The sequence below is a fragment of the Gossypium hirsutum genome, chromosome D11 (genome assembly GCF_007990345.1).
Source record: "Gossypium hirsutum isolate 1008001.06 chromosome D11, Gossypium_hirsutum_v2.1, whole genome shotgun sequence".
Classification (NCBI taxonomy): domain Eukaryota; kingdom Viridiplantae; phylum Streptophyta; class Magnoliopsida; order Malvales; family Malvaceae; genus Gossypium; species Gossypium hirsutum.
In genome coordinates, this window is record NC_053447.1 from 59,564,405 (window position 1) to 59,636,493 (window position 72,089).

General features: G+C 30.9%; 2 protein-coding genes and 1 long non-coding RNA gene across 4 annotated transcripts; 2 read left to right on the forward strand and 1 right to left on the reverse strand.

Moving 5' to 3' along the window:
* Positions 1-36,281: 36,281 nt before the first annotated feature.
* LOC107933863 (kinesin-like protein KIN-14U) lies at positions 36,282-40,217 on the reverse strand. 2 transcript variants are annotated; one of them, XM_016866165.2, is made up of 10 exons: positions 39,255-40,217; positions 39,088-39,171; positions 38,842-39,003; positions 38,647-38,753; positions 38,382-38,566; positions 38,114-38,278; positions 37,802-38,020; positions 37,623-37,660; positions 37,366-37,508; positions 36,282-37,284 (listed from the first exon to the last, which is right to left on the reverse strand). In XM_016866165.2, exons 1-10 carry the CDS (start codon positions 39,475-39,477, stop codon positions 36,664-36,666), a joined length of 1,947 nt encoding a protein of 648 aa, XP_016721654.1. In that variant the 5' UTR covers positions 39,478-40,217; the 3' UTR covers positions 36,282-36,663. The 2 variants fall into 2 exon arrangements, with proteins under 2 accessions (XP_016721654.1, XP_016721655.1); XM_016866166.2 differs by having other exon boundaries at positions 37,366-37,493; positions 39,255-40,156.
* An 18,858-nt stretch (positions 40,218-59,075) lies between these two features.
* Positions 59,076-61,002, forward strand: LOC121223340 (uncharacterized). Its single transcript, XR_005920684.1, has 3 exons — positions 59,076-59,341; positions 59,442-59,480; positions 60,699-61,002. It is a non-coding gene; the product is annotated as an uncharacterized lncRNA (long non-coding RNA).
* Positions 61,003-63,607: 2,605 nt separating this feature from the next.
* LOC107933853 (uncharacterized) lies at positions 63,608-64,502 on the forward strand. The gene is made up of 2 exons (XM_041104611.1): positions 63,608-63,900; positions 63,979-64,502. Exons 1-2 carry the CDS (start codon positions 63,853-63,855, stop codon positions 64,471-64,473), a joined length of 543 nt encoding a protein of 180 aa, XP_040960545.1. The 5' UTR covers positions 63,608-63,852; the 3' UTR covers positions 64,474-64,502.
* Positions 64,503-72,089: the final 7,587 nt, after the last annotated feature.

The window sequence follows — 72,089 nt, forward strand, 5'->3', positions numbered from 1 at the left end:
AAGTCCAAAAATACATAAATGGGAAAAGTACCATTTTGCCCCTAACATTTTGCACTTTTTGTAATTTAGTCCTTTTTGCACAAAACACAAAATACACAAAATTTGCCCACACTAAGCTAGGGCCGAATATTCCTTATCTTTATACAAATCCACACATTTCATTTATTTCACATTTTAATCCCAAAAAAATTCATTTTCACAATTTAGCTCTAATTTCTCAAATTCACTAAAAATTCAAAAACAAAACATGTTAATCTATCACATTTCTTTCATTTTTTATCATCAATTATCACAACGTTCAAGCATTCATCAATGGCACATTTCAAAATCATCAACAATTCACAAAATTAAGACATGGGTTTTGAAGTATTCAAAGCAACGATATAAAAAACGTAAAAATTATCAAAAACCAAAACCAAAGCATACCTTAATTTTGCTATGAAAGTGCCGAAACTTACGAAACCATAGTTGGGTTCTTCATGCTTAACATTCGGCTAAGAAAAGATGAAAACATTCATCTTTTCATCATTTATTTTTAATTATAATGTTTAATTTAACAATTGACTAAATTAACCTTATTATAATAAATATATATAACATATATATTAAGGTCAATTATGTCATATGCCACCCACTATCTACTTTATGGCTTATTGCATCATAAATCCTCTCATTTAAAAAGACAACAACAATTAGGTGCTTTTATATTTAACCCTTAAATTTTCATTATTTACGCGATTAAGCCCTTTTATTAAATCGGACGCTTAAACGACGAAATTAAAACACGAAAATTTCACACAATCAAAGGCACACAAAATAAACACACAAAATAATATTAAAAAATATTTTTTTGACTCGGACTTGTGGTCCCGAAACCACTATGTCCAATTAGAGTCGAAATCGGACTGTTACAAGGAGAGTGAAACACTACACCAAAACAGGCTTTTCGCGACATTTTTAGTGGCGTTTGGATAAAAAACGCCGCTAAAAATCGAGCATTAACGGTGCTTTACATAAAACGCCACTAAATATCGAGCATTAGTGGCGCTTTAAGAAAAGTACCGCTAAAAATGAGCATTAGCGGCGTTTTCTAGAAAAACGCCGCAAAAAACATAAGCCCAACGGAGTCGTTTTTTGACCTTTCGGGGCTTTAGAGGTGTTTTTGAAAAAGCGCCGCTAATGCTCGGGACTTTAGCGGTGTTTTTGAAAAAGCGCTGCTAATGCTCTGGTCTTTAGCGGCGTTTTTGAAAAAGCGCCACTAATGCTCTAGTCTTTAGAGGCGTTTTTGAAAAAGCACCGCTAATGCTCTGGTCTTTAGCGGCGTTTTTGAAAAAGCGCCGCTAATGCTCGAGACTTTAGCGGTGTTTTTGAAAAAGCGCCGCTAATGCTCTGGTCTTTAGCGGCATTTTCAAAAAAGTGCCGCTAATGCTCTGGTCTTTAGTGGCATTTTCGAAAAAGCGCCGCTAATGCTCAAAAATATTTTAGTCTATTTACTATTTAATTTTTTTATTTATATTAATTAAAATTCAATTTATTTTTAATTGAATATTTGTTAAAAATGGATAAATTTGAAATAATTTGAAATAAAAACATAGAAAAATATTTGTTAAAAATGAAAAAATTAAAATATTATTATTTAAAATAATTTTAAAATTTTTGGGGTACATGACTGATTGATTTTTAATTTATATATTAAATAATTTCATATATAATTGTAAAAGATATGATAGTATTAATTTTAAAATATTTAATTAATTATCATTATAGTTTAGGGTTTAATATATATGGTTTAGGGTATATGGTTAATTTAAGATTTAAAGCTGGTTTAGAAGTTACAATTTTAAGGTTTATAGATTATGGAATTAGGGATTATGGATTAGGAATTCTGGTTTAAGGGCCGTGATTTAGGGGTTAGATATTAGAGATTAAGAGTTAGAGATTTAGGGTTTATGGATTCAATGTTAGGTTAGGGTTTAGATTAATTAGTATGTTTTAGTTTATATTAAATAAGATTTAGGGGTTAGGTATTCAGGTTAGGGGTTAGGGTTTAGATTAATTAGTGTTTTTAATTTATATATTAAATAAGCTTATTTAATTAGTTTAGGGATTTGGGTTAGAGATTCGGGTTAGGGTTTAGGGGTTTAAAGGTTTAAGGGTTGGGATTTAAGGTTTAGGGGTTAGACTTTATGGGTTAAGAGTTAGGGATTTAGGGGTCAGGTTAGGGGTTAGGGGTTAGACTTTATGGGTTAAGAGTTAGTGATTTAGGGTTTAGATTAATTATTTTTTTAATTTATATTTTAAATATGTTCTTATATAATTGTAAAAGAGAGAATAATAAATTAAATATATTGAAATTATGAGTATAGTTTAAATTATTTAAGAAATATATAATATATAGACTTTATATGTATTGAATGGTTAATTTAGAGCTTGTTTGGTTTGGTGTATTGGCTAAGCCAATACACCCCTAATCGGTGGGGCCCACCTAATACCAATCTAAGACGCCGTTTGGTTGAGCGTATTGCTAATACGCGTGTATCCCCTTACTTCCCTAATCGGTGAAAAGCACCGATTTCTATTCCCCCCTTCTTCCCAGATTAGATGACCCTACCCTAAACCTTCCCTCTTTTACCCCTAATCGATCCCCTCTGTTTCTCTTCCGTTTCCCACCTTCATCCGAATTGCTTCCTTGTTTCATTGTTTTTTCCCAGTATTATTTTCTTCCCTTTTCTACCGATTTGCTCCCCCGATTATTTTCTTTTCTATTTCGGCCGATTTGCTCACAGTTTCTGTCGATTTGCGTCATCGGTTAGTCTATGTTTCCCGATAGATTAATATCCTTTGCTATTGTAGATGAAAACCAATACTTTCGAGGTAAATATGATCTATTGTTTTTATCTAATCGGTTTCCCCTTTTGCTTTTTTCAGGTTCTTCTTCATTGTGCCCCGATTTGCTAATAGGTTAGTTTTAGCCAATTTTATTCTGTTTGTATTGCATGTTGAATTGAAATGTGTTTTCTGTTGTTGGTTAGGCTTAAGAAATACATGCCGTTCGAAGTTTTTCTCTCTTCTCTGCTAATCTTCGATTTCTGTTTGTTCTGTTGTAATTTTCGAGTCCTTTTCTAATCTCCAAAACCGCGAATGAGATTTCTTCCAATGTTTGTTTGTTTAAGTGCCTGAACTGAGTAGCAAAAATAGGTAAGATCATTGAGTTCTTTTGGTCCTCTGAAAGTAGCAAAAATAGGTAAGATTTCTGCAGTTCGAGTTCTTTTGTTTGTTTGTTCTGTTGTAATTTGGTCCTCTGAAAGTAGCAAAAATAGGTAAGATGAAAATGTTAGATGATAACGAATGTTCAAAACAATTTATAATGTTAAGAATATTGAATTTCATGCTGAGTGCAGATCAGAGAAACTAGAAGCTGTTAGATGCAATTTGTGTAGTCTGGCTTTGGGGTTTAGGGGTGAAGATACTGATACTGGTACTTAGAGGTCTTTCATGTATTCCATTTTTTCTAAATAGTTAATTAGGATGAACAGAAATATGATTTTTTTAAGATATTAAACATTTTGGAATTTGACAGCTTGTTATTGATTGAATAGGATGTTTGATATGAGTAAGAATTTCTATTTTCTTTTTGTGTTTTAATCTATGAATTTGGGCAAGATATGAATTTGAGTCATATGTATATAACTACTTTGTGGTAAATTACGAATAAAATTTGATATTTTCAGCCTTTGATAAACAGAAAAGCAATGATGAGTTAGATTTTCCAATCAGTGTAATATGATTTTTTTCTTCTAACCAAGCTATCTATATGTTTATGTTTAATTGTAGGTCCAAAGTTCTGAATTCTATAGTCAAACTTCTAATGTTTCATCGGAACTTTTTAAAAAGCAATAATATTTTTGCAAAAATTCCCTACAACTACCTTTTATCAACTTGTTACAGTCATTAAGTTCTATTGTTGGTTTTTGAACTTATCAAAGTACATTGTGTTTGGATCATTTATTAAACATAATTATGTATTTTCTGCTAGTAATATCACAAGATTTTGTTGGTTTGTTCTGGACATTGTTTTGATAGTCTGTTGGAAAATGTTATTTTAGTTTGTTAGTGAGTATAAGATGAAACTGTTGTGGAAGATGAAATGTTATTTTAGTCTGCTGGACCTTGCTCTTGATTTGTTAGTCAATAGAATTTGTTATTTTAGTTCTTTTGGACCTTGTCTGTTGGAAAATTTTGATTTGTTCTTGATTGGGACGAGTATAGGATTTGAAGAGCATGTGTTTTGAACATAGGCCATGATAATACAAAGGAAAAAGTCAGCCATTAAAACAAGCAAGTAATTACTTTCAGTTTCAAATAGCATTCAAAATAGGCTTTCCTCATTTGCTTTCAAAAAAATGCTGATGTTCTTGAAAAAACTTGTAAAAGCAAGTAATTAATTTCATTAAAATACCTTACCTTTCAAGCATCACTTTTCATGCCCTTCATGATGTTTTAGGGTGAAAGTTTGTAATCTATTTACCAAAGCTAAATTATAATTATATCTTTCTTTATATGATATTTCACCGACCAAAGTAAGCTAATTTAATGTGATTAATTGCTCTCTTTTTATTATGGTTTACGTCACTATCGCTCAAACCATATTAATTTCGTTTACTTTTGTCTCTAATTTTTTTTACATTGGTATTTAAATTATTTATCGATTACTGTTTTTAGTCAAATAATTTAACGAGTTTAAAAAATAAATACTCCATCCGATTATTATTTTTATTCATATTTAACAATCTTAAGATTTGCTTACCTAGTTTATTACTTGTATAATATTTGTCATGAGAGCAATTTTAAGTTAAAATTGTCACTTAATCCAATTTAACAAAGTAAAAGGATTAAATTTTTAAAATTATAAATAAATAAATTAAATTTTAAATGTGTAAAAATATAGAGACGAAAGAATAATTAAACCAAAAATGGGGCTTGTGACCTAATCTATCAAAAAAAAAAATTCTTCATGCGGCAAAGGTTGTTATTATTTAAAATAGTACAGGTAATTTATTATAAATTTGATGTTTAATTAAATTATAAATATTATGATACTAATAATGAGAACATTATTAATAACATAAATATAATTGTAATTATTATAATTTTTATCTTTAATATTAATAATTTGAAATTAATAATAAACATGAAACCTGTTTGTTAAGTATTAATGTTGATATAATTATTATAATTTTTATCTTTAATATTAATAATTTGAAATTAATAATAAACATGAAACCTGTTTGTTAAGTATTAATGTTGATATAATTTTATGTGGAGAGAATTATATTTTTATATTAATTAATAAAAATTATCATATATATCTAAAATATACGTAAAAATTATCATACACCAACAATGTTTTTTAGGGTAAATAACATTAAACCAACAATTATACATACACCAACAATGTTTTTTAGGGTAAATAACATTAAACCAACAATTAAACCAACAATTATACATACACCAACAATGTTTTTTAGGGTAAATAACATTAAACCAACAATTATACATACACCAACAATGTTTTTTAGGGTAAATAACATTAAACCAACAATTAAACCAACAATTATACATACACCAACAATGTTTTTTAGGGACAATAACATTAAACCAACAAGTAATTTTAGGTCAATTATACATACACCAACAATTAATTTTAGGTCAATTATACATGCTTTATAATTTCTTTATTGTTTGGGTGATTCATAAAGAAATGAAATTAAAGTTGCAACGATATCATTTAGTATCAACTATTTTGCTTCGTGTGTTCTAAATTTGTATTGTTTATTTTTATTTTATAATGTGTAATTGCAACTTCAATTCATTGATAGTGTGTGTTATAATTTTAATATGTTGCAGTAATGGCTCGTCTGCTTTTAATTGCACAAAGTGTGAGGCGTAAAAGAATTGGTCTTGCTTTGACATTATGGTTGGAAATCTGTAGAATTGCGATTTGGTTCTTGTTTAGAATGGGTGCCAGCCTTAGCCTACAGACTTATCAACCAAGGATTAGGTCCTACACCTTAGATTTTTATGCAAAACGGGATTATGTGAAGAGGCTTGTATATGCTAGTGACGAGACTTGTATTGAACAAGTTAGGATGAATAGAACTGCCTTTTGTAAACTATGTGAGATGTTAGAATCGATAGGGGGATTGAAGTCGTCAAGGTTCATGCTTGTTGATGAGCAAGTAGCAATGTTTTTACATATCATCTCCCATCACCTGAAAAATCGAGTTATCAAGCATCACTTTAGAAGGTCCGGGGAAACTGTAAGCAGAGCATTTCATAGTGTTTTAGATGCTGTCATACGCTTACAAGATGTCTTATTTAAAAAGCCAGAGCCAATTACAGCCGACTCTTCTGACACAAGGTGGAAATGGTTTAAGGTAGTAGACTGAGTTTTAGATATAGCTTGTACAACATTTTTAGTTGACTTAGATTTAAATTAGTATTCTAACACAAGGTTTTATATCATGTGATATAGAATTGCTTAGGTGCTCTTGATGGAACCCACATAAAGATTAGGGTGCCAACAGCTGATAAACCTAGATATCGAACTCGAAAAGGTGACATAGCAACAAATATGCTAGGTGTTTGTACACCTGATATGCAATTTGTTTATGTTCTTCCTGGTTGGGAAGGTTCAGTTGCCGATGGACGGGTGCTCCGAGATGCCATCAGTAGAAGACATGGACTTAAAGTTCCTCATGGTACAGTGTATACTTAGAGGAATTTGAATTACTCATTAAGATCAAACTTTGTTTGCTGAATTAATCATTTTTTAGCCAATTTATTTTATAGGTTGTTATTATCTAGTTGATGCTGGATACACAAATTGTGAGGGATTTCTTGCACCATTTAGAGGACAGCGATATCATCTGAACGAGTGGCGTCAGGGTTATCAGCCAAGTTCTCCGCAAGAGTTTTTTAATATGAAACATGCCTTAGCACGTAATGTCATTGAAAGATGCTTTGGCTTATTAAAACTTAGATGGGGAATACTTAGGAGTCCATCGTTTTATCCTGTAAGGGTGCACAATAGAATTATTATTGCATGTTGTTTGCTCCATAATTTTATTCGAACCCATATGAGTATTGATCCCATTGAAGCGGAGGTGGGAGAAGGATTACTTACTAATGTGGTGGATGACGATGAACCGAATATCACAAATATTCATCCATCGGATGCTTGGGCAACTTGGAGGATGGAACTAGCCAACCAAATGTTCGATGAATGGCAAGCATCTAGAAATTAGTTAGGTTTAGGGACAAATTCAGTTTGAATTGATTTGTTGATGTTTTTTTTATGTATAAACTTTGTGAAACTTTGGTGGTCTTTATGAAACTTTATGAAACTTTGTTGAATTATAATGTAATTATCTTTTCATTAAGCATGTGTTATAAATTTAAATTTAGTATTGAACTACCGATATAATATTATAAACTGTTCACCCAACAATTAAATGATATTCAAAATAGTAAATAATGTTAATTTGTTTTTTTTTTAAGAACAATATGTCAGGTGTTCCACCAACGGGTGCTTCTTCTCAAGCTTCTCGAGGAAGCAAAAGAAAATGGGTTCCAGAGGAGGATGCAGCCTTGGTTTCTTGCATGGTGGATTTGCACAATGTAGGAACATTTAATGCTGATACCGGGTTCAAAGCCGGTTATTTGAACGAGCTAGAGAAAATGCTAGAAAAGGCTTTACCAAGAGCAATGTTGAAGGCGAAACTAAATATTGAATCTCGGATTAGGTGCCTAAAAAGGGAATGGTCAGTCGTCTACGACATGCTTAATGGCCAAAACAACAGTGGTTTTGGTTGGGACGAGCATAGGCAGCTCGTTGTTGCTGAAGATGGAGTTTGGGAATCCTATGTAAAGGTAAAATGTATTTCAAGTATTTATTTGTTTTTTTACAAAACTTATAACTAATATGATTTCCTCATTTTTTTTAGAGTCACAAAGAAGCCTCTCAGTTCAGACATCGTTCTTTCCCTTACTACAACCAGCTTACTGCCATATACGCAAGAGATCGGGCGACTGGGAAAGACGCTCAAACAGCTGCTGATGTTCTTGAAGAAATACATGCTGAGGATGATCGTACTACAGATATGAATGAAGAGAGAAACACATTCTATGACTGCGAAGCTGACGTCTCTTTAGACGACATGGATGTTTCCGGTATGGATCCGCGAGGAGATAGAGATCAAAGGGGTTCCTCATCTTCAAACAAGAGAAAAAAGAAATATGATGCTCGTGATGATGTGTATGCTTCATTTGAGGAGGCTGCCACCTTGTTGGGGGAAAAAATCCAGGCCGTTGGCGATCAAATCAGTAGGACTATGGCCTCCGAGGTGGTAGTTCAGCAGAAGTCTGAAGAAAAGATGGAAGAGAAAGCTTCAAATTTATATTCAGCCTTATGGTCAATTGAAGGTTTAACCGACGATCAGCAGTATGATGCTTTGAGTAAAATTCCCGATCATCCAACTCAAATGATCGTTTTCTTCAGTTTACCTTCTGTTGCCCGATTGGAATGGGTCAGAAGATTTCTTTCTCACCATTAAATATCAATGTTCAAACTTTTTGATGTTGTAAAACTTTTGAACATATTGATTATGATGTACAATTTCATTTTCATCTAACTTTTTCTTAGTATAAGTTAATTATGTTTATGCAGAATATAATTTTCAAGTTATATATTTAATAATAATTATGTTAATTTATATTTTACAGTATCATATATTATGATTTGAGTAAATTAATATAAGAATATTAATTATTAAGAATTTTTTTAAATTATATAGTTTAATTAAAATATATTTAATAATAATTATGTTAATTTATATTTTACAGTATCATATATTATGATTTGAGTAAATTAATATAAGAATATTAATTATTAAGAATTTTTTTAAATTATATAGTTTAATTAAAATATATTTAATAATAATTATGTTAATTTATATTTTACAGTATCATATATTATGATTTGAGTAAATTAATATAAGAATATTAATTATTAAGAATTTTTTTAAATTATATAGTTTAATTAAAATATATTTAATAATAATTATGTTAATTTATATTTTACAGTATCATATATTATGATTTGAGTAAATTAATATAAGAATATTAATTATTAAGAATTTCATTAAATTATATAGTTTAATTAAAATATATTTAATAATAATTATGTTAATTTATATTTTACAGTATCATATATTATGATTTGAGTAAATTAATATAAGAATATTAATTATTAAGAATTTTATTAAATTATATATTTTAATTAAAATATATTTAATAATAATTATGTTAATTTATATTTTACAGTATCATATATTATGATTTCAGTAAATTAATATAAGAATATTATCCAATTAAGAATTTCATTAAATTATATATTTTAATTAAAATATATTTAATAATAATTATGTTAATTTATATTTTACAGTATCATATATTATGATTTCAGTAAATTAATATAAGAATATTATCCAATTAAGAATTTTATTAAATTATATATTTTAATTAAAATATATTTAATAATAATTATGTTAATTTATATTTTACAGTATCATATATTATGATTTCAGTAAATTAATATAAGAATATTAATTATTAAGAATTTTATTAAATTATATATTTTAATTAAAATATATTTAATAATAATTATGTTTAAATATGATTAAATTATTTATTATTGATAATAAAAATCTTATTATAATTTAAATAACAATAACAATAATCATTTACCAAAACAAATTTATGCTAAGGGTATTCTAGTCATTTTAGTTTTTTCTATTATGCTATTACACCTCTATTCCATTCAACCAAACACAAGATTACTATTACGCCTCTATTCCATTACATTCAACCAAACAGTGGATTAGCTATTACACCTCTAATCCAATACACCTCTAATCCCAATACACCTCTAATCCAATACGCCTCTAATCCAATACAGCGAACCAAACGTGCCCTAATTAAATAAGGTTTACTTGAGATTTGTTAAATGATAAAATTTTATACAATTAATTAATGCTTTTATATTTAAAAAAATTTAATCTAAACCATTTGATATATTTAAATATTAATTTAAATATAATTAATAAATAAGTTTAAATAAAATATATTTAAATATTAGTTTAAATAGAATTAATAAATAAGTTTAAATAAAATATATTTAAATATTAGTTTAAATAGAATTAATAAATAAGTTTAAATGAAATATATTTAAATATTAGTTTAAATAGAATTAATAAATAAGTTTAAATGAAATATATTTAAATATTAGTTTAAATAGAATTAATAAATAAGTTTAAATGAAATATATTTAAATATTAGTTTAAATAGAATTAATAATTAAGTTTAAATAAAATATATTTAAATATTAATTTAAATAGAATTAATAAATATATTTAAATATTAGTTTAAATAAAATGATTTTTGTTCAAAATGAAATGATTTTTTGCAGCGTTTATATGAAAAACACCAAAAAAAGCAAGCAATAGCGGCGTTTTTACAGAAAACGCTTCAAAAATCATTTAACTTTGAAAAATGGCGCCATTTTACCCCAAATTTTCCCCCCTAAAATCTCTAATTTCCCATGGCTGACAATATTTTCTCAGTTGCCACTCTCCAACAAACACTCTGCTCTCCCTTTCTCCTATTACTCTTTCCCCTCTCCCTTTCTCTCTTTCCTCTTCACCTGACCCTATCAAAGGAACCCAGCTTTCCATCTCACTGCCAGACGACGACGTTTTGAACTCCTTCTTCATCATTTTCTCTACTTCCCCTTCTTCTTCTGCTCTCCAATGGCTATCCCCGCCGCAAACGTTTAACAAAAAAACACCCTTTTGTTTATACCCAATGCCAGTGTAATGATTTTCAAAAGGTTCTAAACTTCTAAAAGTTTTAGTGCTTCATTTCTCTCACCTTTACCATGTTGCACTCTTATTTGCTTGTTACTTTTGGAAGAAAAAAGTTATATCAGATTCGGATTAATTTTTTCTTCTTTTTATTCATAGCTCAACTTGTTTGTATATTTTCCAAGGGCCTTCGGAGTTGATGCCACTGGTAAGACTTTTATGCAGCCTATTTTGGTTATTGATTCTTTGATTTGATCTTAGTTCAATTTAGGGGTGAAGTGTTTAACAGATAGAATTACTTTTTTTTACACTTAAATTATTTTCTTTGCTTGCAGATCTTTTCTTTATTAAAATATCCATCTAATTTTTGAGTGTTGGGAAATTAAAACATCATGAGGCACCATCCAACAACTTAATATTTTTTATCTCATATTCTCTGAATACCATAGCACAGTGGCTAGGATGGCTTGCTAAATTTTCTTAAACCTCTGAGCTTCCTGTACATTGATGAATTTCTTGCCACATTTTTGTGTGGAACAATTCTTCTTTTTAAATTTGAAAATAAAATAAAATCAAATCAAATACAAACCAAGTGTTAAAAAAAGTAGTCCAGTAAATTAACAATTTAGAATCTAGTTGTATCTTTTTCAGTTAGTATACTTGTATTACTTGACATCTTTCGAAGGATTGTTATGAGAGAATACTTTATTGGGTTGTGTTCTGGATCAGGATCTTCACTTCTGCTTTAACATTTAGTTCTATTGTATTATTTTATTGGAAGAACTAGAAAGAAATGCAGCATTGTTTTATTGTTTTATTGTTTCAGTCATTAAAATTGTCATATATACAATCGTCTTTTTGTGTTTGATTGTTTTAATTTGTTTTATGCTTTTGTGTTCTAGGAAAAAGACTTGAAAGTCATAAGAGAAGCTAAGATCCGAGAAGAGATGTTAGACCGGGAAGCTTCACTTAGACGAGCAAGAGCAGAAGCATCTCTTTCTGATGGTATCTCATGGGGCATGGGAGAGGATGCTATTGAAGAAGCAGAGGTTTGTATTACTTAGAAACTAATATAATACTATTGAAATTTTTTAAAATATTTTATTTGATCAAATTTTTTTTTAAGAAAAAGACCTGAATTCTTTCTCCCACAATTTGGATGAGTGCAATGGCTCCTTGTTGTTTTCTTTTGGATCCACTTCATTCCGTCAGCTAGCAATCAGATAAATGTAATTAAATTTTCAAAAGGTCCTAAGATTCACCTCTGTGCTGGCACAGAGGGCCTTTATCACATATTGAGTAATGATTTTCTTTTGAAGGATGATGGACCAGATGTTGAAGGAAATACTAGCCATAAATTTGTCTCTAAGGGGTGGAGGTATAACAGGATTTATAGCAATTTGCTTGTGAATTTTGAATTCTACCGTCTAATATATCGTAAAATATGAAGGTATAATGTGTCTCTGCCCTTTTCAGACCTTATTTTGTTGCAAGAGGATTATTATGGCCATAGCATATTACATATATACAATAATTCTTGTACCTCTGATGCCTATGAACTTAGACCAGCTTGTGAAGTTGTGATGCAGCAGTGTATGTGAATAAATTTTCATCACTTGCTTTCAAGTGGTTGAAAATTATAAAGATTTTTCATTCTTAGATTATGCAAGAGTTGGTAGGGCATTGGCTTTATACGAGGTTGGAGACAAAGAAGAAGCTTTTGCAGAGATGGAAGATGTTTCAATATCTTTAAAGGGATATCCAGGTGCTATATTAGAGTTCAAATTTATTAGAGTTCAATATCTTTAATATAATTTTTTTGGTATATGGCTTTTTCAAGCAGGTATGATACACTTTAGGCTTTTTCCTATTCATTTATTTTTGTGATAAGTGATAATGGAAGTAATATTTGCTGGAAGATTGTTAAGTTCAGATAATTGTTTTAGTTTCTTTCAGTTTCTATGTCTGGTTTTTGCTTAAAAGATGTTGCTTTAGAGAAATCTAGGTAACCCTGAACTTTATTACCATTTTCAGCGATGCAGAATTGTTTCTGGTTATGGAGTAGCTGTCGAATGTTATTTGTTGTCTTGCATTGACTAATGCTTTTTTAAAAAATTTAATCCATATTATTGGACCAACCATTATATTTACAATTTCGTTGGTTTTATTTTATTGAATGGAGTTTGTTTGTCAATATTCTTAAGAAGCATCATTGACCATTTACCAGGTTTTCTCTTATAGCATTAGGTACCTTAAAAAGTAGTAACTAAAGATGAACTAGATTCTGTCTCAAAATTTTTCTCATCCAAGTTAGCTAGAAGTTTTTGTTTCCATTTGGTGCATGGTTTAAAGTTTTGATCTAATGTTTGTTGTTTCCAACTTTGATGTCCAGGTGAAACTTTCTGTCTCTGGCAGGGATTTTTGTTTAACTCTCATTTCAAGACGTTCTCGACATTATGCTGGGACAAGGTTAGATGCTCGGACAAACAAGAGGTTCCTTCACTCTCTCTTGATATCTCTTCCTCTTCTGTTATGCTGAAATGCATCAGAAAATGATAAATTTTAAACTAGAGATTTGCTTTTTCTTTTTCCTTATTTTATTTAAACTGTAAATTCGTATTCTTAGCAAGCAACCTGAGTTTCAGATTGTTTCAATAATTCACCTTTTTCTTCTTGTTGCAATATTTGACATCTATTGAGTTTGTTTCATTTAAATTTTATTTTCTCATTGAATTATTTGATTTATCCATTAAATTAGTCGAGAAATTATGATCAAATGAGGCAAATTAGTCTCAAAATAAGAATAAAATAAATCCGTTGAGATCTTATTACTTTAGAAAATAGAAAAGGTGTTTACATAAACCAAAACTAACCAAATCAATAGTAGCTTTTATTGGGGATTTGTTTTAAATCAATTTGGAGTCAAAATTTGAACTGTTGAATGTTGTGCTTCCATTTCAGGTTAGCTTGAGTGCCTTTGCATTTTTGTTCTCTAAGCTAGTTTAGTACAATCAAACTCGGGTTGACAACATTGCTGAATTAGAAAGAAGGTACTTTTTCTTAATGTTTTATAGTTGAATCTCATCATTGCTGACTGATCTTGAGATCTGATTATTTCACATTAAAGCTAATATTGGGATTTGGGATGATGCTTAGTTCAGTAAATGGCTCTTCTATTGTCAATGAATCTAATATCTTTCATGGAAAATGGATCAGGCTAGAGGATGCAGGGTATGTTGTTGGGGCTCGAGTTCTTGAACTTTTATGCTGTTGGGGTTTATCTGATCATTTGGTTTTGCATCCTTTAGATATTGAAGGTGTGGTAGAGGATTCAATCTCTTCAAGCTGGAAAAGCCAAGGCTTAGCACTTCTTCAAGTGGAGTGTTATTTAATGTTGCATTCCATGGTCGTTTATCTTAGTCAGAACTTGAATTTGGTGTTATTGAAACAGGGTTTTGTAGCTACCTTGTGTACTAGCTTCCTTAACCATGATTGTTAATTATTACGAGTTTTTTAGCTTCTTTTATATTTAACTGAGTTAATATAGATCAGATGAGCTGTGAGGTAGATTGCTTATTTATTTAAACATAATATTTTAATTTTAAATTTATTGATTTTTATATTTAGCTTTAAAGTTAAAATTTTAATAAAAAATTTAATTTAATTAATATTTTTTATCCTTAAAAGTATATAGTTTAAAGTTTATATTTCAAAAATAAAACATAATATAATATTAACCATAGAAATAAATATTATTTAATTAATTTTTTTTAAAGTCATGTTTTTAGCGGCATTTGTGAAAAAGTGTCGCTAAAAGTTATTTTTATAGTGGCGTTTGTAATATAAGCGCCGCTAAAGGTCATGATTTTTAGCAACGTTTATGGTAAAAGTGCCGCTAAAGGTCATGATTTTTAGTAGCGTTTGTGTGAAAAGCGCCTCTAAAGACCATGATCTTTAGTGGCATTTGTGGAAAAAGCATCACTAAATACCATGATCTTTAGCGGCGTTTTTTCACATAAACGCCACTAAAGTTAGCGACATTGTTAATAGCGGCATTTTTTGCGGCGCTAGTGAAAGCACCGCTAAATACTTAAAAAAGCCGCTAAAAGCCTATTTTGGTGTAGTGAAAGGATGGTGGAAGCCGATAACTCTGGTGAAAACGATACCGGAAGTGTAGGTGCAGGGGAAACGACGTTTAGGCTGTGGATGGTGGTGGAAAAAAAAATCCTGCCATGGTCAAAGAGATGCAAATGCGAAGGATCAATTGAAAATAGGGAAAGAATTTTATGGTTCAAAGCTATCAGCATTAATCGCGGAAGTAGAAAGGGAATTGAAGAAGAGTGAAACTGGTGGGGGTTATTGGCTGCTGCGGCTGTGGAAGATGAAAATGGGAATTTGATGGATATGATGGCTAGGGTTAAAGATAATATGGATGGGACTTTAGGGGCTGGCTCAAGTGTAGGCAGTTTCTCTGCCTTGGGCCGTGAAACTCAAATGGGGCCTGCTAAACTTTTTGAAGCAAGCCATGCTGGAGATGCGGTCTTGGGCCAAGGGGTTTCAGGAAAATAAATAGGGAAGAGGCCTATCCAGAAGCCTGGAGTTATTTCAAATTGTGATGTTGGTTTAACTTCTATTTTTCCTCTACTATTATTAATTATATTTCCAAATTTGCAGGTTCTTCACATACTATTTCGCATGGTGGAGTTTTGGATGATGGGCCCAGTTTCCCGAATAAAGCTATTCAAACCTTGGGCCAGGAATTATCAAAAGTAAATGAAGGGGTTTTGAACAACTTGGGCTTTAAGATTAGCAATCAAATTGTGAGACTAGAGATTAATGAGGAAAGTTGTCAGTTTTTTTCTAACTTTTGCCTTATTAATAATGATAATGCTATTTCATCTTCCTTTAGTACAAGTACACTTATGTCAGATAAAGAGGTACTTAAGCCAGATGGGGAAATTAAGGGTGCTAAAACACGAATTAACCAAACTTTTGAGGGGTCGATTGGAGAGGATGTCCTGTTGACTACTGGCGTCCTAGACTCAAGTAAGCATTTTGCCATGGTTTTTAAGGAGGATGCTGATAAAAAATTGACTGGTTCTAATGGTAGGCATAACAATTTTTCTAAAGGTGGGCGTCTCTCTTTTAGCAAGGATAAGAAATTAGTGGGTAATTTTAATGCATTCCGAAGGAGTGGGAAAATGAATAATGTATTAAAAGGAAGGGAAAGTCAGTTTAAATCCTCCAGCAACTCTCGAGTCCCTTTATCTGAGTCCATGGAGGCAGTGGCTGATTTATTGTCTTCTCACGTGGCTGGTGACACTGGTAAAGAAGTGTAAGTAGTTGCACTTCCAAATTTGGATAGGGGTTCTTCTCAACGGCAATAAAGGTGTTTCTTTTTATTTTTAAATTTTTTAATCATGAATTTTATAACATTTTCACGGAATTGTCAGGAATGTGCTAATGTTAAATTTCCAAGATATTTTTGGGAATATAACATTGATTATAAGCCATACATTGTTAGCTTAATTGAATCGAGAGTTAGTGGGGTCAAAACAGAGAACATTATTGTTAAACTGAGATTTTAATGCTCCCATCGAGTTGAAGCGGTCGGTTATTCAGGGGGCATCTGGTTGGGCTGGAAAGGTTCTATTCATCTTGAGGTGGTTCATAGTCATTTGTAGTTTATTTTAGTTCGCATTTGGTCTGCGCCCTCTATTGTTCCAGTTTTTGTGTCTTTCGTTTATGGTAGTCCTGATCGGCAAAAGCAGAAAGATCTCTAAAAGGATTTGAGTATGACGATTCCATTGTGACCCGTTTCATGGGCTGCTATTGGAGATTTTAATGCCATTTTATCTCCTAATGATAAAATCGGGGGTATGTCTAGAGGTAAACGTTGTCCTCAGTTTGGTGATTTTGTGGATATGGCTGAGCTTCATGATTTAGGTTTCAGGGGTCTTCCTTTTACTTGGCACAGAGGATGGCTATTTGAGACTGGATCGTGTGTTAGGAAAGGTCCACTGGGTTCAAAAGTTTCCTAATAGCATGGTTACTCATCTTCTGAAGATTAAGTCGGATTCTAGGCCCCTTTTATTGTCTTTCAATCTTGAGTTAAAATTACCTAGAGGAAGGTCATTTAGGTTTCTGGCAGGGTGGGTTGAACATCTAGATTTTGAGTATTTCGTGGGTGCCAACTAAAACTTTAGAAGGAATATGGCTGATGCTTTAGCTAAGTTTACTTCTGACCTTAAGGTTTGGAACAAATCAGTTTACGGTCGTATCATCTCTCGTAAGAAAATTTTGATTTCCAAGTTAGCGGATATCCAATGGCATATGAATTTTAGTGGCTCAAATCACTTAGCTCAAATCGAAATGGAGGTGCGACTAGAGCTGAAAAATGTTCTCCATCATGAAAAACTCCTTTGGAAGACAATATCGAGATACAATTAGCTTAAGCTGGGTGACCGCAATACTAAATTTTATCACGCCCGAACTCTGCAAAGAAGGAAGTCTAGTCGCATAACTACTATTTGTGACTCCGGTGGTGATTGGATTTATGACCCGGAGATCATAGAGTCAAAGGCGAATGTTTTCTTTTGTAATCTTTATGGAGAGGACCTTGGGCCTATGAGAAGGTTACCAGCTAGTAGATTCCCTCGGTTAGACTCTGTTTATGTTAATTTTTTGGGGAAGTCAATATCAAATGATGAAATCAAGACTACTCTCTTTGACATAACTCTTTTTAAGGCTCCGGGTAGTGATGGTTTTCATGCCCTTTTCTGTCAGAAGCATTGGGACACAGTTAGGGTGTAACACCCCTTACCCGTATCCAACACCGGAATAGGGTACGAGGCATTACTAAAACACATACACTTGTAAACGTATTTAACCGAGTTATAAAATTTCATCTAAATTAAAACTTTCAAAATAATTAACATGCTTCTATAACTTTTCACAATATATCCTCAAAATATTATAATCATAATAATTAGGGCCTACGAGACCCGATACATACTCATGCAATTCAATGCTTCATTTCTATTCCATTCAATTCACAATTTCTCATGCTCACAATTTAAATCATATCACTAGCAATTTCCATTTAATTCACGTACAACCTAATGACATTAAGTTCAACACTAATACATACTTACCATTTAACTCAACGTTTATCGATTATACCATTCAATAACACATTTATGAAATTCTCAATTTTGCAATGAAAATGTCACTTTAAAATAACATCATCCTGGTATAAATACACTACCACTTAACCATTTACTTTAATTCTTTTGGGCCCATTTGTCACTTACCATCCTTAATCAAATTAGGGAACGGTTACGGAAAATTGAGTACTTCACTTCCACTTTGCCATAGTATAACTATGGTTTTACGTATGATCACTTATCACTTGTCCCTGATCAGATAAGTGTAGCTAGGCTACCACTTATCACTTTGTCACTTGATCAGATAAGTGTAGCTAAAGCTACCACTTATCACTTTTTCACTTGATCAGATAAGTGTAGCTAAAGCTACCACTTATCACTTTGTCACTTGATCAGATAAGTGATAAGTGATCATACGTAAGACCATAGTTATACTATGGCAAAGTGGAAGTGAAGTACTCAATTTTTCGTAACCGTTCCCTAATTTGATTAAGGATGGTAAGTGATAAATGGGCCCAAAAGAATTAAAGTAAATGGTTAAGTGGTAGTGTATTTATACCAGGATGATGTTATTTTAAAGTGACATTTTCATTGCAAAATTAAGAATTTCATAAATGTGTTATTGAATGGTATAATCGATAAACGTTGAGTTAAATGGTAAGTATGTATTAGTGTTGAACTTAATGTCATTAAGTTGTACGTGAATTAAATGGAAATTGCTAGTGATATAATTTAAATTGTGAGCATGAGAAATTGCAAATTGAATGGAATAGAAATGAAGCATTGAATTGTATGAGTATGTATCGGGTCTCGTAGGCCCTAATTATTATAACTATAATATTTTGAGGATATATTGTGAAAAGTTATAGAAGCATGTTAATTATTTTGAAATTTTTAATTTAGATGAAATTTTATAACTCGGTTAAATACGTTTACAAGTGTATGTGTTTTAGTAATGCCTCGTACCCTATTCCGGTGTTGGATACGGGTAAAGGGTGTTACATTTAGTGGTATCAGAGCTACGATTTAGTCGGTTATGGGGCCAAACATAGCATATGTGAAGTTTGGAAATATATGCCATTATATAACCTGTGATAGTGTGATACCTCTCGACTCTGGTGAACTTTGTTTTACTCATAAACATGAATGCTTCCTCAACCAAGCTAATTTCGATAATGTTGAAAACAAAAAGAGAATAAGAAGAACTAAAAGGTCAAATTGAGTAGAATGCAGGAATGATTACTTTCGTTCAGTGATATGTAATGAATTGACAGAAAAGACCATGATTTGACCATGGCAACATGTGACATGTGATTTCCGTATAAGACCATATCTGGGATATGGCATCAGTGTGATATGTGCTACAGTGTAAGACCATAGCTGGGCTATGACATCAGTATGTATTATGTGATTATGTGTAAGACCATAGTTGGACTATGGCATTAAGAAAATGAAGTACTCAATTCCGTAAGACGTTCTCTAATTTGACAAATTGTGGTAAGTGTTAAGCAAATTTTATGTGATAAAACATATTGAACAATGAAATTGAGCTCAATTACGTGATCTCATCATTTGAAATTGTGATTGGTAGGAACAATAATGAATTGCATGCTTATGTATGGTTATATGTATTTATTTGAAATATAAGAAAATGATGATTATTGATATAACTATAAAATGAACAAATGGTGAAGTTAAAAGATCAAATGGGTGAGAAATAAAGCTTGGAAAATAGCCTGATTTTTTTTCATACGGGTAGACACACGGGCGTGTGACCCCTATATGTGAGAAAATATATGCATGAACTAGGTGGTTATGATGGTATTACATTGATGATGAATGTTAAGTCTTATAGATATATGTATGTATTTATGAGAATAAGTTAAATGCTTTATGATCTTACTATCACCCCCTTATTAGTATTGCATTATGACGAAATTTATACGAGAATCATGTTGAATAAGCTCATAAATGTGAACTAAAGAGTTCAGTGGTCAAATAATTAGTAATGCAAAAGAGTTGAGTATAGTGTAACAAATGAACTCAGTTTTAAAAGAAATATCATATTATTTTAAAGATTATACGGATTATGTAACGTCACGGTTAAAGAAGAAGTTAAATTTGATGAGACAAAATATTCAAGTATGATACCTAAAGAATGTATGCATTAATTGGAAGTTTTTCTGAATTGATTTTTGTTAGTGAATAGATAATGTAAGGTTTGTGATAACAGAATTAGTCAGAGAAATGATAATTAAGTGGTAAAGATGCCTGTGTGTGACGATTACAATCGAAATGAACACGATGATCTTTTCTAGATATTCTATATATTCTTTTATCCTTAGAGATACATGTATAATTGTTCAGTTCTGATAGAGTTCTTATGCTGTGAGAATGTTAGCTAGCTAAGATGTTAGACGAAAGTCCTGTTGGTCTAGTTGGTTTATGACCGGTTATTGTCCTGTTTTGCATGCATATTTAGAAAGTGTATTGTTTTGCTACGATGAAATTCCAGAGCTGAAGTGTGGTGATTCTAGTATCTAGACTTCACTGATTTTTTTTGTGTAAGGAATTGTCATCAGCAAGGGTATAAATAATGAGAGCATAAGCTCAAATTTGAATAAAGTTAATGAGTTCAATCAAAATATCTAATTCCTTGAACTAATACGATTTAAAGGATCTCTGACTCGCATGCTAAAAAAAATGTTGACAGATTGTGTGCTTGAGCTGTATCCTCAACATGAAGAAAATGAGTATTTTGGCATGTTAGTGTTTGATAATTGAAATCAATTCAGTTGTTTTATTAAAATGAACCGAATTATCGAGATGTGATTTGAGTTATATGTATTTAAGCATGTCTTCAGCTAAGAGAATAAATTCTGTGCATTCACTAGTATGAAGACAGATAGTCGGAATGAAAAATCTATATTTCAGAAAGTATGATATAGAGATATATTTATTGAAAAGAGATATGTGAGATTAAATTGATTTGTGATTCTAGAAAGTTAGTGAAAGTGTTTCATAAGAGTTGGAAGTAACTTCTTCTGGTAAGATTTTCGGGGACAAAAATCCCTAAAGGGGGGAGAGTTGTAACAGCCCGATTTTAAGTTTAGTCGGAATAGTGGTTTTGGGACCACAAATTCGACGAGGAAAAATGTAATGGACTGAATTTTCAGAGGTGTCGGAACGGTGATTCGAGATCACTAAATTCGACAAATGGGTAGAAAATATTATTAATTTAGTGAGTATAAGTTAAATGTGAAGTTAGGAAAATTTTTGAAATAGTGAATAGTACACTAGAAATAAATATTAAAATAATTAGAATCGAAAATGAGGTATCAAGACCTCAGGGATTTTAAACCGAGCCATAAATATTTTTATAAATATTTATGTAGTGTTAAAAAGTTAGTATTAAAGTTTCATTAAGAAATTTTAAAGTTCCGATAATTAATTGAACAAAAAGGACTAAATTGTAACAAATGCAAAATTATGGGAAATGATTAAATAGCTTAAATGATAAAAGGAAGAGGGCTTAAAAGGCAAATAGACCCAAGGTCTATTTGGGCTGGACGGCAAAGGCATGAAATTAGCAACAAAGTAAGGACAATTAAGGGCAAAATTGGAATATTGCAAAATTTACTTAATAAAGTTAGGACCAAAGTGGAATTATCTAGATTTCTCTTTATTTTTCTGCATTCTCATTAGAAAAAACACCATAGAATGGTTTCCTTAAGCTGGTTCTTCCTTTTTTTACTGCAAGGAAGTTTAATTCTTGATTATTTCTTGAAAATTTTGTGTTTTTGTGACTTTTACAACTAGGCCCACTTATTGTATTCATTAGTTTCTGATTCTATGAAAGAAGTTGAAAGTTGCTATGAATACATACTGGAAGTATATGATAATTTAGCATGGAATTAGAGCTTTAAATTGTTCATATGCTGATTTTATTGAAAGAATTGAATAGAAAGTGAATGTTTGGGACCTAATAGTAAAAGAGTTTGAAGATAGAGTTATATGTGGAAATTCTGAATTTCAATAGTTGTGAAACAACTTATAATGTCTAGGTAAAGTATTAATTGATAAAATTAAATTAATTGAGGGGTTAATTGAGAAAGGACCGAATTGTATAAACTGTGAAATTTGGGGCAAAAAGGAAATCAACATTTTGCACTAAAGCAATTTTGGACAGCAGCAGTAGTATAACTTTGAAAAATCACGAAAAATTGTGGGAATTGAATTAGAGGGTGAATAAAATATGAAAGTAAAGCTCATTGAGTCTAGTTCTCATAGAAGAAACGGTGTAAGCAATGGAATTGTAAATCATGAGATATAATAAATTTTGTGAGACAATGTCAAAATGATTTCGGGTTCCCCTATTCTGACTTTGGAAAATCATTAAAAATTGAATAAAATAATTATGAGTTATAATTTATATGATTAGAATCCTGAATGAGTCTATTTTCAAAGGAAATAAACGGAAACATCATCTGAATTCTTTACAATTAGATAATTCATTTTTAGTGAAGATTGGTCAGAACTGTTAGACAGAGAAACAGGGGAAACTTTAAAGAATAAACTGTACTATTTTTCTAAACCAAAAATTCTAAAAATTTTATGGTAAGAAGGTATGTGAGTCTAGTTTCAGGGAAAATTAATTGATCTTAATTTGGAGCTCTGTAGCTCCGGATAAAAATAATTTAGTAGCTATGACTCGGATAAACAACTTTGAATATACATGTGAGTGAAAAGTGAAATTATAGCTAGTGTTGTTTAAGTGTGTTATACACATTAAGGATGTGGAATGGAGAGGAGAAGGAGGAAAAATTGGGAAATATATGAATGATTTGTGTATAATTGGTCATATGCTTAATTATAATTGATAAACGATGAAATAGAAATTATGCATATATTTGTGCAGTATTGGTCATGGTTTAAGCTCATGTGGGAAAATAAAGTTTATAGTACGTGTGTATTGTATTTTTGGTATATGATTTGACATGAAGTAATGTCGTGAATGGGTATTGAATTAACACATGTTGGAAAGTTTGATATATGAATAAATATTGTGATCATGAAAGGGGTGGTAAGGTTTAAATTATGAAATCTTTAGTGAAATGGTTTATTATGTGATTATTTCCAAAAAGAATTATGTTTCAATGTACTAGTTTGCGACTATGGTTGAATGATATGTTTATATCTTGTGTGATGTGCATAGGAAACGAGTGTGGAAAGGTAATGAAATAGTAAGTTCATATGGCTGAAAATTAATGATTAAATGTTAATTTCATGAATTATATAATGTATGATAAGATATATTTATTGTTGAAATGAGAATAAAATAAAAATGCGAAAACCGAATAAATGATCAAATTGAGCGGAACGCCGGATTTGAGTACTTCTGATCAGTGACAAAGTGATAAGTGGTAGCTTTAGCTACACTTATCTGATTAAGAGACAAAGTGATAAGTGGTAGCTTTAGCTACACTTATCTGATTAAGAGACAAAGTGATAAGTGGTAGGTTTAGCTACACTTATCTGATTAAGAGACAAAGTGATAAATCAAGTGACAAATTGATAAGTGATAGCTTTAGCTACACTTATCTGATCAAGTGACAAAGTGATAAGTGGTAGCTTTAGCAACACTTATCTGATCAAGTGAAAAAGTGATAAGTGGTAGCTTTAGCTACACTTATCTGATCAAGTGACAAAGTGATAAGTGGTAGCCTAGCTACACTTATCTGATCAGGGACAAGTGATAAGTGATCATATGTAAGACCATAGTTATACTATGGCAAAGTGGAAGTGAAGTACTCAATTTTCCGTAACCGTTCCCTAATTTGATTAAGGATGGTAAGTGACAAATGGGCCCAAAAGAATTAAAGTAAATGGTTAAGTGGTAGTGTATTTATACCAGGATGATGTTATTTTAAAGTGACATTTTCATTGCAAAATTGAGAATTTCATAAATGTGTTATTGAATGGTATAATCGATAAACGTTGAGTTAAATGGTAAGTATGTATTAGTGTTGAACTTAATGTCATTGAGTTGTACGTGAATTAAATGGAAATTGCTAGTGATATGATTTAAATTGTGAGCATGAGAAATTGCGAATTGAATGGAATAGAAATGAAGCATTGAATTGCATGAGTATGTATCGGGTCTCGTAGGCCCTAATTATTATGATTATAATATTTTGAGGATATATTGTGAAAAGTTATAGAAGCATGTTAATTATTTTGAAAGTTTTAATTTAGTTGAAATTTTATAACTCGGTTAAATACGTTTACAAGTGTATGTGTTTTAGTAATGCCTCGTACCCTATTCCGGTGTTGGATACGGGTAAGGGGTGTTACATAGGGTGTTGTTTATTCTTGGGTAAAAGCGGTCTTTAATGGGAGGAATATTGATTTTGATTTGAATAACACTTTGGTGGTCCTCATTCCCAAAGTTTCTAACTCAGAGAATTTCGCTCAGTTTTGCCCTATAAGTTTGTGTTCTATCCTTTATAAATTGATTATGAAAGTCATTGCTAACTGTTTCAAAAGTGTTTTACCTAAAATTATTGCACAGAAATAGGTAGGCTTTATTACTGGACGGAATATCACTGATAATATAATCATTGTGCAAGAGGTGATTCATTCCATGAGGAGTAATAGTAAGAGAAAGTGGATGGCGATCAAGATTGACTTGGAGAAGGCCTATGATTGAGTTAGATGGGATTTTATTAGGGCATCTCTACAGGCGGCAAGTATTCTTGATTACCTTGGAAATGTGATTATGTCAGATATTTCTAACTCCACGATGCAGGTTCTGTGGAATAGAACCCCTTTGTCTAAGTTCAGGCTTGCCAAGGGTATTCGCCAAGGTTGTCCACTATCTCCTTATCTTTTCGTGCTCTATATGGAATGGCTCGGTCACTATTTTAAGTAGGCCATTTCTAATAATTTGTGGAATCCCATTCGTTTGTTGAGATCAGGGCCAGCTCTATCCCACATCTTCTTTGCTGATGACTTGGTCATCTTCAGTAAAGCTGATTTGGAGCATACCAGGTTACTTAAGAAGTTGCTAGGGGATTTCTGTGAAGTTTTCAGTCAGAAGATTAGTGCCCACAAAACTAATTTTTTCTCTCTAAAGGGATGGAAGATTCTATGATAGATGTGATCAGCAATGCATTTGGGTTCCAAAAAGTGCAAACTTAGGTCATTACCTTGGAGTGCCTCTCTTTCATAAGAGAGTCACTAATAGTACTATGAACTTTATGGTTAAAAAGGTGTGTTAAAAACTTTAGAGTTAGGATTCTAGACAACTTTTCACGGCTGGTCAAGCTACATTAGCACAGTCGATTCCTTTTTCCATTCCTAGTTACCTCATGCAATCCATGCTAGTACCTAAATCTATCTATGATGAAATTGAAAGTTTGGTTAAAAGGTTCATTTGGGGCTCCTCTAATGGTAAAAGGAAGATGTCTTTAGTTGGGTGGGATTCCATCTGCCAACCCAAAGAGTGTGGAGGTCTAGGGCTAAGGGAACTTTGGGACCAAAATATTTCGTTATTACTGAAGCTTAGTTTTAATATTGCTTCTGATAATGAAACTTTATGGGTCCGAGTTATGAGGTCAAAGTATCGATTAAATGATTATGTTCTAGATAGTATTGTTCATCCTACCAGCTTCTTTATTTGGAAATCCCTCACAAAGGTATGGCCTTTATTGCAGGAAAACTTGGTTTGGTTTATAGGAAATGGGAATAAAATTAGGTGTTGGAAAGATAACTGGGTTTTGGGAGTGAGGCCTTTGGATAATCTTAGCCCTACCAATGTCAATTCGGATTCTGGTTGCCTTCTTAGTGATATGGTTACTGAGGAAGGCGTATGGAACTTTGATCTTTTTAAAATTTGGCTATCGGACAATGTTGTTCATCGTATCATGGGAATTCCTCCTTCATATCCTTCTAAGAGGCCTGAAAAAATTGCTTGGCGACATACCTCAACGGGGACTTTCTCTATGAAAAGTGTTTACAGAGTCTTGAGGTGCTAAAGATGATAAATGGAAGTGGGTGTGGAAGTTTTCAGGTCCACAAAGGGTTCAGTTATTTTTATGGACAATTTTAAAACAGAGTCTTCTTAGCAATGTGGAAAGAGTTAAGCGGCGATTGGTAGCCAGTCCTTCTTTTTCTATTTATAGTCATTCTTTAGAAGATACTTTGCACATACTTATAGACTACATAGCTGCTAAGGAGGTTTGGAGACAGGTCATCCAGGTAAGTCATCTAACAAATTTCTTTATGAAGAGTTTATATAATTGGATCTATTTTAATGTGCAAGACACTACTAGGACGCATGAGGAAAGATCCAGTTGGTTGTGCCTTTTCGGTCTTTTAGCTTGAAGCATCTGGAAGAATCGTAACCTGTTTTTTTTCAAATGAAAACTTAGAGCCCGGAAGAAATAGTTAAAGTGTAACAACCTAAATTTCAGTGGTGTTAGAAACAGTGGTTCGAGACCACTAAATCCAATGAGTGAGTTTGAAAATTTTATTATTTATTATTTATGAGTTAAGTATGATTTTAGAAAGATTTTTGAAATTAGTGATTGTGTTTTAAAAGAATTTATTAGGTCAAGTGGTTCTGAAAACGAGGTGTTGAGACATCGATTTCATAAACCGAGCCGTAAATATTTTTATAAATATTTACGGAGTGTCATTAAGTTAGCATTAAAGTTTCGCTAGAAAATTTTAACGTTTTGATAGTTAATTAATTAAAAAGAACTAAATTGAAAAAGGTACAAAACTTACCAGAATGATAAAAATAGCCTAAATGTTAAAGGAGGAAGGAATTGACAAGTAAATAAGCCTAAAATAAGAGGTTGGATGGCATGAGTGTAGAAAAATCATTAAACTAGTGTGAACAAGGGGTAAAATTGGAAATGAAATAAAACTTAATAGTTAAAAATAGGATTTGATTGAATATCTAGACATTTCTTCATAATTCTCAGCCAAAAACACCATTCAAGAACCCTTAAGAAGCTGGTTTTCATATTTTTCTACATGTGAGTTCAATTCTTGTTTTTTTCTTAAATTTGTTGTGTTTTTAAGACTTTTGTTATTAGGTCCAACTATCTAATTCATTAGTTTTTTTATTTTATGGGTAATTTTTAAAGTTACCATTGATGAGTGATGGATGTTTGTGATGAATTAATATGGATTTAAGACTTTAATTTTGTTATATGATGATTTTATAAAGTAAATTTGATAGATATTGATTTTAGGACTAAATTGTGAAGAATTTAAGAATTAGGGTTAGTAATTTTTATGTATCAAAGGCTGTAAGATAGCCTAAAATACTTAGATAAATTGTTAATTGAGAAAATTTAGTTCTTTTGGTAGACTAATTAGTAAGGGACTAAATTGTAAAAAACTATAAAAGTTGGGGCAATTGTGTAATTTCAAATTTTGAATGGGACTGATTGTAAAGTGGATTGAAACTGAAATATATGCTAATGCATGAATAATTTTATATTTTAGATCAAGAGCCCGTAGATCAACGAGAAAAAAAATTAACAGAATAATCCTTGAACTACTACAAACTTACAATTTAACCCAGGTAAGTTCGTATGGTTAAACTTTAATGTTAAATGTTAAATTGATGATTGGTATTATGTAATTATTCATATCATTTGTTGAAAATAAAATTATTGTTAAAGTTATAAAAATTGAATTAAATGTTCGAGGCGAAAGGAACGCGGGATTGAGTACATTCGTTCTGTGCAAAGGAGGAATTGATGACAAATTACCCAAGTAAATCAAGGTTCAACAGTCGCTGCTAACTTCCGTATTTTCTTACAGTTTAGCTCTTATGAGCTTCAGTTAACTTATATGAGTTTCAATTTAACTCTTCTAGGTTTCAGTTTAGCTCTTTTGAGCTTCAGTTTAACCCTTATGGGTTTCCGTTCAGCTCTTATGAGCTTCCATTTAACCCTTATGGGTTTCCGTTTAGCACTTATGTGCTTCTGTGCAGCCTTTGGGCTTCTGTATACGATGTACTCATATCTGTAAGACGTTCTCCAATTTGACAAAGGTTGGTAAGTGACATATGGAGTATTATTGGAAAACTTAATGATATTATCGACTTTGAGATGAAATAAGTGAAATCATCAATTGAAGTTGTGATTGGCAGGAAATGTGTAATGAACGATTTAATTAAACGCGTCATTATAGTATGTTTGGTAATATTTAAGTTTAAAGCCAACGAACTTACTAAGCTATATGTTTAGCTTACTTGTGTTGTTTAATGTTCTTTGTAGATTTTCAAGTAGTTAGGAGGTCAGATCAACACATCGAATCACATTATCTAACTTGCCGGTAGATTTTGCTAAACATACTATGTTTTATATGGCATGTATAGAAATTTAAATGGTTGTGTAAATATTAAAATTGCATTTTGGCTATGTTTCATATTAACTTATATATGTATGGTTTATCATGTTTGGTATAAGTGTTGGTATGGGTAATGAATGAATTGGTATAGCATGTTAATATAGTAGTTGCATGTGTGAATTAATTTATGTTCTAGTTTAGATTGTTAGAGTATATGTGATAATATGACCATAATAATGATAGGATTGGTTGTTTTGAAGATCTTGTTATGGCCTATATGTATGAAATTTGAGATGTGTAGGTTAGAGTCAAGAATGGGTGAGAAAAAAGGCCATAAAATGGCCTAATTTCGTCCATACGAGTAGAGACACGGGCGTGTGTGGTCTTTCTGTGTGTCCCATGCATCTTAAAAATTTTAAACAAAATGCCCAGGGTTTTGCACACAGCCTAGTACATGAGCATGTGACTTGGCCATATGACCCCTGTACTTAAATGTATTGCAAGTCAGAGAGTTACAAGGGCTAGGGACATGGCCATGTGCCCTACTTCAAATACCACACAGCCTAAGACATGGGGGTGTCACACGGGCATGTATCCCCTACAGCTAGGAAAAATTTTGAAATTTTGCAAAAAATTCTCTGAATTTTCGATTTAGTCCCAATTTCTTTTTAATGTGCAATTTGGGTCTTGGGGGCCCATATAAGGGATAGTATGAATGAGTAGTGATTGGTTTCAGATATGTTTATTAAATATTATAAAATTTTCGTATTTATTTCGAAGGTTCGGTAATTTCTCGTAACCCTATTCCAGCAACAGATAAGGGTTAGGGGTGTTACTTAAAGTATCAAGAAGTTGGACTAAACAAAATTTTTCTGATGTCAACACCGATCTAGGAAGTCATTTTGTGCCTATTATTGGAGTGCCCACATGTGAGAAATGGTTCTTGTTAAATACAGATGGTACTGTCTCATTACATTCTGAAAATGCAGCTGATGGGGGAATAATACGTGATGAAACTGGTACTTGGGTTTTTGGATACAACAAATTTCTAAGGAAGTGTTCGATTTTTTATTTAGAAATTTGGGAAATTTTAGAGGGTCTTAAGCTCACTCAACGTGGAGGTCATGATAATGTGTTAATCCAATCTGACAGTTTGGAAGTAGTGAAAGCCATACAAGGAAGTTACTCCAGTTCTACGAACTCAGCATTGATCAGACAAATACAACGCATTTTGGCACAAGAAAGTCAGTGGCTTTTACGCTGTATTCCTAGATAACAAAATCAGGTTGCAGACTACTTCACGAAACTGGCTTTGGTCAATAAGGAAGAGTTACATGTGTTTGATTCTCCCCTGAAAGAGACTTTAGCTTTCATCGAATCTAACAGGATAAGAGGGTTCAATTACCTCAGAATAACTTTGTGTAATTTTGTTTTGTAATTTCCTTTTTTTTAACCAAAAAAAATATAAAAGCAAAAGAATCATACTATATTAAATTAAAAGAAAGAAATTAAATCTGAAATTTTCTTTTGGTGAATTATAAGAAGAGGGCAAAGCCCTAACAGCAACGTAACTAGCGCGACTCGAACCTAGGCCACACCTAGGGTTGTGAACACCCTAGCTATTAGGCCAACACACGATGTTCAAATCTCTAATTTTAAAATAGTAGAGAGATCAAAAACCATAATTAAGTTGCTAACTTACTGTTAAACTATCGCTACACTGATTGCAAATTTGTTACATTTTCCTTACCTTATATATCGAAAACTTTAGGGTTTTTTAATTTCTTTTCAGAGTAAATTATACAATTGGTTACCTAATTTGTTCTAATTTGTTAGTTTAGAAGTTTAATTGGGTACAAAACGTTTGCAGGAGCTTAATTGATTTTCTGAAAAAGTTTGAGGGCCAAAAATAGAATTAAGCCTTTCCTTAATACTAGAAATGGCAGCTAAATATTTCTATTTGAGCAGTTTCTTTGTAGTTGGTTGGATTTTTCTGTAGCAAATAGTTGTTGTCTGTGTGTTATTTTGGATGAATAATAATACTTATGAAAAGAATTTATGTTTTTCAACTTTGCCATTTTATTTAGGTTATCAACTATGTATTTAGAATACATAATTTAGTTTACAATAAAAATAAAACATGTGGTTTGAAAATTAATTAATAATAACATATAAAATATGCACGGTACCAAAATAAAATATTTAGATTAAATTATAAGTAAAATAAAATTAAACACATAAATGCATCATATTAAAAATACTAAATATATTACAATTGTTTATCATAGTGTTATCATCAATCTTGAGTTTGTGTCGAGTTGACTTATGACACCTACTCAATCAATAATATTATCAAAACTAAAAATTTTGTCACATATGTACTTAAAACACAAATGTTAGTTTAAAAACTATATACAATAAATAATGAAATATATGTTTAAAACTAATTAGTAATAACACAAGAAATATGCACGATATTAAAATGAAAAAAATAGATTAAATTGAAATTTAAACACGTAAATATATCGTATTAAAAATAGTAAATGCGCTACAATTGTTTATCATGGTATTGTTATCAATCTTGAATTAGTGCTGAGTTGACTTATGACACCAACTTAATCAACAACATTATCAATATATATATAATTTATGGAGGTAATAAACTATGCAAAATACAATTTAAATGTAAATATTATGTTAAGATAAATTTTTGATTTAGTGGTAAAGTTAATGTTTTATTGATGTAAATAGCACAAGTGTAAATTTAACCACGTATAAATTATTTATTTTCTAAAAAATAGAAAGATTAAAATATTCTCGAATAATATAATTTATTTTAATTATGAAATGACATTTTGTTAATTTCTCCAATTAAGTTGGTGTCTGATTGACTTGTGACACCAACTCAGTCAAGGGTTTAAATGATAGTATGTATAGGTACACAATTGATGGGGTAGTAAAGCATGCATAATAAAATTGAAATTACAAAATATTATAAGATAAAACATTGGTTGAGAGGTAATATTAAAGTTTTATCCATGCAAATATCATAGGTTCAAATCTTACCATGTATAGATTATTTATTTTTTAAAATAAAAAGATTAAAGTACCTTCAAATAATATAATTTTTTTTAAATAAAATAGAGTTTTGGTTTAATGGTAAAATTAATATTTTACTCATGTAAATAACATCGGTTTAAATCTCACCGCATGTAAATTTTTTATTAGATTTAAAAAAATTAAAAAGACTAAAGTACCCACAAATAATATAACTTATTTTAATTATGAAAAGATATTTTCGTAATTTTTCTAAACGAGTTGGTGCTCGGCTGACTCGTGATATCAACAGAAACAATGACTTAAATAATAATATAGATAAATGCTTATATTTTTATTATATTTAAATATATTTCTAATTTTAATTAATATTTAATTAGTTTTTAAATAAATATTTAATATTTGATTTGTAGTTAAATAAGCTACTTACCTTTAAATTAAAACTTTAACATAAATCAATATTTCATTCGAACAAAAGGTCTATTTAAATCTCATTTGGTATTAAACAGAAATTTTGAATTAAATCTCGACCACCTATTTTCCTTATCTAATTTAATTTTGATTTAGGTAAATTATGTTTGATTTGTGATTACTAATGTTAATTTTACATGTAATAATCATTACAATAAAAATAAATATTTTTTTTATTTTATAAACATAGATATTTTTTTAAGTAAAAGCCAACAATTCCAAATACGATTTATAAAATGGATATGAAAAATATTTTTTTTTAAAACACTGATATGGGTAGTGTTCTTTTATGAAGAAAAAAAAAGAGTAAAAGGGATATTTTAATAGTTTAGCCAAAAAGTTTACCTATAATAATAAGTTGATTTTTTTTTCTTTGAAAGTGTTATTAGTACAATCAAAGTACGAAGAGATATATATTTAAAAAATCACAAGTATTAAATTATTATAGTATGGATTGCCTAAAGAATCACAAAATAGATATAAAGCATTACAACACATCTAGAATAATAATCGGTACAATCCTTACTAAAGCCAACTGTTGGGAAAACTGTTTTTACTTATTCCGTATTCTGTTATAACGAAATTGTTTCTCTACTTGGGCCTTGAATATGTTTCATTTGTATTGAGTTTGATTCACGTGAATGTGGAATATTTGACAAAACTAGAAGTATGGATCAACTAAGGTGCTAAGATTGCCAATTGAATTGCTTGAGGTGGTTGAATAAGCATGAAAGTCTTATTATTAAAAGAGATAAATATCATATTTAATTAAGAGATTTTTGGAATGAAGACTGATATATGAAAACTTTTATGTGATAAATATTCGGGATAATTAATGGATAACTTTAGCATTTAAATAATAGTTTAAAGCCTATTAAGACACTATTGATTGAACATTTGAAGAAGCCTATAGATATGTTGTTTTATGCCGCACATCAAGAGCAATTTTTTAAATGTCTTTGTCAACAACTTTATAGTGTTTTGTGGTTATTTTGTAACACTCTTTTAGATGTTATTTGAAGAAATTTATTGATTGTATTGTGAGATATTCAGGTAAGTGATTTTTTATAATTGGGGTCGATATTGGAGTTGCAATTACTTTTTTTGTGTAAGGATAGATTAGGCTTAAGGCAATAGATGATCCGAATGTCTATTTTCATTTTAACTATCGTTACAATGAATGTTAAGAAAAGTTGATTTATCATATCTACAGACTAATTATTTTTCAATTGATATTAGAGCAGACTTCAAAAGTTATTTGAAGGTGATCCTTTGTTTGGTTTATGACCATGGAATCCATGAAGGAATGTAGTTCGATTACTCGACCCGTGTTGCTACTTAGTTTAGCAAACTATGCTTATTGGAAGGCTCATATAAGGGCTTTCATTATGTCTGTCAACAAAGTAGCTTGGAAAGCTATTGAAGATGGGTGGACTCGACCCATTGTAACTGTTGTTGATGGCATCACACGCCCTAAAGAAATAAACAAATACATTAATGCAAAAATAAAGGCTTCTCATGGAAATTCACAAGTCTTAAATGTAATTTTCAGTGGAGTTGGCTTGGAGCAACTTAAAGTCATTTTTGTATGTGAATTTGCTAAGGAGGCATGGACAATCTTGAAAAACCAACATGAAGGAAATGATGCTGTACGCATGTCAAAACTTCAAATTTTAACAACTAGGTTTGAAAATTTGAAAATGTTTGAAAATGAAACTATCTTCAAGTTTTATGCAAGATTATGTGAGAATTCTAATAAGACTTTTTTGTTTTGGTGAGCATTTTTTTAATGATAAATTGGTACGCAAAGTATTGAGGTCTTTACGAGAACGGTTCACCATTAAAGTCACAACAATAGATGAGGACAAAGATATTACCACTCTTAAGCTGGATGAGTTAATAGGCTCACTCCGAACCTTTGAGTTGAATATAGAGGAAGCAAAACATGACAAAATGAATTTGCCAAAGAACACAATGTTCAATGCTCAAAAGACTATCTCAATAGCGAAACAGACATTGGAGGACATTGAGGGATATTGTGCTAATTGAATGATTCATTGAGGGATGAAATTATTGGCCTTAAATGAGAAAAAGAAAAACTTGAAATTATGGTCCAAGAAAAAGATGATGCTTTGAAAGTAACCAAGACTAATCTAGAAGATGCAAAAGCTGTCTTGAAGAAGTTCGGAGTCCAAAATGAGAAACTTGATGAAATTTTGGCGTCAAGGAGAATTGAACCAAGCCACAGAGGACTCGGTACATCAATAAAGGTAAGAAACTTATCGCTCCTCCAATTTTTGTTAAAGCTAAATATGTGAGTTCTTGTTTTCGTCATGAGGTAGAGAATAAAAACTTTAAAAGATTGTATGATATTATTGTGGGAAAGATGAACATATTAGACCCCACTGTTATAGAATGATGTGAGATTAAAAGAAGTTCAACTCTACTAAAAAACATGTTAGAACAATTAATGGAACAAGAAAACCACAACATAGGCAAATTTGGGTAAGAAAGGATCAAAAACATTTGAGTAATGAAGATTAATATTTGATTGATGCTTGCATGAAACATGATGTTGTAACTCTTGATGACCATGTTAAAGATTTATCAAGGATTGGAGAAACGTCATCTAAGTTTCGTGAAAAAGATAACATTTGATCTCATTCACTCTAAACAACATGATGGAAGTCGATAGGGGATGAATAGAGTAAGGGGGAATGATGATGCTATTTTAGTGATTTTGTCTACTTTGATTTCACTTATGGTTGCACTTTTGGCATCTTTGCCAAAAAATAGGAGGATATGGTAGCATCAAATGAAATGTTCTTGGATATGGCTGCTACATTTTGCTTTGACAAAAAAAGAGATGATGATTTTTTTTACTGCATATTTATGACTTTGGTGCATGCTTAATTGATTATGTGATGAACAAACATATTGATAGTGGGAGTGTGCGATCAAGCATGGTTCTACCTCTTAAGGGGAGACATATTCTAACTCTCTTACTATGCGACTTATTTGGATTGTAGGCTAAACATTTGCTGTAGGATTTTGTTAAAAATACCAAGGGGGATATTGTTAGGAAAGTTGTTGCTCGTTCCATATCTTGTTATAATGAAATTGTTTCTCTACTTGGGCCATCGACTTGGGTCTTGAATAGGTTTCATTTGTATTAAGTTTGGTTTACTTGAATGTGGCATATTTGACAAAAACTAGAAGCATGGATCGATTAGGATGCTAAGACTCTCAACTGAAATGTTTGAGGTGATTGAATAAGCATGAAAGTCTTATTATTAAACTACTATTTTCTAGAGATAGATATCAGATTTATTCAAGAGAGTTTTGGAGCAATTGGAAGACTGATATATGAAAATTTTTATGTGATAAATACTCAAGTTAATTAATGGGATAACTTTAGCTTTTAAATAAGAGTTTAAAACCTATCAAAAACTGTTGATTGACCAATTGAAGGGGCCTATTGTTTTGTGTCGCACATCAAAAGCAATTTTTGTAGTGTCTTTGTCAACGTCTTTGTTGTGTTCTTTTGGTTATTTTGCATATGGAGAAGTTTATTAATTGTATGTGAGATATTTGAGTTAGTGATTTGTGACAATTGGGGTCAGTATTGGGGCTACAATTACTTATTTGTGTAAGGGTAAATAACTTAAGCCAATAGATTATCCGAACGATTGCACTGGGCGAGACTCCGTAGACATAAGACCATTATCAATTGTGCTAATTCTTTTCTGCTCTTTCTTTACATTGTTTGTTTTGTTCTAACTACCATTACAACTAATGTTAAGTAAAGTTAATTATCTGTAGACTAATTAACTAAACCAAGGTGACATTGGAAAAATAATAATTTTTAAAATCCAATGAAGTGCAATATATATATGAGAGAAAACTTGAGAGAAAACTGAGAGCATATGGTTCAAAAATATCATTAGTGGAGTTAAAGTGAACAGTGGCGTGCTCCGAAATGTGGGACTTGAGCAATGATTATGCTTTCAGGAGGACCTCTTTCATTCGTAACTTAAATATTATATATATATATACATATTAGTGTATCATTTGTCTGCTCATATAAAAATATCATCCTTCAAACATATAACAAAATTTAAGTACGCATTCGAGCAACATAGTGCGAGTGAGACTGCTTAGGCACATGGCTCAATAATTTTCCCCTCTAAACCTGTCGGTGACTGCTGGAAGCAACTCTTTTTGGAGGGGAACAGTAAGTAAATGAGGTGTTTTCCATTGCAGATGCAGATATGGATTAAAATAAGGCTGAAAATAAGGCAGGAATCAAGGCTAGTTTTTCTTGTATAAAACATCATTAGTGTTTACAGTAATAATGTTAATGAATTGTTTAACACTAAAGCCCAAAGCCTAAAACAAACCATTTCAATATGGGGATCTTGTACATAAAATACTTTATTAAGTTACAGATCCCTCTCACAACCGTGCAAACCACCCTCAATAAAAATATATATGATGGCACACCTCACCAAACAAAAATGACTTATATGTTACTCAGATTTTTCATTTTTCTTATAGTACTCGTGCCCGACATATATCCAAACATGGACACTTACCCGAGCCCAAGTAACATAGGAAAACACTAAGCAAAAATGAAAAAATAGGATCCAACACACTTCAGTTTTAACTCTTAATTGTTAGACAAAATCAGACATCCTTCTTCTATGATGACCAAGTTTAACTCTCAGGTTTGGATCAGATGATGTGACCACCTTGCTTCTTGACAAGGAAGTTGTCTTCAAGGAAGATGAGTCATTGCACTTTGGGCTCTCTATGGCTGGACCATTTGTGTCTTTGAACCGGGAATTCTTCACTGAGTGTCGCAAAAGTGATCCAAAGCGGTTGTCTGAAAAGCTGAGGGACTGGAAACCTGAGAGCTGCGTTGAACTCCGGGCTCTTGGTCTAAAGGTTCTTGCCCTTGTAACGATATCTTTTTCGGCTGCGTTTTGCCTTTCTCGACTAGCCACGGTAGAGGACATGAACCGAGGGAGAGACCGATGAATGCTTTGTTGAATTGGTTTCTGAGTTACTCTAGGTGTTTCGATGACATGAGTTTTTGCATCTTCTTCATGGTTTTCAGGATTCTTTTCCGCACTCTCATCAGGTACCCCATAAGCAGTTGAGTAAAGTTTTCGGTTTTCACTTAATAAGAACTCGGCCTTACTTATTTGATTTGCAAGTTTCTGACATTCTTCTTCAACTTCCCTCATGTTCTCTTCAAGCTCAGATATCCGTTTTTCTCTTAGCTTCTTCAAGTCCTACATGATCATACATATATATCAGTAACAATCAAATGAATGTACTATCAGGGAAACTATTTGCAAATCCAATTACGGTACCTCAGGTAGTCCTCTGCTAGAGTCCACTGCTTTTGCCCTCTTTGCAAAGCTCAAAGAACAGATGGTTTCCTCAAGATCTTCTTGACACGGGCTTATGTGAACGAGCATCAAAACTTTCGAACCAACACCTAAACAAAACGGGCCTACAAGTTACAAAAAGTTTTCAACATAACATCACAATATAAAACCTTTCTGTCCTATGCCAATGCAATGTGTCTAAAGCATTGGGAATGAAGGCAATGCATGTGATAATTTACCTAGGGAATCTTTGAGGATTTGTGTCAACTTGCTATTTCTGCAACAAAAAGAAATAAAAAAGCATTAGGTATGAAGGAATATTTCAATATTTTAAGGCAATTAAGTAGTTCTTACAGACATTCCAAGCCTTTTTAATATAAAGGTACAAACATGACCATATTTGAAACCGAGAACTAGCCTGTATGGCACATGGCCCTTTTTTCTTCTTAGAGCAGCAATAACATCGCCTAAAGCAGAAAGGGAAAGATTTATAGCCCTTCCTTCATCAAGGGTTTGTCCAGTTGCTCCGGTTTTGAGTAACCGTTCGCTCCCTCCAAGATCAACCATCCATAATTTGCTTATTTTCGGTTTAGCTTCCGGAGTATCCCCACGTCGAGAAATGACGATTCTTGTTAAGCTAGATACATACCAAACTAAAACGGATATATTAATTGTCAAACCAAATTAACCCTCGAAGAAAATTAAACATTGAACTCAACTAAGAACCCACCAGTGTGACCTGCTGGATGCCTCATTCACGTTTGTCCATGATGTCGATCGAGCCCGCCTACCCTTCGTGTACCACCATCTGGCTTTTGCAAAATCTGGTATTTCAACCTGTGTCAGACCCTCAATTTCTACTGACCCCTTTGGATCTGTTTGAATGTTTAGATTACTGTAGTGGAGTTAGCCAAATCATAGTATGCTGTCTAACCAACGGCCTGGAAATTTCGATTTGCTATCTATAGTTATGATGTTCAGAGAAAAAAGATGATTACCATCTTGACACGGTCTCATTTGTTCGTAATGCCGGCTTTGAAGCTAGTAGATCTCTCAGATTGCCCATGTAAACCTCCAACATGCTCATTGAAAAAGTATAAGAAAATGACTTGTCTGAAGACACTTGCTGGAAAAGCTCTTTTAAAGCTCGAGGAACGATTCCCGGCTGGACCGTCGTGCCATCCTAAACAGTCATTCCAATCCTTCATTAGATTAATCCTCATAAATGCAAGAATGACACAAGCAAAATTCTCAACTACTGACCATTGTAAATGTCTTCCCAGTACCGGTTTGACCATAGGCAAGAATGGATACATTGTGCCCGTCAAGTGCAGATCTGAGGATTGGTTCAACATCAACAAACACATCGTCTACAAGAATTTCAAGCAAGGTCAATTGATTAACTCTCTTAATTATGTTACCGAATTTGGGGAAAACCGAGTAAAATCTGAAGCTAACCTTGATTAGCTTCTTGATGGAAAATCTTATCGAACCCAAACTCTTTTCGACTTCCACTTGATGTGACGATAACCTGATCAAGTTCGCTCAAAATAGGTTCCGGGGTTCGTCTCTTGTCTGTCCAAAGGAAAGGCCTAACTCGACAAAACACTCTAATGCTGCCTGCAAATTGACACCAATCCTTAAAACCAAACAGAATAAACACACAAACTCATGTTCTTAACATAACAACAAGACGATATTTACCTTTGATGTCTATTATCTTATTCAACGTTTCCCTCCTTTTCTCATCTATTGACCTTAGCATTAACCTCAATTCAGCAATTTCTCCTAAAAAAAATTAAAACAAGCATTTGTTAATGAAACCAGTACAATAACCTCAATCCTTAATATGAAAAAGCTCAAAATTTTACCTTGTAATTTGTGTATAGACTGCTCAAGCTGGCTCTTTTCATGCTCAGGAACCACATTGACATCACAGAAAATGGTGGACAGTGATGGAGAATCAGGCAAATCTGGTGGTGGGGGCAATCCATTAAGGGAATCAGGATTTGATCCTACTGGAGATGATGTCGAACACTCTTTAACTTCAGTTGAAGGCAACGTGATTTCCTCTGTTTCACTACTAATCAACATTTTTCTTTTACCAAACAATCCAACCCCCTTTTGCAGTTATAAACCAACACTTTTTTTTTGCCTTCAGAACACAGCAACAACCAAGTAGATTTTCTGGAAATGAATGATAATAATAACTATAAAAAAAGTAAAAGTAAATACTCAAAGGTTCTACTTTTTCTATTTAAGAAACGTCTTAAGTGGGCAAAAGTACAAAAAAGTAATAGAGAAACAGCTTAGATTTTCAATGCCTCAAAAAAAGGAGGAGAAACAACTCAAACCAGCTAAAGATCTATATTTAGGTTGTAGAAGAAATTAAAATTTTAAAAAGAAACCCAGAATCTTTTTAGTCTAAAAACAACCCTAAAAAAGCTAAGTTTGGACTATGGCACAAAATCTGATAAACCCAAAGATCAATAAAGCTTGTAATAATCAAAACTGTGTTAAATAAAACCCAAAAACAGGAAGAAAAAAACTGTTGCCCGTAGTAATTATGAAGGCTTGGACTTTCATGCAAAAGAAAGATGAGCTTAAAGTCAACAGTGGGAGAGCTGGAATTTTCACACACAAAGGGGAAATTTTGAGAAATCACAGAAAAAGGAAAAAGGAAATTTTGGTTTTACCATCAGTTATTATAAATGATTGAATTTGGAGTCTGATTATTTAAGTGAAGCTTTTTTAAGCTTGTTTCTTGAAAAAAGAACATGTTAAAACATATATAATGTAAGAATAAAGAATATATTTTAAGTATTGGTTGGTCCAGATCTAAAGATCAAAACTGTAATTTTATTTATTTAGTTATTGTCATTTCAGGGCGGAGGGGCACAATTGGAATAATAAGTTATATCTCAATAGTTTGACTGAACTGAAAGTGAAGGAACTTGGGTTGGATCTCTACACGGTCAGAGTATGAAGTAAAAAAAAATTGATGACATGTAACTATCCACTAATTTAATGATTTTAGAATATTTTTTTTTCTTTGAAAAATATTTTTTAATGATCCAATCGTCATATTTTATATTTTTTTATATAGATCATGCATATCAAATTTGACGTAAATCTAAATTTTCTAATAATATGGTTTATGTAAAAAACTTTTAACCGTTCTATATTTATTAACATATACAGTATTTTAGATCAATATAATTAAAATATTAATGGTACAAAAATATACAAAAGAGTGAAAAATCATTTTAGTTCTATCTCGGTGTAAATAGATTCTCCCTTAAAAATATTATATAAATATATAATAATTTAGAAGTTATAAGTGTAATGTAAATATGATACAAATGAATATTGTCGTATTAAAATATTAATTACTAAATTATAGCATATTTATGATGTGGGTGTAAAAAATATATTTGCAAAAATGTGTTTTAAAACTAAACGAGACTTTGGATTATGTTTTATATATATATCATCATTAGTTATACCTGATTAACTTATGACACTAATTTCATGATATAAATGCTAACTCTAAAACATTAATAATAGTAACCAAAGATGGTACAAAACTAATCCACTATGTGTACATGTTTTTCATCTCCATTTTTGTGACTTCAAATTATTTTGAATTTTATATAAGCAATTCAAAATTAAAATATATATTATACAATTATTAAATATGGAAAAATACTTCAAATTAGACAATTATTTTGGGTAAAATATATAAAACATTTTGAATTGAAGTCTGTTACGCTGCAATATATATTAAATACGAACTACTGGAACAAGACACAAACATGTCTGTAACTGTCACTATGTTCTTACAACGTGGCCAAATTTGATTGGACAAAGGTTAAAGATGGGAAGGTTTTTTTTTTTTTTTTTGGTTACAAAAAGATGGGGGGAAGTTTGGTAACGCGAGAGATTGAACAATTATTTTTTCTGACGGTATACAGAGATCCTAAAAACTTGCCGTAAACGGTAAAGGTGTAATAATGCGGAGTACTACTTTTGGGATTGTTGAAATCATAAAATAAAATTTCAATAATATATGAATTAATCTTCCAATTTACTTTTCTTCTCAAAATTCGTTCATAAAAATAGTGAATCATTAAGACTTTTAGGATTTCATCATTATCAAAATCACTTGCCTTACCAACTCTTTGAACTGCAATCATATGGTCAATTCATGTTTAAGAAACATCAACACAAATTTTTTGTTATTACTATCATTATTTTGCAAATTAAGTACTATAACTTTATTTTTAGGGGTAGCGTTCGATCGAATCTGATTATATTGAGTGAAAGTTTTTTGAGTTAATTGAGTTTATGACTTTTATTTTATTATCCCAACTTGATTTGTAATTTTTTTCGAATTGAGTTGAATGAAATGAAATTCGAGTCGAGTCGAATCAAATCGAATGAAATTGTTTGAGTTAAATTAAAAAAAACTAAACATGTCAAATTAAAATATTGTTACAATATAACTAAATCTATGTTATAACACATAAATTTGAAACTATATATATTTGAAAACTTTTTCAAAGCAAAATTATTATTTTAGAACATTTTTAAAATTTTAACTTTCTTTATATATTTTGAAATTTTTATAAATAATTTGAATTTTTTGAAAATTATTTTGAATTATTTTATAATTTTTGTTGAAAGAGACTAATTTGTTCATTTTAAAAGTTGACAGAGACCAAAAGAGTGTTTACATCAGTCTACTATTCAAATTGTAAATTTAAACTAGACTCAAACTCGAAAATTAAATAGATTTTTAGAGAAACTATAGCTTAAAATTCATTTTGCAAATTCATGTGTTAGTCCTTAATTCATTTTTTTTTCAATTTTTTTTATTTTGCTTAAAACTATAGCAAAATGAAGATGAATTAAGGACACTTAAGTGTTAGCAAAATGCTAATAATTTGCTAAAAATAAATTTTAAGCTATACTTTTAAGCTTACACAATTTGCAAAATAAAGATAGTTCCTCGAATTGATTAACTTAAAAAAATTTTTTTGAATCAAATCGAGTTTTATTCACCTATTTATTTTAACCTTTCGAAATTATTAAAAAAACTATAATTTTATTATTATTACTATTATTATTTTGCAAATTAACTGCTATAGCTTTATGTTAAGTATGACTCCTATTTTCAGTCAAATTTGAGAAATAATCTTTTAGTTTAACTCTGTTTATTTGTTTCAGTCAAACACTGATTAGTTTAGATTATTTTATTATTATTTGACATATGAATTTAGCCTATAAATAGGCTCTTTTACAACCTTAGTAAAAACACTCATTAGAGATTAGAACTCATAACACATTTAGAGAAATTTGTGTTTACTTTTTGAGAATTCTTTATTTTCGGGGTTTAGTTTTTATCTCCATCTTTTGTACTCTTCGTTCTTTTCCATTATAATAAAATTATCTTTGCCCGTGGTTTTTTATCCTCTTTGGAGAAGTTTTTCCACGTTAAATTTGTGTGTTCAATTTCTCAATTTATTCCTCTATTTTTGTTACGTGTTGCTTAATCGAGTCGATCCATAACAAGTGGTATCAGAGCTAGTTCAGTTTTTATAGATCAGCCCATTCAGATATGGCAAAAACAATGTTTGAAATTGAGAAGTTCGATGGTGAGACAAATTTCAATCTGTGGTAAGTTCGGATGATGGCAATTCTAGTTCAATCCTGTTTGAAAAAGGTTGTTACAAGAAAAAAACCTGAGAATCTAAATAAAACAGAATGGGAAGAGCTTGATGAAAAGGCCTTGTTTGTAATCCAATTGTGCCTCACGAATACGGTATTGCAGGAGGTATTGATGGAGAAAACCTCATCTGCCTTGTGGAAAAGGTTAGAAACTCTTTATGTGACTAAGTCTCTGGCTAACCGTTTAGTGTTGAAACAACGTCTATTTACGTTTCGCATGAACGAATGTGAGCTTCTTAGAGATCACATCAGTCAATTCATTACTCTTTTAAATGATTTAAAGAACGTTGAGGTTCATATTGATGATGAAGATCAAGTTATGCTATTATTGTGCTCTTTACCCCCTTCATACAAGTCTTTTAGGGAGACCCTGATTTATGGCAGAGACAAAATCTCGTTCGAAGATGTGAAGGGTCATTTGTTGAGTAGAGACAAACTCGACAATGAGCTTTATTTGGATAGCAAGGCAGATAAGCAAGCTTCCGTTTTACTAGCATCAAAGAAACGAGACAAAAGGTGTCGCTATTGTAAAAAGTTAGGTCACGTCAAAGCAGATTGTTATAAACTGCGAAATAAAAGAGCTGCTGAGAGTAACGAGAAAGATGTAGCTGGTGCTAATTTGGCCGATGAAAGTGGTGATGATTTCTTGTTAGTGTCAACGAGTAATAACTCCAAGCTCATGACCAAGTGGATCCTAGATTCGAGATGTTCTTTCCACATGTGTCCCAATAGAAAATGGTTCTCTACATACAGTTCGGTTGACGGTGGAGTTATGCGCATGGGAAACGATTCATTTAGTAAGGTAGTTGGTATTGGAACTGTTAAAATCAGGACACACGATGGGACAATTAGGACACTCTCAGATGTCAGGTATGTACCTGATTTACGAAAGAATCTCATCTCCTTGAGTATTTTAGACTTGAAAGGATGCAGAATCAACATAGTTTTGTTAAAAGGTAAAAGAACTGGCAGTCTTTATATTTTAGAAGGTTCTACAATGACCGGTGAAATTAGACGTCCCTCATCTGTTACAGAGTCAAAGTCAACTCGTTTGGAGCGGAGGCAACTTAGTCATAGGAGGGAAAAAGGTATGACTGTTTCGTTGAAGAGAGGTTCTCTTTTGGATGCAGGTTTTGAAAAGTTAGGGCACTGTGTTCGTGAAAAACAGACCCGGGTTAGTGTTGATTTGGCAGTGTACAAGTCGAAGGCAAGAAGTCTTCCAGTTTCTAAGCACAGATTCGACTTAGTTAATTCCCTTCATAGTTCAAGATAGGCTCGTGGCGGGCTTTGGCAAAGATGGCGTTGTGAAAAATATGAGTTAAGGTGGAGATTTGTTAAGTATGACTCCTATTTTCAGTCAAATTTGAGAAATAATCTTTTAGTTTAACTCTGTTTATTTGTTTCAGTCAAACACTGATTAGTTTAGATTATTTTATTATTATTTGACATATAAATTTAGCTTATAAATAGGCTCTTTTACAACCTTAGTAAAAACACCCATTAGAGATTAGAACTCATAACACATTTAGAGAATTTTGTGTTTACGTTTTAAGAGTTCTTTGTTTTTGGGTTTTCGGGGTTTAGTTTTTATTTCCATCTTTTGTACTCTTCGTTCTTTTGCCATTATAATAAAATTATCTTTGCCCGTGGTTTTTTATCCTCTTTGGAGAAGTTTTTCCACGTTAAATTTGTATGTTCAATTTCTCAATATATTCCACTATTTTTGTTACTTGTTGCTTAATCGGGTCGATCCCTAACACTTTATTTTAACCTTTCAGAATTATTAGAGAAACTATCTTTTTAGTCTTCCTAATGACATTCTCTAGAAGCAAGTTTTCATGAGCAGTTACAATTATTCTTGACACTTAATATTGTTTAAGTTGCATAATTTGATTTATTTATTAGTATGTTTGATCGAAATATTTTGGTTATTTGTTTACATTTTTTTTGAAGATTCTATGCAGTTAGTTTCGTGATTATTATTGGAAAAGAGATGGGATTAAGTAAGATTACCTTTCAAGGATTTAATGTGATTTACTTATCCTATATATCGAGATATGCTATCCAAGAATATATATGGGTTGACTTTATTGTAGACAAAGAAATTTTTGAACCAATTACATCAAGTGCCAAACTGAGATTCCCATGGATCAAGATGAAACTACCATGGGTAAAAAATATGACATTATGAGATAAATAATAAAAATATATAGTATCACTAATTAAATTAATAGAATTAGTCAATAATAATAAATGATCATTTTATCTCTAATTAAAGTGTCTTAACTAATTATGTATTACCTTAAATATCAGACAACGATCCTTTCTTGAATCGACATGAAAAATAATATTAAGGGACGATTTTCACCTATCTTATAAATTCGGGAATGAATAAATACCAAGATAAGAAAATTTGAAACACGAACTTGAATCTCAAATGGAGATAAGATCAGAGATAAATAATAAATAAAAAAAGTTAAATTCTTGTATAACACTCAAAATAGAGAAGTTAAATTTTGCAAGAACTCTCTTTTATCCAAGTAATTGACACTAGGGGTGAGTATTCGATCGAGTCGAGTCAAAAAATTTCGAGTTAGTCGAATTGACGAATCATATTTTAGCAACCGAATTCAATTAGAATTTTTTTCGAATCGATTAGAATCGAGTCAAAAAATTTCGAGTCAAGTCGAGTCCAGTTAACAAATCCTATTATTTGTACTCAATGTTGCGTTTAGATGGACCGATTATTTAACTAGTAGATGAAGTACAAGAATATTTAACTACATAAACAATATAATAATTTTGCCTTTTAACTTAATTGGTAAACATTTATCAAAACGACGTAGTTTTGCCTTTTAACTTAATGATTTTGAATTTTAACTTTTAAAAAGTAAACATTTATTAAAATGACGTAGTTTTACCTTTTCTTATCCAGATTTTCGGATAACTCAAATTGTGTAAGTCATATTCGAGTTAAACCGAAAAACTTAATTTTTTATTCGAGTTGATCCGAATAACTTGATTAACTCAAATAACTCAAACTATTTAATTCAAAATTTGAAATTTTTGTCAAGTTTTTTTAATCGAATCGGAGTTTGCTCACCCCTAATTAACACTATAAAAAAAAGGATCACCTCCAAGCCATTTTGCATATACGCAAGTTCAAGAAGTCCAGGAATTCTTTGTAGAAGTCTTTGAAGAAATTCTAACGAATGTTATATGGTTCTAAAGAAAAGTCGTTTTACAATTTAGTTCAACTGTAGAGAGAGATTCAAAAGTTGTTTCTGAAGAAAGCCGCATTTCAATTTAATTTAGCTAAAGAAAAGAGGTCTAAAACTATTTCAAAAGCAAGTCATCATAACACTTGAAACAAATTGCATCCTTCCAATATCAAGTTTAGATGACACTTGGATTAAAGCCAAACCGAAGAAAAGAATCAAAAGAATTTTCTTTGTAAAAAAAATCCAAAGATTGTACTCTTTTCAAAGCTTATAATAAAATTTGTCTCCAAGTTTTTCAAGTCAATTTCCAACTCAAAATTGGTGTGCACATTTATGAAGATTTATCTTATTCCTTTATATCATTATATTAAGGGTATTTGATTTGATAAGAATTGGATAGATCAAGATGTATTAAAAGGTACTTTGTGAAGTTAGATTCATGCTCTAAATATGGAACCCTATTTAACCTTGAAAGAGATAATTGCTGAGGTAGTTAAGCTATCCTCTACTCTTAGGACTATGTAGGTCACATAACTTGTCTTATTTGAAGTTGGTAATCTTTTCATCAAAATCAGTCATAATATCCTCTGCTCTTAGGACTATGTGAGTCAAATAACTTGTCCTATTTGAAGTTGATAATCTTTTCATCAAAATCAGTTGACAATGAATTAGATGATTTTGTGGATGTGTGTTGGCCGATATTTGAATATATATCTTGTCATGTATAAAATATTTGAAGATTGAATCAATCTAGATCAAGCAACTATAATCTCATTGGCCAACTTGATAATCACATTCCTTCCATGTGAAAGAGAGAGCAAAACAACATCATTAAAAAAAATAGTATGAACGACACTTAATCTACTCACCCAAAACACATGGCTAGCAATTAAAACCAGTAGAGGCGATGACACAGAAAAGATCAAAATCTGAATGGCGGCACAATAAAGGTAGAGATGGCAAAAGGGAGAAAAAAAACAAGAAAGAAGAAAAAGCTTGCTAGTAGGAAATTATGTGAAGCTGAAAGAAATGAAGAAAATAGAGAAAGAAGAGACAAAATGAGGGGGATGATAGAGAGAAAATGTTCAGTTACAATATGAAAAAAATAGAAAAATGGAGAGTGAGGGGGAGGGGGGGAGAGGGATGACATAAAGAGAGAAGTTTTAGGAGATAATTCTTCAAAAATTTTAAGAAATAAATAAAATCTAATCATAACCCTTTTTTAAACCGATTTAGTTATTACAATCTAGTTGCTAGAGATTGAATTCTGCCAGCATTCCAACAGCTTGGGTGGCTCAATAAAAATGAAAACAAAAATTATTTCTACTTTGAGCATAATAAGATTTGAACTTAGTACACAATACACTTACAACATTCTTTAACCACTAGGCCAATGCCTCACACTTGCTATCAATCATCTGATCACTAAGGAAAAGATAAGCGTGATAAGCTAGATTTTGGGAAAAATAATAAAAATTTTAAGGGAAGGGAATTGAACATAGAACCTCAAGCACACAACTAAAACACTTAACCACTAAACCATACCATTTACTTAACACAAATAACACCCAATAAATTAAGAAATTTGGGGCGTTACAACTTTCCCCTCCTTAAAGAAATTTCTTCATCGAAATTTTCATGGTTCGAACAGATGAGGGTATTGCTAATGCATCGACTCTTCTGGTTCTCAAGTGGCTTCCTGGGTACCATGTTTTCGCCATAGAACCTTAATTAAATGAACCTTATTCCTTCTTAAAACCTTCTTCTCACGATCCAAAATCTGAACTGACTCCTCCTTAAAAGACAAATTTGGCTTTACCTCGATTTCCTCAATCAGCGCTACATGAGATGGGTTAGATCAATACCGTCTCAGCATAGAGACATAGAAGACATCATGGATGCAATCCAACTCTGAAGGTAACTCCAACTGATATGCAACTAGTTCTATTCGCCTCAAAATCTGATATGGCCCAATGAACCTAAGGCTCAAAATGCCCTTATGACCAAACCTTAAAACCTTCTTCCATGGAGACATCTTGAGAAAAACTCGATCCCCCACATAGAACTCAATATCTTTCCTCATTAAATTCGCATGCAATTTCTATCTATTTGATACACCTTTAATCGATCCTGAATCAACCTAACATTGCCCTCATTCTTAATAACCAGATCTGGACCCAAAATTTTTCTTTCACCCAACTCGGTCCAACACAACGAGGTACAACATTTATGACTATATAGATCCTCATAAGGTGCCATCTGATTGTTATACTGAAAACTATTATTATAGGCAAACTCAGCCAGAGACAAAAACTCCTCCTAACTACCACGAAAATCAAGAACACAACTTCTCAGCATATCTTCCAAAACCAAAATAACCTTTTCAGACTGCCCATCAGTCTGTAAATGGAATGTTGTACTGAAGTCCAATCGAGTATCCAAATCCTCATACAATTTCTTCCAAAACTGTGACATAAAACGAGGGTCTCGATCTGATATATTTGATACAAGAACCCTATGAAATCTTACAATCTTGAAAATGTACAACTTAGCTAATATCTGTAGAGAATAATCAGTCTGAACCGGAAGAAAATGAGTGAATTTGGTCAATTGATCCACAATGACCAAAAACAAATCCTTCTTAGTAGGTGTCAAAGGCAACCCATTAACAAAATCCATAGTTACCCGCCCTTATCTCCATTGTGGAATCTTAACAAGCTACAACAAACCAGAAGGAAGTTGATGCTTAGCCTTAACCTACTAGCATGTCAGACACCAAGCTACAAAATCAGTTACTTCCCGCTTCAAACTAGGATACCAGTACAATTCTCGAAGATCGCGGTACATATTATTCCTTCTGAAGTGCATAACATATAGGCTACTATGCGCTTCCTGCAATATAAACTGCCTCAGCTCTCTATTATTTGGTACACAAAGTTGGCCTCGAAAACACAAAATACCCTTAGTATTAAATCCGAAATCCGAAGTCTTACCCTCCGTAATCTACTTAACTTGAAGAATTAGAGACTCATCTAGAAGTTGTTTTTCTCTGATCTCATCAATCCAAGTAGGCTTAACCTACAACTCCGCCAATAACCCACCATCTTCAAATAGACTTAACCGAGCAAACATCGCTCTCAACTCAGCCATCAACCTCCTACTAAGAGCATCGACCACCACATTGGTCTTACATGGATGAAACTCAATAGTGCAGTTGTAGTCCTTAAGCAACTGAATCCATCTCTGTTGCCTTAGATTCAATTCCTTCTGAGTGAGGAGATACTTGAGGCTTTTGTGATCAGTGTAAATAATACACTTCTCACTGTACAAATAATGCCTCAAAATTTTCAAAGCTAAAATAACTGCTACTAGCTCAAGATCATGCGTCGAATAATTACACTCATGCGACTTGAGCTGCCTAGAAGCATAAATCACCACTTTACCTTCCTACATCAGAACAAAACCAAGACCAGTGTGTGATGCGTCACTGTACACAACATACTCTTTTCCTAACTCAGGCTGAATCAAAACTGGTGTTTGAGTCAACATCGACTTAAGCATTTCAAAGCTCACCTGCTGATCATCTGTCCACTTGAAAGGAGTATTCTTACACAATAACTTAGTCAAATGAGCTACAATCAATGAGAACCCCTCCACAAATCTCTGATAATACCCTGCTAGGCTAAGAAAACTCTGAATTTCTAAGACACTCTAAGGCTGTTTCCACTCACAAATAGCCTCTATCTTTTTCGGGTCCACACGGATACCCTCGACAGATACCATTAGGCATAATGATTTATTTGACCCTCCAACTTTTTATATATAAAAAGTCATTTTAGCCCTCCATTTAATTTTTCATCTATTTTAGCCCTTGAACTTGTATTGTTTGTCAAATAACCCCAAAATAAATGGAAAAGTTAAAGTCTGTTAAATTTGTTGATGTGGCATCCACGTGACAATCCACATGTATGCTTAGTTAATTAATTTTTTAAAAAAATTAAAAGTATTAGAAATATTTTTTTAAATTATACTTTTTAAATAATTTTAATAGTTTCTAGTTTTTTTAATAATTTTTATATTTTTTAAATTTTAAAAAAATTAATTGCTTACGTGGCTTCTATGTGTGTGCCAAGTTAGCAAAGTTAACATACATTAAATTTTCCATCCATTTTGAGGTGATTTGACAAACAACATAAGTTCAATGGCTAAAAAGACAAATAATTAAATGGATGCTAAAATGACTTTTTTTGTAAAGTTGGAGGACCAAATAAGTCATTATGTCTTTTTTATGCTATACTGAGGTGATGTTGTTAATATAAAAAATATTTTTATAGAACAATAAATATCCTGTCAACCATATTTTGAAACCTTGAATGTCTCAAGTTAAAGAGTTCGTGAGTTGTTTTTTGTGCTTATGTCTAACTCTATTCTCTCAATTGGTATCACAACTCAGATATGGTGCAATAAAATCTTTTGTATTTACATAATTAACATCTACCCTATAATATTTGAGTTCACGATGCAAATAATTTATAACTTTAATCATCAAAACTTATATAAACTTAATTTGTAGAAAAAAAAATTATGCTAGGCTATTACCCTCTCTATAACATGTAAATTAGGTAAAAAAATATAAAATTATAATATATAACCTTTATAAAAAAAATTATGAAGTGTTCGATAACTTTCATAACATTTCTTATAAATAACATAAAATTTTTCATAACTTTAGAATTTTTTTTACAAATAAATTATGATAAAAAAAAACTATAACACTTTTTTTTACAAACAAGTATATTATTTTTATAAAAAGATATAACTTTATAAAATACATGTAAATTATTTTTATAATATAATTTTTTTAGGATTTATAGATATAATAAATCTTTGGCCACAACCATCCCAAACAATTATAAGCGTTTATGCTCACAATATAAAAATTTAAACTTAAATTTGAATAAAAATATTTTTAAAATTAAATTTGGGTGTAATTATCTGCGTAATTATTCCAATTCTCACTTTCCCTTAATTGGAAAGTGTAATTAGGTGCTCCAATTAATCTCAATCTAGTAGGACCTACCAATTGCAATTGTTATCCAAATATGCTACTCTGTATAATTACAAGTAATTATATCCAAATCCAATTACTAGGTGGCTTTCCAAACACTACCTAAAAGCTTTATATAAAATGATATCTAACAAAAAATAGAAACTCAAATAAAAATTATAGTTAATTATGGGTCTTGTATTAATTATAATTGATTATAAAATATAATTTAAATTTGGTTTGTATTGTAACACCCCTGACCCAACCTAGAAGTTTTAACTAAGTCTAAGGTGTTACATTCGATCGTCGAAGTGGTCCTAGTAAACTTATTCTTTTACTTGAGTTGGTTTGTATGATAACCGTTCTTTTTATTTTTAAGAGAAATATTAATTAGTGATGTGAGTCTCAAGGCCCAAAATAAGGCTCATGAACATGATGAGCTCAAATTTCCTCAAGGCCTTATAACAAGGTCAAAAGCCAAGCAAATTCGAGCAAGATTGAACTGGACCATCCAAGACTTCATTACCAAGGCCCTAGATGTGCACATGATTGAAAAAGAAAATCAAGATTCACTTTCTGGTTTTCAAGAAAATCAAGAAACTGAATCTTGGTCCAATTTCGTTGTTTCGGACAATTTCAAGAATCAAGAAAATCAAGATTTCAAATCTTGGAAATCTTGGTCCAAGAAACCGAATCTTGAAGCCAAGGTGCATTAGATTTCATGTATGAGCTTGAATGAGCCAATTTCGAGAGCAAATGGATCACAAGACCAAGTTCTTAAAAAAATGGCCCATTAAGATATCTATAAGCCCATTCTGAAGTTTGAAAAATAATTCAATTGAATATCAGGCCAAATTATCAATGTGGCTCAAATTGTAAAATATTTAAACTATAGGTCCAATTTTATTTTAATAGGTTGATCATCATGTAAAAATTCAGCCCAATGAGCCCATTTAATTTATTTAGCTGAATTCCGATTAAAAGTCCACACTTAGAATTTTTTTTATTTGATGAGTTGTCATGTTAGTTATTCCATTTTGGGGGCCTATAAGTAGCATGAACATTCACCCTTATACACACAATGGATTTATGTTTTTTTGAGTTAATAAAAATTCTCTTTGAGTTTTTCTTCAAGAATTGCTCTTGAGTTTCTTTTAGAAGCTGTTTTAACAACCTTTCAGGTTGTGAGAATCATCTTCAAGCTTTTTCTTGCCAAGATCTTTTTTTTGGAGGGGGAATTAGAGCCATTGAAAGGATTTGTGGATTCTAAATGTTTCTAAGGCTTCTTAGGAGGTAATCTTCTCTTTTCTATCCTTAATATATCGTTTCTTGCTTATTTAAGTTAGTTCTTGCTGTTTTGGCTTGCTGATTTTATTGATTTTTCGTTCTAGGTTAATGTTGCTTGAAGAAAGACGTTCTTCTATCTTGTTCCATCAACAAACCCATCAAAATTAGGAGTTTTAATGTTTTCTTGTTGTTTTAAACATTCTTGCATGAAACAGTTTGCTTTCGTCTTTAAAATCACTTTTAACAAATCTATTTGTATTTTTTTTCCAGATCTAGTTGAGGCATTTTCTTGAGGTCCAAGGATGGTTTCTTTTTATCCAAGAAACCCTAATTCGTTCTCTTTTGGACTCTTTTCTAGCCACTTCATCTTTCTTTTGTTTTAATTTCGTTTGACTCTCCTTTTTGACAACTAATCTGTTTTCATTATTTCTCGTTTCAGTTTACGTTCGTCTAGAGATTTACGTTAAATCTACGACTTTGAAAAACTTTACGATCCGCTTACTCCTTCATCTACATAATTCTTTATCAATTAGTTAAGTTATTATTAAGGTGAGGTTTTTGAGAAAGCAACTCTTAGGATTTTTAAGGAAGATCTATCAAAACTTTTAGGTATTTTGAAAAGCAACAGAAAGCGTTTATTTAAATAATAGTTTTCTAAACCAAATAGTATGCAAATATTAGAGTATTAACTAAGTAAAATGCTTAAAATAATTAAGCTAAATAACTTCATCCTAAGATATAAAACGAGAAATAATTAATAATTACAACCCAAAAATAATACGATTAAAGAAACTTTAATGGAAACTTTAGAATAGTAATAATGAAAAACAAGCTGTTAATCTGAGGCTCCTCTGATGCCTTTCTGAAACCTAGTTTTCTGCGTTACATGAGAGGTAAGAAAGGGGGAGTGAGCTTACAACAACTCAGTGTAAGTCTAATTTTTAAACCATTATATATAACCATTCAAACAATATAACATTTAATTTATAACATAATAACAAATTAAACATAATATATGGAACATGTAGTAAATCAAGCATATACAGATTATATATGATAAAATGCAATTATAGTTTTGAGTTCTCACCTTGAGCATTACTCGATACACCAAAGCACATATCAGAAACTAACCATCCTAGATTTCCCAATGAAGATGGTCATTCACTTGTCATCTGTGATGATGGCTTTTACTACAATAACTTACCATCCTTGTTACCCGTTTTGATGACTTTTTACTATAATAACTATCATCTCGGTTTATCTGATTTTTATGACATTGCCGCCTACTTCGTGCAGTACTGACTTATTGTGTAGACTTAAATTGTCGCTATCTCCTACGGAAATCCTCCTTGCTCCGTACCCACTTTCATGTCATTATGCACATATGCTTAGCATATTATGCTATTTATCATCAATCGATGTTACATTCAAAATTTCATACTAACATTTAATGGTATGTATTCATGCATACATTCTCATCAATTTCACAATATACAATTAATTTATGCGAATTAAAAATAGTTTCACATATACAGTGCCTTTATGCTGATTAACATGCTTGATTCAGCTAACTCATACAAAATAGGTTCACTCAAAGAGTTTGTGCATGTAAGGTTCGCAAATGTAGGATTCACATATATGGGTTCACACATCTAGGTTCGCACTTGTGGGTTCACGCACTTAGGGTTTTCACTTATGGTTCGCACATACAAGGGCTCGCACATCGGTTCACACATATGCGGGAGGTTCGCACATGGACTCGTACATAGGGCTCACACTTTATAGTTCACATATACAGTTCTTATATAATAACTTACGTAAGGGTTTACTAAGAGTTCGCATTTTAAATCATACACGGTTTTGCATATGGGTCCACATACCTATCTACTACAGCTAGTCTAGATGAGTTCGCACACATAATTGTTTTTATAGGGGTTCGCAAGCATGGGTCGCAAGGGGTTCACATGTAAAAATCTGTAGGGTTCGCACACTACATAAGGCTTGCCACTATAGGGGGTTTCACGTACCATAGGGGGTTCGCATATTGTAGGATGTTCATATACAATAGAGGTTTCGCAAGTTATAAGGGGTTTGTATGTTATGTCATACTATATAACATGGGGGTTCGCACTATGTCATATTATATAACATGAGGTGTAACACCCCTCACCTATCTCCATCACTAAAATAGGGTTACAAGAAGTTACAACAAATAACAGAATAAACATAGAATATTTCAATTCAAAAATTTACTTTTAAAACAATCATCAATAATTTCATTCAATAAACATGTCATTCAAACATAAATGGGACTTAATTCAAGCCTACAAGGCATTAAAAATGATTTTAAAACAACCTGGGATTAAATAGAATCAAAACATAAAAATAGGGTAAAAACTAAAAACAGGGGTCACATGGCCGTGTGCCTCACACGATTGTAAGACACAATCGTGTGCTCTGTTTAATTTTGGTGATTTTAGGTCCATACGGTCTCAGAGAGTTACACTACCATGTGACCCAGAATTACACAGGCATAGGTTATTAAAAGGTTTGGCTACACAGCCATGTCTCTGCACCACATGAGCTGAGCCCTAACATATGGCTTGGGTAAGTTCATAGTATAGATGAATATTTTGATATATATTTATAACTTATGATACTATGATTTGGTTAAATTGTATTCGAGTTGAATTTTGATATTAAATTGAAATTATAAAATGTTTACAATTACGTACATGTGAGAAAATAGATATTCAATAGTTAATGAATATTTGGGATATTATGGTTATATGATATTGAAATGAACTTAGCTGATTGATAACATGTGTATAAGAATATTTCTGGAAATGTCTCTAAATTTTAAATGTGATAAAATATGTTAAAATGCCCATTTAAAAGTAGTAAACGATTAGGATACAATTGGTATGCCAATAGGGTTAGAACGTATGCTTGTACGGGATTGCACTTCAGTGTTGGGAAATGTGCCTATATTGTAGTAAACATGTAATTGTTTTTTTATTTATTTGAATGATGAATGAGTAAATAAAGTTAATTTCACATTTCATTATTATGTCTTTTGTATTTTTTATATTTCATATTTATCATGCATAGCGAAATTGTGACAAGCAAATATTAGCTCCTTGATTGTCTAAGTTCAAACTGAAGATAAGTGGTATTTTAAGAACGTTTACATTGCCAAAAAGACAACTTACTTCAATAGATAATCTAAATAAGTCAGTAATCCCATAAGAGAATCGAAATGAGCATTTGATTCAAATATTGAGAACGATTATTATGTCGTCTACAATTCTAATTGGGGAGATGGCTAGTCTTGGTTAACGGAGCAGTTGACTCCACGGGTAGAGACATAGATGTATTCATTGTTAGAATGATACATTGGATTGGACCTAAGATGAATCTATTTGTGAATTAATTCACTTGTGACATTCATAGTATGATTTACTTAAATCCTGAGTTAGAAATTGATCATGCCTATGCAACTCATGTGCTTTGATATAAGTGAAGGCTTATGCTCTAAAGATGATCGAGCTCATAGCCGGTATTTTGGGTACATGACTTGTGTATGGCATGGCTTTACTAGCAACAATGGAATTCATAGCTCAATTAAAGAGTTAATGATATCCTCTAATTAGCATTGTGCGGATTGATAAATATGGAACATGGCCACGGGTTACTTGTTATCGAATGAGTAATTTATCACATTCATTTGTTAACAGTGATCATATTAATCATTAAGAAGACACAATGGTGACGATGAGATAAGAATTGTATTGAGTGAACGGATTTAACTCAAAAGAATCAAGGATATCACATGAGGGCAACCACACATAACGAGGTCATTAGACAAAATAGTTGGAAAATTGTTTCCGTAAAGAGTATACATCAAAGAGTTTTCAATCATAGTACTTCTTGTGAATTGACTCCATGATTAAGTAATTGTGAATAATTGGAATGATGCTTCTGTAGATAATTGCAATTACTAGAGTCTAATTATATATGTCTTATTGGTCCCTCCGCTAACTCAACAAAAACTCGATCGGACTGCATTTGAATCAAAAGAAAATTCTACGACTTTGGAAATAATTTAATTGAGTCGATTTATTTTATGTGAAATTAAATTAGGTGGTCGTGAGAATTTTTTAACTAGAGAATTTGATTAAACAATTCTCTTGAAAATTAATTTGGAAAACCTAAGTGATTTTTGGGAAAATTAATTTTGATCAAGTAAAATTAAATTAATCAAATTAATTAAAATTAATATGATATTTTTTGAAATTAATTTCAAGTTAGACAATTGGCCCAATGAATAATTGAACTTGAAGATTGGACCTAAGATTGTAAATTAGGCCTGGAAGCCCAAAATCGAGACCAAAAAACTGGTTGAATCGGGCTCGATATGTGAAACCGGGCTGACGGTCTAACCGATGGCTAGACTGGACTAGTCGGGTTGTCATTGACTTGGATAGAATCGGTTCGAGGTGTCATAAGGGTGTCGCACCTGTATCACCAGACACGACAGTGCCAGTGGCGTCCTAGTGGCCAGCAGTGGTTGGTCTTCGGTAGTTGAGTAGTGGAAGAGTTACACTCCTACTGGGACTCTACCAGATAATTTAATTTCAGATTAACTATTCCAAAAATAATATTATTTTAATAATTTAATATTAAATTTAATTTAATATTTATCTTAATAGTATTTTATTAATTTAATATTAAAATGATTATATTAAAATTGAATTGAATTTAATGTTTATCTTACAGATAAACATTCTATTATTTTAATGAGATTTAATATTAAAGTGATTAAGTTTAATTATAATTGAACTCTCTAAACTCTCCCTATATAAAGAGAGTCTTGGGTCATTATTTTACACACACTTGAATTCAAGAGAAAGTTGTAGAGAGAAAATTCTCTGAAGAGATTATTTTAGAAAATTTCTAAAGATATTTTTCTGATTTATAACTTGTCTCAAAAGTTTAGAGAAATTACAAAATTACTCCAATGGTAATTTTTGTGAAAAATTTTCTAATTCAAAGCGAGTCAAACGTGAGCTTAGGGATAGCGGAGAAGACTACTCGGTCGAAGCGCTCATCCTAGACAAATAGAAAATTTACAATCTTGGTTAAGTGTTTATTACTTTAGATATCACAACCAATATCTTGTTTTGGAAAAAACATTAAAACTTTATTTTCCCTAAATTTATTTTCTGCTGCATTTTTCAAACCCCTTTTAGCCAACATTCAGTACCTCTGTTAGCATTTTGATGCTCTCTAGTGTGTTTTGGGGAACCCGAGTATCCGAGTCATGTGTTACTAAAGTTTAACGGGATATGCAAATATGTATCTAATGTTAAAATGATGATGCATAACTATTTAAATATTTGTATTCAAGAATGATCATGTAAATATGTTCCATTATGGTATTAATGTAATGAGTGTTACATGAGGGAGATAGGTGAAGAGTGTTACATGAGGGTTCGCACTATGTCATACTATATAACATGGGGTTCGCACACCACGTTGTACTATATAACATGGGGGTTCACATGAATATGTGTTTATGAAACTTAATTTTATTTAGTCAATTTTTTTACATGGGAAACAATTTTATTTAAAGATGAAAAATAATTAACCAAATAGATTTAAAGAGTATGATTAATTTTTTTTTCTTCAATAACTACTATTTTAATAAAAAAATTATGATGATTACACTATAATTGTAAAAATTAAAAGCTAAAAAATATGATTGTTTATAATATATATGAAACGTGACACGTAAGAATAATTAATTTAAACAAAATCTAGCATGGATTATTGTCATATAAAATTAATTTAATTTCTAATTTGAAAATTTTTTCCCATAATCAATTTTTAAGTCAAATATAGTAGGGATTATTGTCATATTAAACCCTTGATATATGGATCGTTATTCAATGTAATGTTAGGGTCTAGAATTAAAAAAAAAACTATGCTTTGTGTAAAAAATTAATACTTTTAAAGTTGATATATCAATTAAAATTTTCCCTTTTTATTAGACAGTGTCATAATTTCATTTTTCAACATAATATTAATTCTTTAAAAAATTAAAAAAATTCAAATCAAATTTAATGTATTAATCTTACATATATTTATAGTATTACCCCTGCAACTTTTTTTCAAATTTGTTGGTATATTAAAAGTATTACTTACATTCAAATCAAATTTACTACAGTAATATCTAATATATTTAAATTATTAAACTTGCAAATTTTTAAATAATTTAGATTTTTTTTCCTATAATAAAATTTTATTATATCAAATATAGTCTAATATTTTTTATTATACAAAACGATTGGAATATTTTAGGCTGTGTTTGATAGGGGGAAAACCAATTCCGAAATTGGTTTTACACGTTTTCCAGTGTTTGATAGCAGGAAAATATTTTCCTTTTGTAAAACCAATTCCGCAACACGGGAAAACCTATTACAAAATTGGGGAAAATGTCTTACGCCCTTCATTTCGGTAAGACATTTTCCGTTTTCTCTCCAGCCTTCTAATACCTTCATTCCTTCATTTCCTTCCATTTCCACACCCCCCACAAGATCTGTCGACTGATTTTCCCCCACAATATGTTCTCTTCGACCACCATTTCCGTCAGATTTGTGGGAAATTTCAGGTAACCTTAGACATTATTTGATTTTTTTATGGTTTATTTTCAATGTCGAAAAAGACTTACTGGGTTTGTATTTTCTGTTTCTATGTTATGCATTGTTCAGTTGTAAAAGGGTTTTATGCACGAAATTGGGTAATGCAAGGTAAATAAAAATATGCAGATCAGTAATGTCTGATCCTGCAAATTTTCGTATTTTTCGGTAAATAATAAACTGTTGCTAGTTGTTGTTTTTGTATTTGGAATACTTGTAAAGTGCCAGTATTTGGTTTTTTGAACTGCATGTGTAGTTAAACTGTTATTGGTTGTTTTTGTTGGATTGTTTGTGCTACATTGTTGGTTTTGACCTGTTTCTGATATTACTGTTGTTTTTGTTTTTTCTTTGGACTGCTTAATGAGAGATTTATCATTTAAAGGACCTTAAAAAAACTAAAAAATGGGGTTTGAAATATAAACACTAACCATTGCAATTAGACCCAGTTTTTCTTTTTCAAGATTGTCATGATCAAGCTTAAGAGCATCATAATTAGCTTTAAGCATTGCATAATCTTTCTCCAACACCTTGGTCTTCCAATGAGCACGTCGGTTTTGGAACCAAATAGCCACTTGCCTTGGCTGTAACCCCAATTCTTTAGCTAACTTCACTTTTCTCTCTGGTTCTAACTTGTTTCCCACATCGAAATTCTTCTCTAAAGCCTAAACTTGATGCATAGATAAACGCCTTTTCTTCTCTGTTGCTTGACCACCTTCTTCTAAGCTGTCTTCTTCATCTAAACCATCTAACATAGCCTGGAATTCCTTGCTGTAAATTTGGTGCTTCTTTGAACTCGTCTCCTCTGCATAATCAACTGAATTAAACACATCGAATTTGGGTTAAAGAAGCATGAAATAAAGGTGGGAATTTTCATGTGTGTACCTTTAGGCTGAGAGATGGACATGAAAGCATCCAAGGAAGGTGAAGGACTGAGCCTCTTCATGATTTGCAAACCAAAATCAAAGACTCTGAGATGATATTTTTTAAGTTGTTGTTTGTGATGGAGAGAGGGGGTGGGGGCGAGGGTTTCAAACTTTCAAGCAGGTTTGCTGTTTTGATTTGTTTGGTTTTTTTGGGGAGGGCTTAATTGCAAAGAATGCTATATATTGTGACACTCAAAGCTGACTGACAAAAGATAAATCATACATGTGTCTAAGCTCTTTACTTTCTATTACATTAAGCAGTAGTAGACAGGGATTTTGATTATGTTTATTAGGTTTTGGGTTTGAACGAACCAGACTTATTGATGATGGCAAGACTGATGTTGTCTTAGCTTCTATTTTTTATCGATCCTAACGGTTCTAATTTCTTTGTATGCTTGACCTCCAGCTGTATAGTTCTTGCTATCCTAGCCTCTACCTCAGCATTCGTACTCGTGTTGGTGGCCTTGGTTGATATTTTCATAAGAGGTTTGTGGTGTGCTTGATTTATGATTTGGTATAATATGCATTTGTGGTTGTTATAATTCGGTTCAAGTGAATTAAATGGTTGTTGGATGTGTTTGGGTATGGTTTATTATTGATTTACATTTTTTCTGTAATTTGTTGGGAAATGGCAGTGATGAGCTGTTATATTTGGTTGATGGTAGATGTTATAGATTTAAATATATGTAGAAATATAGAGTTTATGGCAAGGAATTACGTTTTTTTCTTTAAAATATAAGGAAATGTTGTTTAAATATTACACATTGATATCGATTTGCATGAAAGAGATTGTAGTGAATATACAGTATGAACAGGAGGGAAATAATTCATGCACCCCACCATTTTTTTCACCGTTCAAAGACTGAGAATTAAAGAAAAGATGAAGTTAGAAACGGGAGAGTCTCAAAACTTTTGCAAATGACAGATGAACCAAAATCAAATTTGTTTTTAACTTTTCAAGTAGATTTTGATTTAAGAAATCAGGAAGCTAGTAATAACTCATCTATATAGGCATCTTAGGGACTGATATTTTTGTTAATTATGTCCAAAATTTTAACTGTATATATAGCAATTGTAGCAGTGCACTTAAACATTATTTATTTTTTATAAAAAGTAATCAATTTATAATTTAAAAAATTATAAAAAATAGAAATAAAAAAATTATAACATTGTCAAATTTTTTTGTTTATATTGAAATAAAAAAAGAAAACACACTTATAGCAATTGAAGTATTTAAAACTCTTTTATATTTTAAAAAAAAGGCATCAATATTTATAAAAACATGATCAATATATTTTAAGTCATGGTAACTTTATAAAAACATGATCAATATATTTTAAGTCATGGTAACTTTATAAAAACATATTATTAACTATGATCAATATATAACAAATACATGAAAGATATTTTAAGTCATGGTAACTTTAATACATGATCAATATATTTAAAACTCTTTAAATACATGAAACATATTATAATTTAAAACTCTTTATAAATACATGATCAATATATGTATGTATTGGTAAATTAAATAATAAAAATATTTTATATTTTTACATCAAAGATAACCTAATAATATATAACAAACTCTTGCACCAATTGAAGTATTGTATTAACTATGATCAATATATTTTAAGTGCTACTTTATAAAAATTATTATTGGGCAATTATAATTAGCTTGATATGTATGTATGCACTTTTTTAGTCATGGCAACTTTATGTGATCTTATGAAAATCTTGCATCTTTTGTAGTAGTGATCATATATTTGTGTGGCATTATTTTCTGTAGATGGATCGTAATCAACATCAAATGGCAATTGCTGGAGTTGTGGCTTCAGTTTTAGCTTTTGGGGCTCTTTGGATTAGAAAATTAGAAACTAGGAAGGAAATTGCTTCTCGCCCTCGTGTGAATCGAGATTATGAAAGAGAAAACTATATTAATAGTATTTTATATAGTGGTGACCAGCATTGCATTGATATAATAAGGATGAGACCGATCGCCTTTTTTAATTTATGTGATATTCTTAGTACGAATAATTTGTTACAATCGTCTAAATCTGTCGATATTAGGGAGCAAGTAGTTATATTTTTACATATAATTGGTCATAATGTAAGGTTTCGAGTGATTGGATCTAGATATTATAGATCAATTCAGACAGTTCACCATTACTTTAGGGTTGTATTCAGAGCTATTTTGAAATTGTATAGACTAGTTATTAGATTACCTGATGAGTCAACTCCTAGTGAAATTAGAAACAATCCAAGGTTTTATCCTTATTTTAAAGATTGTATTGGAGCATTAGATGGAACTCATATTCGTGCATCCGTTCCACTTAGCATGCAAGGAAGATTTCGTAGCCGTAAAGGGGGGACGACACAAAATGTATTGGCTGCCATTACATTTGATTTGAAATTTGCCTATGTTCTAGCTGGTTGGGAAGGTAGTGCACATGATTCTCGTATTTTAAGTGATGCACTTTCACGCCCAATAGATTAAGAATTCCAGAAGGTAATATTTATCACAAATAGTTCCAGTAAGCTCATAGTTTATCAGTATTAATTACGTATTATAAAATTGTAGGTAAATATTATCTTGCTGATGCTGGATATGGCATCCAAATTGGATGTATTACCCCATATCGTGGTGTCCAATATCATTTAAAAGAGTTTGGTGCTGAAGGGCCTGAAAATGCAAAGGAACTCTTTAATCTTCGACATTCATCATTACAGATCACTGTTGAACGTGTTTTTGGGATTTTGAAGAAACAGTTTCGTGTATTAGATGCTGAACCATTTTGGAATTTTCAAACTCAAGTAGATATAGTTTTGGCTTGTTGTATCATTCATAATCATATAATGGGAGTTGATCCTAGTGATTTACTTAATCAAGGATTATACGAAGAGTCTGAGTTTGATTCGATAATACAAACTCTCACGGAGCGAGAAGAAAGACAAGAAGCAAGAGAATGGTTTACTAAGAGAGATGAGATTGCAGAAACTATGTGGACTGATTATATGGCTAGAAATGTTAGGTAGATTTAGGGCTTAGGGTTATTGTTTCTATGTTATGTATGTTTTAGACTGATGTTGTTTTTTTTTTTTTGTAAATGTTGGTTGGATAATAACATTGTCAAATTTTAGATTGTTGGATTTTGATATATGTCTTGAATTTGTTAGATATTGATTATGTTTTAACATTGTTGGATATTGAATTGATTATTATGTTTTAAGCTTGTTGGATATTGAAATTATTGACAATGACAATTATTTAATGTAGAATGGGTAAGGGCAACAAAGAAGGGACCTCCAAGCAATTCAGGTGGACAAAACCGATGGAACATGTTTTCCTTGAAATTCTAGCAGAGGAGGCTCGAAAAGGAAATAAGCCTTCTAATACTTTCAAATCAGTTTCTATTAATCGAGTTGCCGACGCCATTTCTGAAAGATTCCAAGTCCAATGCGATACAAAGCACGTGGAAAATCATTTGAGGATAGTAAAAAACCAGTGGTAGATTATATGCAAAATTCGAGATGAAAGTGGTTTTGGATGGGATGATAACATGAAAATGATCACATGTGATAGAGCGACATACGATGCAACAATGATGGTAATTTATGTATATATATGTTAAGTATATTTCAATTGTTTTTTACTTGTTATTCTAATTGTGTATAATATCCAACAGGCACACAAGAAGTATGAACCATTTTTGAATAAAAGCATTGATCATTATGATGAAATGGCTGTGGTTGTTGGCAAAGATATGGCAACAGGGAGTTTTGCCAGAACATTTGCTGACATAGATTTGGATGATGGTAATGAAGATTCAATGCCTGTAGACTGGGATAATGAAGAGGCTGAAGAGGTAAGAACAAATGTATCTTCATCTGGCACATCCAAACATAAAAGAAAAAGTGGTCAACAAAGTCTCGTTGATGAACAAATTAAATTTGTGGGTGAGCAATTTGGAGAAATTGCTAATGCTTTGAAACAATTTACTGCCAACAAGACAGCACAGCTTTACAAACAAGTGATGTCGATGGAGGAAGAAGGATTTGATGATGACTTCTTGTGTTCTGTGTTTGATTATCTAGGGAGTCATGAATCAGAGGCCAAAATGTTTTTAGTTAAAAGTAAGAAGCATAGAAAAATTTGGCTTCAAAAATTTTCTCAGGGTTGAAGATATTGATACTTTTATGTGGTGTAATATTACGCACTTGGACAATGTTGTTACTATGTGGTGTACTACTAATTATGTATTTGGATAATATTATTTCTAGTACTCATTATGGTTTTGAAGCAATTTATAATTATTCAATATCCTTACTAGTACTCATTGTGGATAATTTTTTTTCAATTTATAACGATCAATATTGTAGCTTATTATTGAGTATTATTATAAATAAATCATTGCAATATATGTAAAAACAATTTAAAATATAAAAATTTATTAATATATATTAATATATGTAAAAAACAACTTTTCCGGAAAATATTTTCAGGAAATCTGTCAAACAGCAGAAAATATTTTACACAGATTCAATCAAACACCAGAAAATATTTTCCAGTAAGTCATTTTACAGAAAAGTAAAACATTTTCCAGAAACCATTTTACGGAAAACATTTTACTGCCAATCAAACAGACCCTTAATTTCCAATCTAATCAATCTTAAGATGTAATTGATAAAATACTTTTTCAAATTTTTTATTCAAAAATTAGTTTATTATTTTCTAGTTATGAATAAGAAAAAAAAATTATTCCAAATTTGACGCTATATATTAATAAGTGTTATAAAATAAATAGACAGAGAATAAAGAATAAAGAAAATAGGAGAGCAGAAGAGAGAGTGTATTTTATTGATCAATACAAGTAATTTACAATGTTTCTCCAAAGTCTATATTTATAGGTATAAGAAGTATAAATGAAATAGAGATCAACTTCTAATGACTTTTAGAATTTAAAGTATATTAATACTTATCTAGATCTTGATAGACATCCACTTAATAAGATATTCATAACACTCATCATTGGATGTCCATTGGTAAATAATGTGTCTCGCTAAAATCTTACTAAGATAAAAACCCTATGGGGAAAAAAATTCATAGTGAAGGAAAAAAAAAGTACACATATCTGTAATATGCATAATATGCCACCTCGTTAAAAACCATACCAAGAATACCTAATAGGAAAAAACCTCGGTTAAGGGAAAAGGAGTACAATGCGTATTTACTCCCCCTCATGAAAACATCACATACTCTCATATTCTACGTATTCAATCTTGAATAGCTTTTCATATTACTATGAATTTTTAATTAACTGGGGACCAATTAAGCAATTGAACCCATTTTAAAATGTCAAACGGTGATGGAATGACATTAAAGTCTACTAGCTTATTAATGGTAATTAATTTTTACTTAATTAAAGGTTAATTAAATAATTATGATTAATTATGTTTTAATTAAAAGTATACAAACCAAAAGTTAAGGATGTCACCTTTATTTTTCTTCATCTTTTTCTCTATTGTCGAAACTTGAAGAAAGAAAAGGGTTTGAAACATTCCAACTTTAGTCCTGCCATTGCTAAAAACGACACAGGATCGTCGAAAAGGAAAAGAAAGGTGAGAGTCAACGACAAGTGACGCGAGCTTTCAGTTTATATTTCTATGATTCGAAACCTATTTAATTACTTTATTTTCATGTCATTTCACATCAAACGTTGTTGAAGTAAGTAATTGATGACTATTGGAATTGATTTGGTGTATTTAAGATTGATTTTCGAGACAAAGACTAAATTGAATAAAGTACAAAATTTAGAATTTACTTGATATTTGATAATTGGAATGGGGTTGTGTTGAACTATGTTATATAAGTTATTGAATTGTGATGTGTTGGTTAATAGAGTTATAAACAAAAGAATTGTCCAACGAATGTGAAGAATGTTATACTTATAAAGTGTATATGCAAAATGTATTGAAAAACGAGCCTAAAAAGGGCGATCACGACTGAGAAAAACTGTAAGACTCGGAATTACTTATAATGCTATGCATGAATTTGAATATTTATTCATTGTGTGCATTTGCATAATCTTATTATCATTGTCTTGAATTATAGATTTACTACTGAGCGTATTGCTTAGCGTGCAGTTTGTTTTTCCTATGTGCAGGTATAATAGATTCTTAATATTTCGAGCAAAGTTCTAGCATCCAGAAATTGATCCCCGAATCAGTAAAGTTTGTATGCTTTTTTTTTGTATCTAAAGTGTCATGTACCTAGATGAGTCAAATTTTGGTTTGCTTTTAAGTTCATATGACATTTGGAGTTGGTATTTTAAGATGTATATTTGATCAAATGGCTATAATGTTGTACAAATCCTTGCTTATATGCTCTTATTTATGAATGGATGCATTGTTGATAGCCAATTAGGGATATGATATTAATGTGTAAAACTAGCATGAAATGCATAATTAGATAGCTTGAATAATTCTTAGGAATAATATGATTAAGACATTGAAGTGCATATTTGAAGTGGAGAATGGTAGATATATATGGATTGCATATGAATTACTAAGATATGATACATATCCATGAAATTGCTATATGATTGAGTGTGATAAATGAATGCATGTTTTATATCTTTTGCGAGATTAATTAGTGCCTTGTTGGTAAGGTAATAAGCTATAAATATGGTATTTGAATGACAAAATTTTCTTGATGAATTGATATGGTAGATGGTGGTATGGAATGGTTGAAGGAAATGATTGATAGATTAAGTTTAATCAAATTGAATTGGCTTGATTTGGTGCCAAAGTGTGGCATGTTGGAATGGGCAGGTTTGAGTGTGCTTTTAAGTGCCATTTGGATAATAAAGTTGTTTTAGTATGAAAAAGGTACCAACATGTGATTTTTTACCATTCTGGCTAAGAGGTATCGGCACTTAATGTCTTTTTTCAAAATTTTCAAATACCAAACCTCAAAATGGTATTGATACAAAGGTAAGGTATCGATACCTTGAAAGAAGTATTGGTACTTTATGTTTGATATCGATACCTGATCTAGAAACTTTGAAAACTTTGCATTTTGTCCCAACTCATGCTCGGCTCAACAAAAGAACTTTTGTAAGCTCAATTAAGGCTCAGATTTAATTATGTATCATAATATTTAGGTGTTTATGATATATTGAATATTGAACATTGACACTTAACACCCTATTATTATGAAATTATGTGTGCTACTTTTTTTGTAACCATATTTTTTTATACAAAGCTTAGAACTTCCCATAACTCATCCCAACCTTTAATTAGGATGATAAATGCACCTCAGCATGCTCGAACCCATATTCTCCTACACTGCTAACAATGTCAATGCCAATCGAGCTAAACCTCGATCGACAATCATTCTTTTTTTTATTTAATCCTTTATAACGCGGGTATATTACATGATAAAGATGATTTTCACCTTTTGAATTATATAAATAAATTATTTTTGTCTTCACCTTTTGAATTATATAAATAAGCTATTTTTGTCTTTCATATATTTATTTTTTAGGTGATTCTATATTTAATTTTACTTTTAAGTTTATTTTTATTTTATTGTAATTCCATTTTAAAATATCACTTCACTTATTTAAATTTTTAACTTATTTAGTTTAATTTTGTTTTTAATTCCTACACATTTTTCATTTCTTCAATTTTATCTCTAATTTGAAGTCTTAAATTATTTGATTTAATACCTAAGTTCAGTTTTTATTTTTATAATTAGGTCCTTGTGGTTTAGATCTTAATTTTTACAAGTTCCGTACTTTAATTTATTTTTTTACAAACTAAACTATTTTTCATAAAATTGTTATTTATTAATATTTTATGTTTTTTTAAATGATTCACATACAGCGCATATATCATAAAAACTAGACATAATGAAAATTTTAGCCCTCAATATTTCCATATTTGTCAATTTGACTTTTATTCTTTTTTTGAGCTAAATTTGACCCTTAACCTTTCAAAAAAAGTCAAATCATTTTTTTAATGGAAATGCTGACTAAAACATTAATTTTTAAACAATGTTAACATGGTAACCCCTGTGGCAGTTCATATATACTTAATGTTGACATAACACTATTTATCTTATATTCCAAATTAATAAATTATTTTAAAATATTCAAAAAAGAAAAAAAATCATAAAAATTAGCATGAAGTACATTTTATTTCCATGTTACCTATCATGTTTAAAATTTTAACATTTTAGTTATAATTCGACTCTTTTGGAAAGGTTGATGGTCAAGTTCGACTCTTTTTAAAAATTTGAAGGCCCAATTTAGATTAAAAAAAAGCATAAGGGTCAAATTGACAAAAGATGTAAATGATAAGAGTTAAATTTGTCATTATACCTAAAAACTATAATGTATTGATTCATTTATATTAAATTATAAAGAAATTTGAACCAATGCTAAAATAAATTATTTCAACAATGATTATTTAATTTTAAACATATTTTTTTTTTCAAACATTACAATTTTTAAATATATTTTAAATAAAAGATTTAATATATTTTAACAAATAAATATAATAAACTCGTGCATCACACGGGTATGCAAACTAATATTATGTATAATATATAGGGGAAACTACACCAAAGGTCGCCCTAAAAAAGCACCGTTCCTATTTTGATAACTCTAACTTTTTTTTTGTCAATTTAGTCACTACCGTTAGAAAAATTGACCAAAATGATCACTCAACCGTTAAAACCTTAATGAATTGCTAATTGGACCTGCAAAAGGAAACAGAATTCTTTAGTCCCTTTAAAAATTATAAATTTTTAGTTAACATCATTGCTATACCCACAAAGTTTTTAATTTTTTATGCTTAGGCAAAGAAAAATATAGTGATTTACCATAGCTCCACCCTCTATGACGTTGCCACCGTCTCTGCTCTGTTGTCTTTCACCTGAACAAGAAAACTTTTTCATGATTTTCGCCCTAAAAGATATCATTCAATACCTTCCTTTTCCTCCAATGTTGATGTCACCGTTGACTTTGGTTGGAAAATAAATACATGAGAAAACATGAATAATTATGGTGCATTTGAAAAACTAGTGCAACTAAACTATTTATATGGAAAATAAATAAAGGGGTAAACATGGGTAATTAAGAAATTTACCTTATTGTCAAGATCAGAGGAGGAAGCGAAGGAGATGGTGGGGCAAGACGGTGGAGTAAGCATATCAGAGGCTAGACCTAGCATTTTTTATGTTATTTAATGAGTTTTTTTTATAGAGATTTAAGAGATTAGCTTATTATTTTTGTAATTTTTAAAGGGACTAAAAGAATATTTTTTTCCTTTTTTGCAAGTCCAGTCATCCGTTAAGGTTCAACAATTGGGTGACCATTTTGGTTAATTTTTCTAACGGTGATGACTAAATCGACAAAAAGAAAATAAAGTGACCAAAATAAGAATAACACTATTTTAAGGTGACCTCTAGTGTAGTTTATCCTAATATATATAATATATAAATAAATATTTGTAAAAAAGAAAAAAAAAGAAAAATACAAGTATACAACTATAGAAATAAAAATGTGATAATCAAATAAAAACAAAATAAATAAATAAATTTAAATTTTTTAAAGATTTAGGATGCCTTTGAACACTATAGAGTAATAAGGTGAAAGTAGTAATTACACTCTCTTGTAATTACTAGGATAGTAATTATGCCCTCTTATAATTATAGGAATTCTAATTTCCTAGACATGTTTGATTGATACAATGTAATTACCTTGTAATTTCCTATTTCGTTTGATTGTATAAATTTAAGGTTATACATTGTCTAAGAAAGTATTCAATAATACAATTACTAATAAAGTTAATAAGAAAAAACATTCAATGCATTTTTATCTAATTACTATAGCATCCGTATTTGTTGGGTTATTCTCTAAGCATATATTTTTTTGTTATCATTGATTGCTTATTGATCAATTTTAAATAATTAATAATAAATACTATGTAATTTAGCTAAATTTATTATAAATAATTTATAATATATACTATATATTTTAGTTAATTATTTAGTAGGTCTAAATGTATAGGAAATTATCTTTTGTCAATAAAATTTTCAAATTATGTAAATAAGATCAGTAAAATAACATATATTATATTTGAAAAATATAATATATATTCTAAAATTAAAATGCTATTATTATTGTATAAAAATAAAATTTAAAACTTGTTTAAAAAAAATAACTTTTAAAACTTAAATCATGTATGGGTATGTTTGGAAAGTCATTGAGTAATTGAATTCTAGTGTAATTGTTTGTAATTACTATATTTCACCCTCCCCTTAATAATTAGAAATGGTAATTGGGTGCTCCGGTTACACTCAATTTAGTAGGACTCACTAATTATAGTGGTTTTCCAAACATGACATAATGTGTAATTACAAGTGGTTACACTCAAATTCAGTTACCAAGTGGCTTTCCAAACGTGGCTTTAGCTTTTTTTAAATAAAGGATAGGAAGTACAAATTGTTTATACGTCAAATATAATATATATATATATATACCATTGCATTCACTCCATAATCAAATAAAAAGGTTGAATTCTATACCTTGTGAAGGATTTAGTTTCTATATGTAACATCCCCAATATCTTCCGAGTTGGGAACAATGTTAAATCAAGAGTAAATATGTTAGAATTTGTGAAGGTTATAAAATAGAAATTATCAGTGTTAGTAGAGTGAGAAGATAGATACCAAAGGTAATTGAAAAGACATGTGTATTGTGAGAAATAAATCTGGGGTATTGACTAAATTGTATGAAAGTGGAAAGTAGTGAGGAAAAGGTGAGAAAATTAAGAAATGAAATTATTAGATTGAATTGAAGGAAAAACGTGGGGAGACTAGATGTGGAATTTTACCAAAAGAGAGTATGACTCATGAATGGAATTGTAGAGAAAGCTGATGGACTAAATGATCAATTTATAATTTAGATAATTATGATATGCTAATGATTAAGGATTAAATCGGTGTAAAGTTATAATTTGTGGTAATATTTTAATATTTATTTATTTTTAATTATTAAATTAATAGATATTTTTTAGAATTATGTAGAAAAGATGATGACATTCAATCATTCATCTTTTCTCTCCTACGTGCCACTCACTCCATGAACAAATCAAATTTTAGATTTTATTTATTTTAGTCCTTTTCATCATTTCTAAGCTTTCCAAACTTAATTCCTCCAATTTTCTCCATGAATATTTGATGAAATCAATAGAGAAGCCCAATAGCTATCTTAGTTTCATGAGAAGTGCATTCATAGTTGTCTTGGAGGAGAGAGAAAATAAGAATTAAGGTTTAATTATAAGAGATTAAGGTAAGTGTATGTTTTCCATGGATTTCATGTTAGTTTTATTTAAAGAACATAAATATGTTATTTGATAATAATTTTGATAAACAAATCTTGTATGTTTTGATATGGAAATGAAGAAAAATGAAGTGATCAACAAGTTGGAGAGAAAGGCAGAGGGAAAACCAAATAGTAGAAGAAGAAGAAGAAGAAGAAAGTTTTTTTAAAACCTTGGTTGTAAGTACAGCTAGAATTTTACTTCGATTAAATAGTTTTAATTAGTATCTTTAATTAGATGCATTAATAATTACATGTTTTTAATTACTAAATATTGGGTTATGCATAAATAAGTAATTAATTAAGAATGATGGAATTAATGGTTTAATTCCATTTACTAAGTAAATTGTTATGGTGAAATGAAAGAATAAAGAGGAAATGACTAAATTGTAAAATGTGTAAAAATG

Bases quoted from the DNA above. Each gene is read 5' to 3' on its own strand.
- LOC107933863 (XM_016866165.2), bottom strand. From the start codon at position 39,477: ATGTTGATTAGTAGTGAAACAGAGGAAATCACGTTGCCTTCAACTGAA. The intron at 39,004-39,087 runs GTAAATATCGTC...GTCAATTTGCAG, and splicing joins TAAGATAATAGACATCAAAG to GCAGCATTAGAGTGTTTTGT. The intron at 38,021-38,113 runs GTGGGTTCTTAG...GTATGTATCTAG, and splicing joins GCATCCAGCAGGTCACACTG to CTTAACAAGAATCGTCATTT.
- LOC107933853 (XM_041104611.1), top strand. From the start codon at position 63,853: ATGAAAATGATCACATGTGATAGAGCGACATACGATGCAACAATGATG. The intron at 63,901-63,978 runs GTAATTTATGTA...AATATCCAACAG, and splicing joins CATACGATGCAACAATGATG to GCACACAAGAAGTATGAACC.